Below are 66534 nucleotides of genomic sequence, written 5' to 3' on the forward strand. Positions count from 1 at the left end.
CTTTCGCTTAATTTTTTTGTATTTCGTTTCATGTTTAGAATCCCTTCTGATTCTGATTTTTTAATAAAGCTTAACTACACAAAAAAATTATGTTTTTATTTTACTGGGGACCTATTTTAAATAGAGAGTCGAGCCTCCTATTTCATAGGGACGGCCCTGTCTGCGGTACATCTTGTGCCGGAAAGATAGTATGTTGTTCGTTTAATATATTTCATTTTGATTTCTTAAAAAAAATATACTTCCTTAATATATATATATATATATATATATAAACATACTATTTTTTTAAAAGATTAATATTATGCTTTTTATTTTAAATAATATGATCATCGGTATCCCATTTTGTATGAAAATAATTATTAGTAATTACAAATTATTATTTTTACTTTATTTCGTTTAATGAGTTATGAAAATAGCTATAGTAATTATATTTTCCCTAAAAAAAACTATAGTAATTATAGTATGATTATTTTTTAATTATAGTATGATTTTTTTTTTTCGTTTAATGAGTTTGTCAATAAAATTCACAAACATGTTTTTATAAAATAAATTAAGTGTGATGAAGTATTATATGATAGTTTATCATGTTATTATTTTAATTTTTTTTAAAACATTCCATAGTGTTCATAATTTAAACCCTCCACTCCCTTCCATTCTAAACTCTCCATCCAAATACACCCTTAATGTCTCCTCTCGAGGTGGTTTTGGTATCCCATTACTGCTTTTTGAAAAACTTATTGCACGTCCTTCCTTTTCATCACATCATACTTTGTAACTCATTTGTTCATCTGTGTCTATAGAGAATTTAGACGCTTCCTCATCTTTACCTGGGTTGCTCTGAATTTTTTATTTTTTACCACGAATTAATTTTGTTGCATTTTGAATCCCAACTTATCAATTCTTATCCCTCGACCTTGCATTAAGTATGCAAGAAAGTGAGAGAGTATAAGTTTGTCTCACTATTAAGAAAATGTGAGATACACTGCATACACACCGTGAAGAAACAAACCAGTCAAAGAAGCAAGAATTGACATGAAAGTAAGAAAGTTTGAGATATTTTTAATGGAAGAAGGTGAAGCCATTGATGATATGTATGCACGAAAGAGCTTAGAATTTAGGCTAAAATATGGTTTTAGTCCCAGCAAATATGTCTCGTTTTGATTTTAGTCCATGTAATTTTTTTTTGTTGTTTTTGGTCCCTGCAAAATATTTTGTTTTTGAAAATAGTCCCTGACCCTACTTTTGTGATGATTTGCATACGTGACACATGATGGCTGAACCTATTTTGTAGTTTTTGGTCCCTGCAAAATATTTTGTTTTTTAAAAATGTCCCTGCAAAATATTTTGAATTTTGAAAATAGTCCCCCCAGGGACTATTTTAAAAAACAAAAAATTTTGCAAGGACCAAAAACTACAATTTTTTTTTACAGGGACTAAAACCAAAACAAGACATATTTGCAGGGACTAAAACCATATTTTAGTCTAGAATTTACCTTGATATGTACAGAAAAAATCGCGAGGGGAGGGGTCTTAATATGTATTATTAATAATTAATTATTAGTAGTTAATAGACAGATAGATTAAGGTCCCGTTTGGCTTAGCTTATTTTGGAGCTTATATAAAACAGCTTATACAAATAAATAAGTTTTTATGTATTATTTATAAGTTTTTAAGGTAGTTTATGAAAAAACAGTTTATGAAGATACTATTTTCGTTAGTGAGAGCTTATAAATTAAAATAAAATATTATTTATTTACATAAACTAATTTTCATAAGCTTAAAATAAACTCAAACCAAACGGGGCCTAATAGATAAACTATTCAATAGATGTAACAAGTCGTGTATTTTTAATCTAATTAAACAATATGACTACATGTATTTGAATGTGTAAAACATTATTACACATAAACGCTATATTTTAAATGGTTTGTGGAAACACAATCATTTATTTTTAAAATTAAATTAAACTTTAGTACTTAAATACAAAGCAGTTTTTTAAATTAAAAAAAAAACTTTAAGTTGTTCGATGAAAATTTTGTTTTTGAGGGAAAGGTTCAACAAGGGATTTGACGTCCGGTTCATTAATTTCAAAAAGGCCTAGGTTTATCTCACCTTCTTTTTGCTGATGATGTTCTTCTATTTTGTGAGGCCACTCCATGTCAAACTAAAGCGGTGATGGACACCTTAGATGAGTTTTGTAATGCTCTTGATATGAAAGTGAATGTCCTTAGGTCTAAGACTATGTGTTCTAAGAAAGTACATGAGAGTGTTAAACGAAGTACTATTAAATAAATCTCCTTTATCCGCTTTGTGGCCAGTTTGTGGCATTGCCTGGGCTTTCCTTCGATTCAACGTCGAGCTACTAAAGATACATAAAATTATATTTCAGAAAATATACATAGAAGGCTCTCAACTTGGAAAGGTAAGCTCCTTAATATAACGGGACATGCTTGCCTAGCCAAATTGGTTACTACGATCATGCATACTTATATTATGCAGTTGCATTATTTACCTACATGTATTGATAAGACTGATAGACTCACCAAGATCTTCACTTGGGGTAGTACTGGCCGTAATAGGAAGTGGAATAGAGTTAAGTGGTATATTGTTACTTCCCCTAAGAAATCTAGAGGCCTCACTATCATCGAAGTTAGACTATCTAACACTTCTCTTCCAGGGAAGTTAGTTTGGAACCTTCTTTGTGATCCTCATAAACTTTGGGTGAAAATTTTATCTCATAAGTACATTAAAGGTGGTGACATTTCGAACATCAAAGTTGAAGGAAACATTTCTCTAATCTATGGACGTATTTTAAAGGCATTGGAAGCTTTGAGACAAGACTTTTAATTTTGCATCAGCGACTGATCCTTCTCATTCTGGCATGATAATTGGACGGGCATAGGAGCACTTTGTGACTTGGTTGATTTTATCAACATTTCAGATACTCAATTACAACTTAAAGATGTTAGTTTTATTGGATCATGAGATTGGAATAAACAAATGACAATGGCTCCAAACGAACTCAACACGGTCGTTGATCGGTCCCCTCCTCCTTTGACCTTCGATTATCATATTCAGAATAAACGGGTTTGGTGAGCTGCTCAAACATGAAGGTATTTTTGCTATACAACATATAATTAGCTTTTTTCTCGTAGAAAGTGGAATGATGCTGTAAGTTGGGATTGAATTTGGAAATTGTCGGTTTCAGCTAAGGTTCAACATTTTCTTTGACTTTGCATGCATGATGTTATCCCAACTATCAGGCTTCGATATCACTGCAACTTGACAATTTCTCCCATATGCCATAGATGTGAAATCCATGATGAAGATGTGCTTTATTGCCTTAGGGATTATGCTCCATCGGAGGAAGTTTAACATCAAATATATAGTGTTAATCAATAATATTTATGCAGTTTCACATCCTTGAAAACATGGTTACAAACCATGTTTAAAAGACCTTTTGATAACATGTTTGCAATAACTATTTGGTGGATTTAGCGCTTTAGAAATAACCATACTCTCGACGACAAACAATGGAAAATCCTAAATGTCCTTCATTTTATAGACATCATGCGTACCGACCTAACTTATGCTAGCATTCACTCTTTTAAGCACCACGTTAATCGTCACATTGTTAAGTGGATCCCGCCTCAGGAAGGATGCATTAAGTTGAATATTGATGGAAATTGTGGTACTTCCGATGATATTGTTTCAACGGTTTACTTCGTGACTACAAGGGAGATTGGATAAGAGACTTTTATTATAATAAGGGGGCAAGGAGATGCGCTTTTTGCTGAGCTTTTTACGGTTTATCATGGTTTGAAGTTGGTGATCAACAATTCTATTCAACGGGTTATTTGCGAGAGAGATTCTTTAGAAGACCTCCTTCTTTTTCAACGTATGGAGCAGTCACACATGCATGTATACACTTATTTGTTTGTGAAGATTTTTTATTTAAATGAGCATATTTTGAACATTTCTCTGCATCACGTGCTTAGAGAAGACAACTGCTGCGCATTTTTTTTGCCAATCTTGATTTTTTTTCAAGGTTAGGTGATCCTTTGACAATCTGCTCATCAAAATTAAAGACAATGTTAAGACTTGATTCCCTAAACCGAGCCAAATTTATAGATATTTTTTTTATCATTCTACCAAAAAACTCTGCTCAGTATTCTTTTTACTGCTATTAGTCTAATCCTTAAAACTAGTAGTTATTTTTTTTAAGGCTAAATTATACAACCGATCTTTTAAGTTTGCGGTTTGTAACAGTTTGATTCTTTAAGTTATTTTGGTCACACCTAAGTCCTTTAAGTTTGAGGTTTGTAACATATGGTCCTTTAAGTTATTTTGGTCACACATAAACGTTTTTGATTTAGTCCTTATGTCACATCATCGTTTGATTAACAGAATGACATGTCACATCATCGTTTGATTAACAGAATGACTAAATTGAAAACCTTTACAAACTTAAAGAACTTGGTGCAATTTAGCATTTTTTAAAGGGAAATGTTAACCGGTGCCCCCAGGGCACGGGTTAAGGAATCAAATATGGCAGTATTTGCATCGAAAGTTGCGTAATCAATGCATTAAAAGCTTAAAAAGTGACATTTTTAAGTTAAAATTTCCTCTTTTGGCTACCTTAACCAATGCCCCGAGGGCACTGGTTAACAAGACCCTTTTTTAAATATATAAAAAAATATTGCACTTACACCACGAGTTACGCAAGCACGTGTTTCTTGTAAACGACACCGTTTGCAGGTAGTAATTGCAGCTTAATCAAGTTGTCGATAATCCTAAATTAACACCCACGTTTCTTCTCTTCCATCATCATCGTTTTCCCTTCCTTTTCGATTCCAAATCCGCTTCATCTCAATCAACCTTCGCAGCTAGAAAACCCTTCTAATCAAAGGTTAGTATTATTGCCCTTTTCGTTTTCCTATAAAACCCTAATTTCACCTCCCCCACCACCTCTAATCATAATTTATCGTATTATCATTGCACCATTAATTCTACTGCATGCAATTCGATGCTCAATTTATTATTTTCCATTCATTTTTTTTTTGTTGCCAAAAGTTCAATTATTTTTTTCTATTTGATTATTGTTTTTTCTATTTGTCCAAATTATGTGATTTGATATATCCTCCTCATACCCTTTTGAATAAAGATTGTAACTTTACGACTTTTGTTGCAGTTTTGGATTGCTAAGTTTAGCTAAATAGGCGTAGTTTTGTTATTGAATGGCATCCTCTGAAGGTAGAGTTGCGTACTCTTCACTTTCTAAGCTAGAAAAAGAGAAAACCCACTTTGGTTTTGATGCTATGAATCACCACGTTAAGTCTACATGGTCTGAGCCTGAGCCTGAGCCCGAGTCTGCCATTGGCACCATAAACCAAGAGATTTCATATGATTCATATCAGTTTCCTTATGAGGAGGATGAATTGTTCGATGGAGGTTATGACTCAAATGAAGAGGCTCGTGGTGGTATTGCCCGTTCGAATATGCCTCCTGAGGTGAATTTGAAGAATGTGCTTTCTGGGATTTTTTCTATACTTACTGGACAAAACAAGGCTCCTAAAATTGATGTAAACGAGCAGTTACCCAGTTCGAATGTATCGTTTCTTGGTGCTGGAAAGAATGGAGATGACTTGCTTAATGCTTCCGTTTACACGCCGAGTGCACCTCCACTTTGTCTGCCAAATGGAGCTGAATACAGCTCCTATAAGGAGGTCCTTGAAGCTGAGCCACCAGAGTGGCTTCCTGATAGTTCTACTACTGCTTGTATGCAGTGTGCTTCTCCGTTTACTGCACTTACTCGGGGAAGACATCATTGTCGGTTTTGTGGAGGGATTTTCTGTCGAATATGTACGAAGGGGCGGTGTTTATTGCCTGTTAGGTTTAGGGAAAGGAATCCTCAGAGGGTTTGTGATTCCTGCTATGATAGGCTTGATCCTTTACAGGGCGTTCTTATCAACACCATAAGCAATGCTGTGCAGGCAGCTAAGCATGATGTCATGGATTGGACTTGTGCTAGAGGGTGGCTTAACCTTCCTATTGGTATATCTATGGAGCATGAGATATACAAAGCATCCAATACATTGAGAAACTACTGTCAGGTTTGCCAGCTTGATTTTATAATTTCCATTACAGTTTTCATTGAGCAAGTGACTTTCCTATTTTTAATCTTGTGTATGTTAAACTGCTTTCATTGATTCTATTTTGTTGTGTTTGTGCGTGTTTTCTAATACTGTGAAGTACCAAGAAGTATTTGTGCATTATATCTCAGTAATGCTATTTTAGTAGTATTGGTTTGGAAACTTTTCAACATTGGGCATCTTGAAGAGCCTTCTATTTTAAAGTTTTTATTTTTTATCTTCTATTTTTAATTTCTATACTGTTTCAATTAGTTTTATTTGTATATTTTTTGGTGCCTTGATCATAGGATTTTTTATATATGTATCTTATATTTTATAAATAACGGCGGATATGTATCCTATATTTTCTAAACGACGACGTATCAGATGCATATCATATATGTGCATCATAGGGTTGGATTATAATTTCTGCATTGACCGCTTTACTAGTTTATTCATAAAGTTTCTAGTTGTGATAATTTATGGCAATGTGAGTCTTTACTGCTTTTATTTGAAACAATTTCTATATTGGCAGGTGGCCAAATCAAATCCTGAGAGGTCTATTCCTTTATCTGTCCTCAAAAGTGCCCAAGGTCTAGCAATTTTAACAGTTGTCAAAGCTGGTGCACTGGTCTCTTACAAAGTGGGTACTGGTTTGGTTGTAGCTCGAAGATATGATGGATCATGGTCTGCACCATCAGCTATATGCTCCTTCGGTTTAGGATGGGGTGCTCAGGTAAGGAGATTATACATGGGTTTAGTTCATGTGTAAAATAATATCACTATGGTTGTTATGCTCACTTTGTTGTTTTAATTGAAAAAATGGTGAAAGAATATAACCAATAGAGGTGGTTCCGGTTTAAAACTTGCATGTGTTTATAATTTGTTCTCTTATTGAATTCTGAATTTTGATTGGCATGAATGTTACTTACGTGTCCTTATTTGTATTGAACTCTTTTGCATTGGTAACAATCATTTCTGAGCCATCGATCTGTCAAATTTGAATATTCTAGTTGGAAGTCAATAGAGAATATAAATGTTGTCTGAGGGCGTACATGATTGTGTTAGCTTGGTTAGACAAAAGACATTCATTATTGAGTGATAAATATGAATTTATCGTATATTTCCAGATTGGTGGCGAGCTTATGGATTTTATAGTTGTTCTTCATGATACAAAAGCTGTGAAGACATTCTGCAGTCGCATGCATTTTTCTCTTGGGGCTGGTTGTAGTGCTGCAGCAGGGCCTGTTGGGAGAGTGCTTGAGGCAGATCTTCGTGCCGGTGACAAGGGCTCTGGCATGTGTTACACTTACAGTTGCAGTAAAGGTAATTATGATGAAATTTTCTGCATATCGTAAGTTCATTTAAATGCACGAGCTTATCTTGGCTATTATTTACCATCTTAGTATTAACCAAACTATGGTTTTGAAATTGAGGAGTTTCAAGTTTCAACATCTGTTCTGATACATTGTGAATGCCAGGAAATATAATAAATGTATTAATATCACTAATATGCCACCCTAGATATCATGTTTTAACGAAACCAGAATGTTTTTTGAATTTTGATGGACTGAAGACATTTTTAGGGCTTTATCATTATTGCAGCAGATATATAACAGTCATTATTAGTCTGTCTTCACTCTTCATTATATACAGTGTTTGAATCTGCAAATCCTTCATATAGTTCCTGGTCACAACTCACACTTGTCTTCGCATTCCCTAAAACATAGCCTGGTCTTCCCATTTCTTTATTTGTAATGAATGAAAAAACTGGTTCTCAGGTAAAATCATCGGTACTATAGTAACTCCTACTATGAAAACTAATAAGTGCATTCCCTTATTGTAAACATGTTACTCCATTTATATTGCTGTATGCTTTCACCTGCTACCTTCCTTTTGTCACTATTATGAGTATATATTTCTCTTGACATAGATATTACAGTACAAAAGCAATAATGTTTTGAAAGTATAGCCAAGTAACTACACAAGGCGTTGTCATGCTGTAGGTGCATTTGTAGGAGTATCATTGGAAGGGAATATAGTTGCAACTCGGATGGATGCTAATCTGCGTTTTTATGGGGATCCTTATATCACCACATCTGACATTCTACTAGGCATGGTAGACAGACCAAGGGCTGCTCAGCCATTATACACCAGTCTTCAAGATTTATATTCAAGTTTACGCTACTAGTCCCTCTCTGATCTCAGTTGCAGAATTGAACCTTTCATTCTGTCAGCTGCATGTGGAGTGTCAAACACTGCCCAATGTATATATATATATATATATATATATATATATATATATATATATATATACATTTCTAGCTCATGCATTGAGTTTGAAATGCTATCTCCTGCCAATTTGAAATCCTTTTTATGTTTCATTGCATTGCATTATACAATTATTTTCAATAGTGCAAAATGTCCAATTATAAATTTATATTGTGAATATGTTATTAGACTTAATTGTACATACTCCATGGACAGTCGATGGAATAAGTTACATTTGTTTGCTGAATTCTATTAATTCACAACCACGTATGTCGATTGTACATAATCTTAATTAATTTGCAACCACATATTAATATTATGGGAAATGCTAACTTGTGCTCTAAGGGCACAAGATAAGAAACCAGAAGTAGAAATAAAATCCGGGAAATTGTGTATTTTTTATTTTGAAAGCTTTAGGTTTTATCTTTTTAACTTGTGCATTTATTGATCAATTCCATTTTTAGCTTCTTAACTTGTTCCTAGGGGCACAAGTTAGTATCACCTTAATATTATTTCTTTTGGCCGGCAACGTGTAGCTAACTACTTTATTATTTAAATATTAAATAATAACATATAGATTGCATATAATATTAATTCACAACAACTTATGCTGAATTAATCGATAGCAATTTTGTTAAAAAGTATAACAAGTTTCAATTGACTTTTTGTAGGATGTCTTTAAATTATGAGTTTAGGAGGGAAAGAGAGGAACTTACGTTTCTTTAAAATAAATTAAATACCGTTGAAACATTACATGATCATTTATAATATTTTTATTTCAATTTTTTAAACTCATTTTATACTGTTCATAATTAAAACAAAAAATTGTCGTAGTGAGCTTAACCTCAGTTGGTATGGACAATGCATAATAATATGTAAGGATTGGGGTTTGAACCCCGGTCACCACAAAAAAAAAAATTAAAACAGAAAATTTAACCATTCCCTCCTTTTTTCTTCTAAACCCTTCATCCAAATACATCATCATTAATAATGTTTATCCAAACATGACCTTAGCCGCACTTCAGAAATTCTTGACTGCACTCCACGTAATTTGTGAGAACTCAGATAATTGAAGATTGGTGCAAGCAAGGGCAAAAAGCGATTAGGAAAAATGTGACATATCTTTCCCTTTTTATTTTGATGTCTAGGAGAGAAATACTCCAATTAGAGGTGTTCAAAACCAAATCAACCCAATAGAAAAAGCGTAAACCAAACCAATCCAAACCGAAAACGCAAAAAACCACACTTGATTCGGATGAATTCGGATGACTGCTGCACTGAACCGCGCGGTTCGGTTCGGTTTGCAGTTTGCATCTCAGAAACTGAACTGAACCAAACCAAACCGCAAGAATAACTTCTATTGGTTCTTAAATGTTAATTTGGTACTGATGTTATTTTGGATAGATAACTTTTATTGGTATTGTAATGTTATTTAAGTTCTTTTTTTGGATATTTAAAATTGCTTGGTACTAAAATGTTATGCTATACATATATCTAAAATTGTTTGGTACTGAAATGTTATTTTTGGATGATGGAGTTACTCATATAACTTTGGTGGTATGTTCCGTCAGTTTATGATACAGATAATACATGAGCTTCACACTTTTATTTTCTGTCATAGCCATTGATAAGAAAACCAGCGATATTGGTCGATAATAATTAAGTTTCCTCAATAATTCAATTCCATAATAATCATAATGTGACGAATCATATAATTTATCGTATTTATAATTAAGGTCTTCAATTATTTTACAAGAATAATTTATGTTGTGTGTTTAATTTGGGTATTGATGTATGATGATTGTCCCAAATTGGGCAATATGATTCGTATTATTAAGGTCACAGTCATATAGTGTCCGTGTGACTCTGGCCATGTAAAAAGCTGGCATTTAAAGCTCAAAATAAGTGGTGTTGTGGTAGATAAGGACCTGTCATCGTCGACGATCGTGAAAATGAAAGCATGTACTCCCTCCGTCTCGGAATATCTGACCCATTTACTAAAAAAAGTGTCCCAAAATAACTGAGTCATTTCAATTTTCAATACAACTTTCATCATTTCCAATACACTATAACTCTAATTAATACTACTTTCATCATTCCCAGTTCAATATATTCCACTTTCCCCTTTATTTATACATTTTTCTTAATCTGTGTGAAAAACTAAACTGGCTCAGATATTCCGGGACGGAGGGAGTAATGTATAAGTTTATTTGATTCCATTCCATTCAAAATATGTAAAAAAGAAAAAGAATAACAACATTGATTGACAAGAAAAAAGAGAGTTGATATAAGTTAAATGTAACCGATCAAATTACCCAAATCCCACATGTTGCATAGAGAGATCAAGTAATTCAAAGATTTTTTTTTTTTTTTTTTTTTTAAATTGGATATCCTTCCTCCTTCACAATTTTAAAGTGCTGAAGGTTGGATTTGAAACCATAATCTTAAACTAAAAGAGATCTTTATCATATCATATAAACATTATTGGGTATTCAAAGATTGATTTACAACAATCAAGTTTATGATACATAAATTTTTGAATCAAACACACGTATTAGTATGTGGTCAAAACCATACAAAATCAACTCAATCATACACACGCAAAATCAACTCAATCATACATACACACATTATTATAAGGGGAATTAGTCACTTTAGTCCCTGAATGGGGAACGATTCGTCAATTTAGTCCCTGAATGCAGATAAATTGCAAAATAGTCCCTGAATGTAGACTTTGTTAGTCAATTTAGTCCCTGAATGCAGACTCCGTTAGTCAATTTAGTCCCTGAATGTAGACTTCGTTAGTCACTTTAGTCCCTGAAATTGACCATGCAGGGACTGTTTTGCATATTATCTGCATTCAGGGACTAAATTGACGAATCGTTCCCCATTCAGGGACTAAAGTGACTAATTCCCCTTATTATAAACAAAATATACATTTTAAATTCATTCAATTAATAATGTATATGATCTTTGTTGTAGACCACATACATTATTTAATCAATGAATCTAAAATATTAATTTTTGCTTAATGGAGGATGTACAAACATGAATGATGACATGTTTCAATTAATCCTACGCATTCTTTGAGAGGATTCATGACATTACCGACTTCCAATCTGACAATTTGTTTTTTTATAAGCTTCCAATTCGACAAATTGTTTGATACTAGAGAAAAATAATTAGAATACATCAAACTTTTTAACAATAATGACGTATAGGAGTTAATGCAGTATTTTTTAATTTTAATAATTAGATTATAGTTATTTTAAATGAAATCTAGTTAAATTATTTTTTATTCTGTATTTATGTGGCAATGATTGAACCACAAGTTTAGCAATCATGGTTCGATTGTTTTTTTTTTCTTCTTCTTTTTCTTTCCCTTCCTTGTTTTTTGGTGGTTTTATAAAATTCTACTAAAATTTTCTTTGAAGTTTCAATTGAATATCCAATCTCACTCTTTGATGCGTCTAAAATCTAAATTGATTGAAATTTAGCATATTCATTCAACTACCAAGATTGATCTCACGTTGGCGTATCTAACTCTCATCACAACACTTAACTTTATGAAACTAAAATGAGTTGTCATGTGATTTTGACTTTTCTTTAAGGTAAAGAATAACCTTTTCTATGAAAAATAAAATGATTCAGTCAAAATGCATGATTCAGCCAAATTTTTTTTTTTTTTTATTTCTTTCTAAAATCATTTTAATAATCTATTTTCTGCTTCATTTTATTTTCTCTCTTTCAATATTTGAGTTTCATTTCGGTTTGTTCTCGAAACCATTATAAAAAACAAAAATTAGATGTCAATATTTATTGCAATTTCTACTAATGGAATCTATTGAAATTGATAAACTAGTAGTAGTTGGATATTTAGCATGTCGTTTCAGATAAATATGTCAAGTTTCTCGTGACCGTGGAAAAGAAATAAAGAAAAGCAAACAAATTTGTATACCAAATAATCGTGATCTCACAAGAGAAGAGGGAAATGATAATATTCACTAAAAAGAAAGAAAAGAAAACGATGTATCTATTTTTCTATTCAAAATTGGAAATAATTAACAACTGGAGAAAACACGTGTAATTACATAAGTTGGTGGATTTTACAGATCTATAAGGTACGTGGCGGTTGTTTAACACTTGTACCAACAAAAAATAGAAGATCTTTGCGTATAAATAAAAAATCGATAAAACACTCTTTAAAATAAATAAATAAAATATTTAGCTTTTTTGACTATAAATAGAAAACTTAGTTGTCATGCACGCAATTTTATTTACACAAGCAACAAATTTCATTGTCAAAAAAAAAAAAAGCAACAAATTTCATCTTAGTGCTTAAAAAAAACAACAATTTCCATCTTAATCTTATTTTTACGTGACTTTATTATATTAGTTATTAAAATGATTTTACAATCATCATAAACAAGATATTTGTACAACTCCTAAAAAAGAAGAGGATATTTGTACAATTTTTTTTTTTGACGTTCAATTATTTTAGTATTTAATGTGAATGAATTTATTATATAATTTTTTTTGCACTAATATAATAACTTTAGCGTGGGAGTGAAATTAATTTTCGTTTTGATATAATAGAGGGCGTGAAAGGTCTTTTTATTTTTCATTTTCTATACTAATAGAGCGCGCGAAAGGTCCGAAGAAAGAAAACTACAAAGTAATTTATCCTTATTTTTTTTTTGAAAGAATTTATCCTTATTTTTTGATGGTTGATTGAATCACTACTATATGCCATAAGTTAAATGATTATTCATTGGCTTATATTTTTCGCAAAGTCAATCAAATGTTAGATACTTTTCGCTAAATACATTTTTACGTGTCAATTTTAGATAGAAATTTTTAAATTTTGTTTCTAATTTTGCCTCTTTCGCCATTGCGACTAACACGAACTATGTCGGCTTTCTCCAATAAAATAGAAAAAGACGTAGTTCGTAAAAACTATTTCGACTGATACATTACTAAACCAAACACCTTTGATCGTTTCAAATTCAAAACCTAAAAAACAACTTTAACTATAATCATTTCAAATTCAAAACCTCAAACTGAATAACTTCAATCGTTTGACATTTGAAACCTCACAGTTGTATGCGATGTTAAAAAAAAAAATAAGATGGGGTAGTAGGAAGTAGGAAGTGTTTGGATCCATCCACACGTGATAAGGTGTGGCGCCAAGCAAACCGTGTGATTTTTCTATTTCCTTTTTGTCATTCGGTGTGTGTGACTCTTCTCTCTCTCCTCTCTTCTCTCTTCTCTCTCACACACTCTCTCTTACTGCGCTTCTTTCTCATCATTCATTCAAATTTTCTTATTTTATTATTATTAATTAATTAATTAATTTTTCACACTGTTTTTTCCTAGTTATTATTAATATTATAATATTATTACTACTACTATTCATTCTACTCTGGCGTTTTCTGAAGAAGAAGTTGTGTCGTGTGAGATCTGACAACAACAACAATAGCGGTTGGTTTCTCAAAGGTTTCAGTTTCTGGTAAAGTTACTGTTTTTACTTGCATGTTCATCCTTTTACCCTTTTTTGCTATCTGGGCTGTCAAAATTTTGATATGATCATGATTGTGTGCTTCTTTGCTTGATTGGTTCGTGTTTTTATTGTTTTGTATTGAATTTGGTTTCTGAGTATGCTGGAAAATGATGCATTGAGCTTATTGAAATCTATCTGAACTCAGAAAAAATGTTTTTTTTTCCATTTATTTCTTCCATATGAATATGGCCATTGGACCTAAATAGTGCCTTCTGTTTCGGTTTTAATTGTGAACTTAGAATGCTGAATTGTTTAATTGATTTTGATTTTTTGAATTTTGAGGTTTGATGAGTTAAGGGATTGGTTAGTTTTTGGAACTTGGGGGTTTGATGAATAACAAAAAAACATAACATACCAAGGTTTCTAGCTGTTCTTTTATTAGTTTTTTAGGTTAAAGTATTATTCTCAGTCTTTGATGTTGTCATTGGGCAAGGTTGTTATAGTAATTTGACTTAATTGATTGCAATAAACCTATTTTGTATATCACATTTTTTTAATTAACATTGAAATTTAGCATGAAAAGTGTATTTATGAAGGTTCATGTTGCTATTCATTTAGTTTTGACTTGATTCCTAATTCTTTACTCAAATAGTGTTTTTTATTTTTTCATTATGCGGTAGTGTATAATGAATATTGTTGTCTATAATATGATTATTCTTACTTTAAAAAAATTCATGATTGCTCATGTGATAATGTTAAGAGGTGTTGGTTTCAGTTGGTTTTTCGATTTCTGAAGTTTTTTTTTTTTTTTGGAAGGTCGATTTTTGAAGCATATTTATTTATTCGTTTCACCAGCATCATGAGCCAAGATACATGGATTGTTAACAAGGCTGTTCAATGAAGAAATCATAATGAGTAGGTTAGGGTGGAATCACTGTCCATGGGCACCCCTGACAAGAAGATATCTGATCTTGTTGATGTAGTTAGGTCCTGGATCCCTCGAAGAGTTGAGCCACCAAATGTGTCGAGGGATTTTTGGATGCCAGATCAAAGTTGTAGGGTATGCTACGAGTGTGATTCACAGTTTACAGTATTCAACCGCAGGCATCACTGTCGTATCTGTGGCCGAGTTTTTTGTGCAAAATGCACTGCTAATTCTGTTCCTTCGTCTCCGCGTGAGCCAAATACTGGTCGTGAAGATTGGGAAAGGATTAGGGTCTGCAACTATTGCTTTAAGCAATGGGAGAAGGGAGTAGCAGCTGTTGATAATGTCACTCCCTCAGCCACCCCTTGTCTCAGCCCTTCGCCATCTTCGACAAGCTTGGTCAGCTCTAAGTCGAGTTGCACCTGTCACAGTAGCAGCAGCACTGCCGGTTCAGTTCCTTATTCAACAGGGTCTTATCAGTGTGTGCCTAGTAGTCCACATCAATCTTCCCAAATGAATCTAATAACAGACGAACAAGAAAATTTAAATCCAGGGATGAGTACTAATCCCTCTGAAGCTGTAGAGAATTTGAATTCTAACCAATATGGCTATTGCTTCAACAGGTACGTCTTTCTTTGATGGTTCATTTTTGGTACTTGAGACATAATTCTTGCCTAATGATAATCTATTTTACATAGACGAATGACAGTCTTGTTGTTGTGATAGGGGAATGGGACCTCCTATCAGGAATGTGTACATAGGAGGAGTAGGAGAGAAAACTGGGAATAATGACCTTGTGTAACTAATGGACCCTGTGTAACTAACTGATTGTAGTTTAACTAACTACACTAACTGATGGTAGTTATTGAGTTATAGCAGTTAAGTGTTTGTTGTGTTATGTTGTCTATATAAAGGAGTCATAACGATAGTAGAAGGTATCAATTAAGGTCATTCTTTGGAGTCCAGGTCTCTCGAATACCTGACATTCTGTTACATGCAATTACAATAAAGATTCATATTTTCTTTTCATACTTGAGTTGGAACCTGTCATCTGGTATCAGAAGCTCTTTTCAGGGCTCTGTGGGTATCAATAATGGGGCAGTCACCGTTCAAAAATATAATAATGGGGGAGTCCTACGTGAATTCAAGGGTGGAGGCACGACTAGCTCAAGCGGCAGAGCAACAACGAGAACACTTCAATAGGTCTGTAACACGAATACACAGTTTATTAACTGGCGGCAATGGTATCCCATCACTGGCCACATGGAAACATTCACAGAATCACTTGGAAATAACCACGATGAGAACGCGAAAACCAACTGGCACAAACTGGATATTCCAATCTTTATGGGGAAAGATGCGCACGGTTGGATATCCAAGTTGGAACGATACTTTCGCATGAGGGAGGTTTTGGAGGAAGAAAAGACGATGCTCGTCATTCCTGCGCTAGAATGATACGCATTGGGCTGGGATCAATGGTGGGAATCTTGTAACCCAAAGACGTGGTTTTGTATGTCTGCAGATATAGGGTGTGAATGTTTTGGAGAGAAAAAGGGGTGTATAGATAGGACCCTCTTTCGCTTTAGTTTTGAATCTCATCTGTAAACTCTGATTCAATGACTTTTAGAAATATATATGTGACTAGTGCGCCAAACTATGATGGTCAATTCTGCTGTTCTGATCAGTTTTTTTCTCTCTCCTGCTCTTAATTTTACTGTATGTTTATTCTTTTGAACCAGGAGTGATGATGAGGACGATGATTATGGTGCTTACCATTCTGACACAGAATCAAGGCATTATTCTCGCGTCAATGACTACGATGATCTAGTTAACATTCAAGGGATTGACCGTGTCTATGGACCACATATAATGCATTCCGATGGAGATAACATTCAAGAAAGAAGTTCGAGTCGCCTAGCGCCACCACAGAATCTTGAGTTAGATGGTACAGATGGAGTTCAAGCACCGGGAAAAGAAGCTGATGAGCATGATCATACCGAAGAATGTGAAACATCTCCCTATCAAGAGGAGGCCAATAATATGGAGCCTGTGGATTTTGAAAATAATGGGCTGCTGTGGCTACCTCCGGAGCCGGAGGATGAAGAGGATGATAGAGAAGCTGCTCTTTTTGATGACGATGAAGATGAAGGTAGTACTGGAGAATGGGGATATCTACGATCCTCCGCTAGCTTTGGTTCTGGAGAATTTCGCAGCAGAGATAAATCAGGTGAGAATAACAGGAAAGCCATGAAGAATGTTGTGGAAGGGCATTTTAGAGCTCTGGTCGCTCAGCTTTTGCAGGTGGAAAGCCTAACTGTTGATGATGATGGCAAAGAAAGTTGGTTGGATATAATTACCACTTTATCTTGGGAAGCTGCAACCCTTCTGAAGCCTGATACGAGCAGAGGTGGAGGTATGGATCCTGGTGGATATGTAAAGGTTAAATGCATAGCTTGTGGGCATCGAAATGAAAGGTACAGATAATGAACTAATGTATTAGCTTGCATGCATCTCAAGCTTGTATTTTGTTATGCTGTTTCAGTTTTCTGGTAGATAACATATATGTATGATTTTGATATGTGTTACTGATAACTCTGCATCACTTTGATTCCTTCCATAGTTTTCCCTGTATCAGAGAAAAATAAACTGGGAAAAAAAATCATAATAGTGTATGACCCCAGATAGGCTCATTACGAAGAATAGGCCCATAATTAGTGTTCGCAGCAGAAAGAATAGAAAGAAAAGGGAGGGGAATGAAAGGTGGGAGGGAAGAAACAGCATTATGGAGAAGGATCCATTTTTATGGAGTAGATGGGTGATTCCATTATATTGAAGAACATTTGATTATTCTACCCTTATTCTACCCTTATTTTCTTTATTTTTTCTTATTCTACCCTTCTTGTTTGTCATATGCATTCTGGTGGAAAGGATCCTTCCCTCATCCGTTAGGAAGAAGTTCATATAACTGCTTGTACAGTATACTTTTATGCATTTTTTGTCTGCTGAAGTGTGCAAGTCCATTATGCTTATTTATGGGATGGGTTGATGGGGATATGGCAATCTGAGGTTGGTAAAGAACTGGTGCAAGTCTGTTTTTGTTTAATAATAACACAAACTTGGTGTTTAAAAATATGGGCGAGTGGAAAAGTGTGTTATCCAATCCATATGATTCTTGTTTTGGGAGAAGACTTTTACTCATCGTTTCTTATTTCTGTCTCTATTCTTGATGTTCTAATTTCTATTTCCAGCATGGTGGTTAAAGGCATAGTTTGTAAGAAGAATGTAGCTCATCGGCGAATGACATCAAAAATTGATAAACCACGTTTTCTAATACTTGGAGGTGCTTTGGAGTATCAGCGTGTTTCTAACCAGTTATCAAGTGTGGATACATTGTTACAGCAGGTTCTCCACAAAATTCAGCTCTTAGAAATTGATAATTATATACTAAATATGCACTTTCTTACTTGGGGTCTTACATTGCAATAAATTTCCCTTGGATATGATATTTGATTATTTATCATCTGATCAGGCCAAGTCAGAGATACCTTGGTTGTCATTTTTTTTCCTTCCGTAATTTTATAACCAGTTCTGAATTTCTTGATATTTTTATTCTTCCCCAGGAGATGGACCATTTGAAGATGGCAGTCACGAAGATTGCTGCTCATCACCCCAATGTTCTTTTGGTAGAGAAGTCAGTATCTCGTTATGCTCAAGAATACCTTCTTGCTAAAGACATATCTCTTGTTCTGAATATTAAAAGGCCACTTTTAGAACGTATTGCTCGCTGTACTGGGGCACAGATTGTCCCTTCAATTGATCATTTGTCCTCCCCAAAACTGGGTTACTGTGAAACATTTCACGTCGACAAATTTTTTGAGGAGCATGGTAGTGCTGGACAAGGTGGGAAAAAATTAACGAAGACTTTGATGTTCTTTGAGGATTGCCCGAAACCGCTGGGTTGCACTGTAAGTTCTATAACCTGACATTTTTTGGGATACACATATTGCGGCACATCGTCTTCAAGTTCTATATCTTTGTTATGGCTTATTATGTATCCCAAACTTTTAAGTCGATACATTTGTTACCTATATTTTCTTATATTCTAACAGTATGTGATGCCCCGATACACCAAAATAGGAGGCGTATCCGTGTGGGATACTGACACTCCTAGGATACTTCCAGATATGTATCCTAGTATCCATTTTTTTTATAAATTTTTTTATTGGATATGTTTGAGGTACTTCTACTACTACGATACTTTCGAATATGTATTCTAGAAGTATCCATTTTTTTATACATATTTTTTAAAATATTACCGAATATGTTTGAGATGCTTTGCGGATACGTCTTTGTTGTGGTTTGATACAGAGGGACACTGGGAGCATTACGTTTTTAAAACTATTTTTTACATATATTTTTTGACATTTTTGTTTATAGATTATATATATTTTTTTTAAAAATTTAGTTTTTTTTAATTGAAAGAAAAATCTCTCTCTCTCTCATAAACAAAGAGAAGCCCTACACCTTTTCAGTTTTTGTTGTTGCAGTTTCTGCGTCCTAAAATATTTGAATTTTGACAAAAACTCTACAATTTTATTTTTAATCACAAGTATCTTTGGTAAATTGAGATTATACATTAATGATGAGTTATTAATGTCTATTTCTTTACAAGTATTATACATCTTTAGAAGTTTTTTTATTAAGTTTTGTTAACGTATCACCGTGTTGTATCTTGAAATTCAAAATTTGTGTATCCACGTATCCGTACTCCGTGTCTAGGCTACATACTGCCGCTGTAATTTGTATTTTCTATTTTTTTATTAACCTAGTTAGGGTCTGTACTTAACATAATTGACACATAATAATAAGTTATAAAGAAAAGTTAGGTTGTTTTGCTGGTCCACTTTTCTCTGTTTTTATTCATTGTGTGTATTTTTTATGTTTTACTCTGAAGATCTTGCTTAAAGGCTCTAATGGGGATGAGTTGAAGAAGGTGAAACATGTAGTCCAATATGGAGTCTTTGCAGCCTATCATTTGGCGCTGGAAACATCTTTTTTGGCAGATGAAGGTGCTTCACCTCTAGAGTTTCCCTTGAAATCTCCCATAACTGTCGCACTACCTGATAAACCATCTAGTATTGTAAAATCCATTTCAACTATCCCTGGATTTTCTTCTGTCACTGGTAGAGGGCATCAGGGAGCTGAAACTAATAAAGAAGTACCAAAATGTAATGATGGCTACAAGACGCGTAGAACTTCATCCAGCTGCATTGGATCCGTTGAAAGATCACTGGTGGGTGAGTCGATCCACATGCATGAGATCTCTGGGGACGTCTCACAATTAGCTCAGGATTTGTCATCTTCCCACTGCAATAGTTTCCTCACAAATACTGCTTTTGAGAAGGATGGCAAAGAACGTCCCAAGGAATCCTTACATTGCAGACAAGATGAGGGAACAAAGACAATGATACATGCTGATATTATTTCAGATTTCTTTGGTACCTTAGAGCCTTCCGGGAGAGATGGCAATAACCATATCAAAGCTGTAGCATTGGCTTCAAATCAAGGACCTGATCCTGAGTCACCAATTGCAAAACACGATGACAATAATAATAATTTTGATAATGACATGATACACTCAAAAGAAGATTTTCCTCCCTCTACTTCTGACCATCAGAGTATTTTAGTTTTCTTATCAACACGTTGTGTGTGGAAAGGAACTGTTTGTGAAAGATCTCATCTTGTTAGAATTAAATACTATGGAAGCTCTGATAAGCCTTTGGGTCGATTTTTGAAAGATCAACTATTTGATGAGGTATTAGTTTTTCCAAATCACTTATTTTTCAAATAAATTTTATCACCAATTGCTATCTTGGGACTTCAAAACTCTCACAAAATTAATATTTCCATTTTAGAAATACACTTGCCGCTCATGTGAAATGCCACCGGAAGCTCATGTTCATTGTTATACTCATCGGCAAGGGAGCCTGACAATTTCTGTGAAGAAACTATCAGAGTTTCCTTTACTAGGGGAAAAGGAAGGTAAAATCTGGATGTGGCACAGGTGCCTGAAATGTCCTCGTGTAAATGGTTTTCCTCCTGCCACACGGAGAGTAGTTATGTCTGATGCTGCTTGGGGCCTATCCTTTGGGAAATTCTTGGAGCTGAGTTTCTCAAATCATGCAGCAGCAAGCAGGGTTGCAAATTGTGGTCATTCTCTTCACAGAGACTGTTTAAGATTCTATGGGTATGCTTTTCTCCTCATAAATTAAATGTATGGTAAATGGGTGTGGTTGAATAGTATAATGATAAAAAAATATACTGAACTTGAAATTCTTACATAGTTGGTGCTTTTGTTTAATCAGTTACAAGAAAAAGTCTTTATTTACCAATAAAATGTGATGGTTGAACTGCATCACATAGGATTGTGTAGCACTTAAAATACCTAGTCCCCAATTCAGATGGAAGTTACATCAAACACGTGGTTGTCTTTTTGAATCATTTTTTCTTCTTCTTGTGTGCAGATTTGGGAAGATGGTGGCCTGCTTTCGTTATGCTTCGATTGACCTTAATTCTGTTTATCTTCCTCCATCTAAACTTGAATTCAACTACGATAGTCAGGACTGGCTACAGAAAGAAGCACATGAGGTTGATAAGCTAATCTTAGTTGGTATATTGGATATAGCACTCACTGCTGAGTCTTTTCTGTATTCATGAGATTGTTGATCTTGTCCAGCAGGTACATAACAAGGTGGAAGTACTGTTTAGTGAAGTGTGCAGCGCTCTAAATCAAATTTCAGAAAAGTTTTCAGGTCCTGTGCTGCAGGAGGGTGGAAAGGCAGTGGCAGATTTTAGGCATTTGATTGCTGAACTTAAAGGAATTCTGCAGAAAGAGAAAGAAGAATCTGAGGTAGGTGGTTTGAGATGTTGCGATTCATTGCCCCCTTCTTTCAACTACACCCTCCGGTCACTATTATAAGCAAAAATCTACATTTTAGATTCATTCAATTAATGATGTATATGGTCTTTATTATAGACCACATACATCATTTAATGAATGAATCTAAAATGTAGATTTTTGCTTATAATAGTGACCAGAGGGTGTACTCTCTTGATGCCTCACCCCCTCTTCCCCTTTTCTTCCCAGAAAGAGTTTCCAAATGAACATGATTAAAATTTTCGACTACATTCTTGTTCTTTCTAGTCCTCCACTTACCAGATTAATTGATAAATGAATTGGGTTCATTTAAAATTTTGTTGATTTTCCTTGCTCGATAAGAAGTGATTGCACATTAATACTTGGTTTCGCTTTTGTAATGTTGAATATCTAGGACTTGTTACAGAAGTTTCTGCATCAAGAGGGCATAGCTGGTGGGCTCATGGTTGATGTTCTAGAGCTCTGTAAATTGCGCCGGCATATCCTCATTCTTTCTTTTGTATGGGACCAGCGCCTGATATATGCATCCAATCAAGGTAAAATTACTCTTTCAGAAGATTCAAAGAACTCCTATCAGAAAGTGAAATCAATTGGTTCTAAGGAAAAGGTTGTGGAGACAGATGTGGTCACTAGGTCTGCAAGAAGCCATAGCAGTTCTGATTCCTTTCTTTTGGAAACAAAACCTGATGGAAACCTTGATTTAGAAAACTCTAGCCACCTTAGCCAGTCTGGTGAAATGATCAAAGGTGAGGACAAGAGTAAAGACACAGGCCAGAGTAAATTTGATCTTTCTCTCTCTCATGGCGCAAATGTCAATGATAAATTAAACTCTCCGGAGTTTGGAGGAGCTATCCGGAGGAGGAGGACTTCGTCCGAGGGGGGATCTCGTAATGTGGCCAATTTATCTGATACCCTTGATGCAGCATGGACTGGGGAGAACCAACCGGAAAATACACTATACGAAGAAAATGGTTGTCCAGCTCCTGATGTAGCAGCTGTGACAGTTCATTCACCTACGGTAATGGCTACTGCAAAATCAAATCTTGATAATTATACTGCTAGTATAGGTGGAACCGAAACAGGATACACTCATGACTCTAAATTGCATTCCAAAGGTCTTGACAGTAGATGGTCTGGGATGCCTTTTGCTAACTCATGTTCATTCAACAAAACTTCTGCCTTCAATACACAGAAACTTGTTGATTACAACTTTGTCCACATTTTATCATTTCGAGAGTTGGACCGCCAGACGGGTGCTAGACTGCTTCTTCCTGTTGGCATTAATGATACCATAGTGCCAGTCTATGATGATGAACCGACTAGTGTTATAGCACATGTGCTTGTGTCAAAAGATTATCATATCCAGATGTCAGAATCTGATAGACCTAAAGACAGTCTAGAAAGTTCAGTTTCATTGCCACTATTTGATTCGACAAGCCTACTTTCTCTCAACTCTTTGGATGAGACAATTACGAACAGCTACAGAAGTTTTGGATCATCTGAGGAGAGCATGACGTTATCCACTTCTGGGTCTCGGATGGTTGGGGATTCACTCCTGTATTCAAAGGATTTTCATGCAAGGGTTTCTTTTAATGATGACAGTTCCCTTGGAAAAGTGAAATATAATGTAACTTGCTACTATGCAAAGAGATTTGAGGCTCTAAGAAGAACTTGTTGCCCTTCTGAGCTTGATTTTGTGCGGTCCCTTAGTCGTTGTAAGAAGTGGGGGGCTCAGGGAGGAAAGAGCAATGTTTTCTTTGCAAAAACCTTGGATGATAGATTTATCGTCAAGCAGGTTACAAAGACAGAGCTTGAATCATTTATCAAGTTTGCACCGGCTTATTTTAAATATTTATCAGAGTCGATCAGTACAGGAAGCCCAACTTGTCTGGCAAAGATCTTGGGAATTTATCAGGTACTTTTTGTTAAATTATCCAATGTTCTGATGTCATACAGAATATTTACAGGAAGTCCAAATATTTTTATCAGATTTATGTTCCATCCTATATTTTAGAAACTGTCGCATGAAGAAACACTCTTATGCAACCAAATAAATGGCGTTTCATCATAGATTTATCTTTGAATCTTGTGATACAGTTTTCCTAGTCTAAATAATTGATATGTTTGTCAGTTCTCATTGTGTGCGCTTTTATGTCTTTTGTTTTCTTTGAAGGTAACATCAAAGCACCTCAAAGGAGGGAAGGAAACAAAAATGGATGTTTTGGTTATGGAAAATCTTCTTTATCGGCGCAACATAAGACGGCTTTATGATCTCAAAGGTTCTTCTCGATCAAGGTACAATCCAGATACAAGTGGGAGCAATAAAGTTCTGCTGGATCAGAATCTCATTGAAGCTATGCCAACCTCTCCAATATTTGTTGGGAACAAGGCAAAGCGGCTTCTTGAGAGAGCTGTGTGGAATGATACTGCATTCCTTGCTGTAAGTATGATTGCCCTTATTAATTTTCATGCTTTACCCTAATTTTAGCTTCATGGGTTTTATTGCATTCAATTTCATTTCCCTCTTTTCTTTCGTCTGTGATGTTAGAAAGGAAAACTCACATAGGTAACCCCATCTCTGTTTACATTTTTAACTTTCAAGTGAGAACAACGAATAGCTAAAACTGGTTTGGCCATCGTGTATGTAGGATTTATCTAGTGAAAGTATGAGATAACTTCATTTCGAGCATAAAATACAATCATACATACACAGTAAAGACTATCACAATGTTTTGAAAACCGGACCGAGAATGACTAATAAATAAACAAAAGGTATACAAGTATTTAAAAGTAAAAATAAAATAAAAATGGGTTGAACCAACCACAGTTCATCCCTGGTTCAATCCAGTTCTACCAGACTACAGTACAACTGAGATCCAACCAACCATGAACTGGCCAGCTCCTGGTTCAACTGGTCGGTTCAGTTTTTATACATTGGTTTATTATGTGTGCTATGTAATTATTAGAGAAAGCAATTCCCAGTATTTATATCTTTAGGTAATATAATATTGTGTGCATATGGTTGCAGTCAATATATGTGATGGACTACTCATTGCTTGTTGGTGTGGATGAGGAGAAGCATGAGCTAGTTTTAGGCATCATTGATTTTATGAGGCAGTATACATGGGACAAGCACCTTGAAACTTGGGTGAAGACCTCAGGCATTCTTGGTGGACCCAAGAATACTTCTCCAACTGTCATATCACCACAGCAGTACAAGAAACGGTTCAGGAAAGCGATGAGCTTATATTTTCTGATGGTGCCAGATCAATGGTCTCCTCCAAGCTTACAAACCAGTGAATCCCAAACCGACCTTTGTGATGAAAATTCATGAGGTGGGGCCCATTTGATTGATATGTTCAATGTTTATATCTTGTAAATGTTAAGATAAAGATTACAGCTTCCATTCATGTCTGTTCTCTTTTTTCTTATACCCTCAATATATTTCTGCTGCATTTGTATTATGTGATAAATGCAGGTGTAAATTTGTGTTCCTTAGAAAAAACATGGTAGGTGCACCTTCAATTACCAGGGAATGTTCAAAGGGTATGCTGGATCATGTCTGTCAAGGCTAACTGTACAGTGATTTGTTTATTTTCCCTCTCAATTTTTGATTTACAAATCATAACTTTCTGAAGGCATTTTGTATTATTCACCTTTTCTTTATTGTTGTGAACTACGGAAGTCCGTAATATGGACCCTAAAAATAAAGGTCCACCCATGAAACTGTATTACCATGCTCCAATGAGACTATATTTAAGGCTTTCAAGAGAGCAACATAATCACTTGAGATGGTTGTTTTAATACAACAATAAAGGAACTTCCTGACGCAATGGTTCTGCAATTCCATTAGCCGGCATCGAGAATTCAAGATCAGTTATTTTGGCCGGGTTGCCATTCTTTTCTTAAAATAGCAAAATATTGTTTGGATTTTTGTTTCTGTGATGCAGCCAAAAGACTACACAACAGGGAAAAAAAAAAGAGAGGCTAAATTACACCAGTTTTAAGTTATTTAATTATAACAAATTGGTTCTTTAAATTTTTTTGGGTACCACTTATGTTTTTAAGTTATTTAACTGTGTAACAAGTTAGTCCTTAAGTATTTTTTGTAACGATTAGGTCCTTTAAGCTATTTAATTGTAACTTTTAGGCTTTGAATAATTTACATTTTTAGGATCTAAAATACCCGTTAGAGTTATATAACTTAAAGTACCGAATTGTTACGGAAAAACTTAAAGGACCAAATTATTACAATTAATTAACATAAAAGATTTAAGTGGTTCAAATTTTTTTTTAATGATCAATTCGTAACACTCGGTCAGCTTAAGTTTGATTTCTTGTTTTGCTTATACTATATGGTTCGGAGATTGGAACAGAGGGAACATGATGAGCGGTAGGATGGAACAAAATATTCTCATTAGAGTAAAATTGAGGTTGGATGGGGTAAAAAAAATCTCATTAAATTAAAATTGAACAATACTGAAGATCAGCATATATTGTTTGACGTTTGGGTGACACATAAGAAACCCAGTAAGAAGCTACTAAAGTGGTATCTTCCTTCCGAAAAAGTAATTTAATATCGTGTGATCTATTGGACCACATATCAAATATCTCAAAAAAATAATTTAATATCGTGTGATCTATTGAACCACATATCAGATATCAACCGATAAGAACATATATTACACTTGATCCTAACCTAGAATGGTATGAGTTGGAACAAGTCTTCGAAGCTGGATTTATGTCTAACATATACTCAATGACTTTGCTGACTTCTCGATGTGGGACTTATGCAACAACTTGAGACTCTTGCAGGGCACTTTCGTGAATCATGAAATTTAATATGATTAGAGATTGATTAAAATTTACATGGGACCTACCAAATTTGTATGGGACCCACATGAGTTGGTGGGATCCATGTAAGTTTTAACCAATCAAAGAGAGTGTTGGAAAGTGTATGTTAGAATGTGTTGCTAGCATTTCATGTATCACAACTCTAAATAAATACCAGCTCTCAAATTTATAGTCTGGATTCATATTACTCTGAGGTCAGCTACAAATATTGCAAGAATTTTATTGTGTAATGATGTTTGAAAAATTGAAGGCTACGTTCACAATCAGGAATTGACTTAATAACTTGTGAGTTGTGATTTTATACACCACAAATTTTTCAATTCCTAAACATTACCATTAGAATCATATTGATTATTCCTTCAATTCTACAAACATCGCCCTTTATATCATATGGGAAGGGAGAAATTTTAAAATTAATTTACTGTTTTACCTTTAAACTTAATTAAACATACAAAAATAATTTAAAGAAAAAAATAATAGTAGTTTTTTTAAAAAATAGTAGTCTTTATCGTGTTCAAAAGAAATTAATAGTAAAAAGAGATGGTACAAATTAAATATAGGTAGGTATATCAGCACAAATCAATCAAAAATGATTATGCTATCATTTTCAATATCAAAGAGATCATAACACAAGATATAATTTAAAGAAAGAAAATAACATGTTAAGGTCTCATAAGTTGTTATAAGGATAATATAACCTAGTAATAATAAAAGTTTGTTACAAGGATAATATAACCTAATAATAATAAAAGTTGTTACAAGGATAATATAATCTAATAATTATAAAAGTTGTTACAAGGATAATATTGAGATTTTAAATTAATCTAACTATAATTTTGGCAATACAATAAAATTTTAAAGAGATCATCTTCCCACCATTCCGAAAAACTCCAATTTAGGGGAAGCAAAAAGTGGTATGCTTCCCTCCTCTTCCCTCCTCTCTTCCTCTAAAAATTGAACCAAACACGTCAAATTAAAAATATTCCCTCCCCTCTTCTTTCCTCTCCTCCAAGAATCTCGAACCAAATAGACCCTTAACGAGATATAATTCAGTCAAATATTAGTTGGCATGCTTTAGAGGCCCTTGGCACAATAGATAATCTTTTGAGAATGTCGTACTTCATACTTAGGTCCACCCAAATATCAGCAATACTCATTGTCTTCAAAACAGTCCCGTTTTGCAAAATACATTCAGCAAATAACAACTCATCTGGTAATCCTTCATATCCTTTAAATTGAACAAAGGTCAAATGTGATACAATGCAATTAGGAACATTTGATTGTGTAGTCCATCCCGGTAAGGGTGCTTGTTCCTGCTGGTAATTAAAGACAAAACAACATGCATAAGACAATGAATCATGTTATATATCCTTGTAGTCATTTGGAGCACACATAAAACAATGTGTTGTCTTTTTTTTTTTTTTTGAAACAGCAAATATTATTCACGTCGAGCATATGCAAGGTGCACAACAAACTCGCGGATAGAAAAACAATAGCCATACAAAGGGTGCCGCACATACACGGAACACACCCTGAACCCAAGGCATCAAACAGTGAGGCCGAGATTAAACAATGCCCTGTCTAATCATAAAAAACATTATGCAATTGCATTAAAGTGGTAGTTAGACGTCCCAATTGGGTTGACATCCCTTAATACCCCAAATCAAATACAAGCATACTCATAATAAGTGCCGAACCCATAAAACAAAAAAGACAAGAAGGACATAAAAAAGAGCTAAGGGAATCGGAAATTGGGCAATCCTAGGCGATCCCTAAAAAATAGTACATGAAGTTAAATAAAATCTTTTTTTAATTAAACAAACTTAAGAACTCAACAAACCTTCTTGTTATGAATTACGAGAACTTGAAGCTGATGACATGTCTGAAGCATGCTCAACAAATTTTTTGAGTTGAACCATGGAAGAGTAAGATCTAGACGAAGTAAATGATGAAATTCTGGAAAATGTAGATCACGGGGACAACCCAGAAGCCACTGGTTTAACACAATAACAAATAGTTAGGACCGTTTTGTTACGGATTAAAATAAAAGTGATTTTGCCATAAAATAATTTAGAGATTATTTCATAGAGATTTTATGAAAAAATCAGAATCTATTTTGCATTTGTTTACCCTAGTAAAAAAATAATTTAATTTGTTTGGATACAGCTATATAAAAACGATTTTTTGTTACAAAATTAGTTCAATATTTTGATCCGTATTTTTTCTCTGTTTTTTTTTTATTTTTAATTCTGAATATTTTAAAAAGCTGCAACAAAGAATGCAATACTTTTAAAAGTGATTGTTTTTTTTAAGAAAAGTGATTTTTTTCTCAAAAAACTATAACAATTAAGGAAAATATTAATCCACACTAATAAAACTATACCTTTGTTGTTGAAATACTCAACACCAGATGTTTTATTCCAGAAAGAGCACCAAAGAGCTTAAGTAAATGTGAGGTCAAATTAGGATCATCCAAAGAAGAGAAAACATCAAGAGATGCTTTCACCACGCTTTGCAAGCTGCTAACTTCACCAAATGTTATTTGGGTAGTGTTAAGATAGTCAAAAGTGAGTGCTTGAATTTCTAGGGAAGGCTCATTGCCATAGTCAACAGTAGTATTCAACCTCTTCAATGTAGGTGGAACACGAATTTTGTCGTAGTCCTCAGCACAAATGTATGCATCTAGGGTTTCTAAGATAGGGCAGCCAGAAAGTAGGGCATTTATCGAAGACATTTCCAAATAACCGTTGTCAAGTTTTAGCTTCATTAGTGATGGTAGATGAATCTTCTTAAACCACTGTGGGTCAACAAATATTGCACCAACGAGCCTGAGATACATGTAAATATATGTTATGATCATATTACAAAAGATGAGTGTCACAAATATAACCTTTAACATATATAATTCCTAACACATTCTATTAAAATTTAAACTAATCTCACTAAATTATGTGATAACATATAAATTTATTAAAATTTAAAATTTACCAAGAATAAAAAATGCTTGCCTGAGGGAGACGAGATTGGTGCAAGCGGAGAGGGCAATAGGAAGCTCAAAGTGGTATGAGTCTATGGAATAGAGAGTGACGTTCAATTCCTTGAGGTGGGACCCAACGACAGAGTGGACCCACGTGTTGATGAAATCTTGACAGACTTCGTTATCGATGAGAGATTTAGTACACGATAGATCCATCTTCTGTATCTTGTAGTGCGAACGGAGGGACAACAAATTGTTTACAAAAACGGCAAATTTTTCAAAGTGTTGAAATCGTTTTTCCAGGTTTTGGATAAAATTGACATCAAATTTAAAAGAGTGGTCAGATAAATGGAGAACCGTGAGATCTTTCCAAATGTCGCGCCACCTGGAGGACAGAATGCTCATTTGAACGCATGTATGGGTTGGGAGAAAAGACATGATATGGCTCAGCACACAGTCTGATAGGCTGCTTATCCTGTCGTCCTCTGTAGTTGATGTTGATGATTTTTGCCGTTTATAGTTGGACACAGCTATTGTTGATGATGATTTAGAGTTCGACACGGCTATTGTTGATGATTTTTGCCATTTAGGGATCGACACAGCCATTGTTGTTGATGATTTTTGCCTTTTAAAGTTCGACACGGCTATTGTTGATGATGATCTAGAGTTTGACACGGCTATTGGTGATGATTTTTGCCGTTTAGGGATCGACACAACCATTGTTGATGATGATTTTTGCCGTTTAAAGTTCGACACAGCTATTATTGATGATGATCCAGAGTTTGACACGGCTATTGTTGTTGATGATTTTTGCCGTTTAGGGATCGACACAGCCATTGTTGATGATGATTTTTGCCGTTTAAAGTTCGACACCGCTATTATTGATGATGATCCAGAGTTCGACACGGCTGTTGTTGTTGATGATTTTTGCCGTTTAGGGATCGACACAGCCATTGTTGTTGATGGCGGCAAGGCAATATGAAAGAAGAAGAAGGGTATGTATAGTTTTGAGCTGTGCAAGCTTTAATCACAAAGGGAATTAGGGCCGGAAAAAAGTGCTAAGGAGTTGTAGAATATAGCCACGCTTATATAGTGGCAGAATCTTAAAACAAAATCGAATATTTTTTAGGATCTTTTCTATTTTTAATCTTTATCACATATTTTTTCAACAAATAAAATATTTCTTCAAAAAATCTTTCTATTTCCCTTCCAATTAAGCAAAAGGCCAAACAGCTTAGGTGGATTTTGTAAATTTATAAACTTATTATATATTATACTAGCGAAAAGACAGGTGGATTTTGTAAATTTATAAACTTATTATATATTATATATTATACTAGCGAAAAGACGGGCGCTCACGTGCCCATCTTTCTGTTCTTTTTTTTTCCGAAGGAATCTTTCCGTTCTTTTTTTTATTGCGTTAATGCATGTAAATTATAAACGGTATCTATTTTCTAATTATGAAACTTAACGACTATAAAAAAATACAATATTTCCCCTTTTTATTATGTCATTTAATTGAAGTTTTTTTGTTTTTTTAATAAAGTTTATTTTTTGTTATCTATAACTAGCTAAAATTATGAACAGTGCTTTATGGAATTTTGATTTTGATTAAAAGTAAAATTTTTGCTTTCAAATTATAACAAATTCAACTAACCATAATTATCTTTTTCAATGACACCAACAATATAACAAAAAATATTATCTAAATTCTTAATTTTTTAATGACATCAATAACAATATTTATTATAGAAAAAGTTGTTTAAATGTATAATTTGAATAACGAAAAAGTAAGTATATATATATACTCATTTACTTTGTTACACTTTTTAAAGGATAAATGGAAAATCCCTAACAAAAGGATAAAGGAAAAAAATGGACAAATATATACTCAAATCGTGTTTGTTACATTTTATTATATGTGTTATTTGTATTGAAAGTTGAGGGTAATTTTCTAAAGAGAAAAAAACCAGCCCCCAGCCCAATAGAGGCAATGAGTATATTTTTTTAAATATTTTAATATTGTTGGTGTTATTAAAAAAGATAAGAATCTATTATATTTGTCCCGAAAAAAAAGTTATATTATATTTGTTATATTATTGGTGTGATTGAAAATGTTAAAGATGATTTGTTGCAATTTAAAAGTCATACATATATTTTTAATCAATTTTTTTTGACAAGATATTTTTAATCACAATTGTTGTTCAATTTTTTTATAGAAAAACTTAAAATTTTCCATCCTATTTAATAATTATTAAAAAGTGTGAAGATGGGTAAAAATGCCCGTCTGAACTTTCTGGCTGAAAAGAGCCCCTTAATTGTCCAATTGAGAAGAAAAAAATTGTGTGTAAAATATAGATAAAGTCTTAAATTACCAGATATATCTATGTCTTTTTTCTTTCTTTTCAAATAACCTCTCAATTACCATTTTATTTATTATTCATAAGATATCAACGTAGTGGTAAGAGCTTGTTGACTTACTCTTTTACGGCCTAACTTTGCCAAAATATGAACTAACATGCTCAAGCCATAATTGCTTCTTCTTTTTTTTTTTCAAAATTAAAAACAATACTGAAATTGATTTTTAAGGAAAATTCGGGAGATCCAACCCGATTATAATTATCGAAACGACAAACAATACTGAAATTGATTTTTAAGGAAAATTCGGGAGATCCAACCCGATTATAATTATCGAAACGACAAACCCTAAATTTATCAAACAAAAAATATCGAGACCATAAACCCTAAATTTACCAAACAAAAAAAACCTAAGGATTATAATTCGGGAGTTTCAACCCCACCCCTATAAATAATGTATTTAGTAAAGACCAACAAGATTATAATTATTGAAATGACAAACCCTAAATTTATCAACCGAGCTTGGTAACGCAAACTTGTGACCTAATAAGTAGGGGCATTAAGATGTTGAAAGGTCTTTGATGTGCGAAAAAAATAAAAAAACAAAAAAAAAAACCCTAAATTTATCAAAACAAAAAATATCGAGACCACAAACCCTAAATTTACCAAACAAAAAAAAAACTAAGCCACGGTACATCACTCTCTTCACGTTTCTAATTTCAGGTCAACCTCAAATCTCTCTCGCTCACACTCAGGTACCTACGTTTCCCTATATACATGAACTCATCAAATTTTATGTTTTAAAGCTTTTCACTATTCTGATCATAGGACTCCTCACTGCCATGTTTTCTTTTTGTTTGATCAAATCTCACTTATGCATTTAAATTCATATTTGAATTAAAAGTGTTGTCTTGAATATGGAGTTTAATTAAGTAGATTAAACGCATGCCCTTGTCTGTTTTACGAATGGAGTTGGTGTCTGGGAGATTGTTTCAGAGGGTTGAGTTTTTTCGGTTTGGTAATTTGGAGTGTTTTTTTTTTTGAAGAAGCTAAATAGCCCACCCAAATTGGCACCGGAGAGAATCAAACTTGAGACCTTGCGGAAGAGCACACTTCCAAGACCCAAGTCAATACCACCAGGTCAACCCAAGTGGGTTGGTAATTTGGAGTGTTTATTGGTGCGCAGGGTCTTCTTGCTGTTCGGTTTTAGCTGGTTTTCTTTTTCCCTTGTTTTTCTGGTTCTTGTTGTTGTGAGAGGGCTGTGTATGTTTTTGGTCTCTAGTGTGTTTGTTTGTAGGTTTTGCCTGGGTTGCTATTTGCCTTCTAGCACCTTTGATTGGGTGTTGCTGTTGAATAAATTTTTGCTGATTAGAAAAAAAAAAGATTTAGATTCTACTTATATTATGTGCTTTGTTTTGCATTGTTCTTCTCATCATGAATATTGTTTGTGTTTGATTTCAAGTTTTGCTTCTATTGTGTGTATTTTCTCTTTTAAATTTTGCGAGACTTTAATTTCTCTTCTATTTTATTTACATTGTCAGTTAGTTGGTAACTCAATCTTTGAAGTTTGCGACATGTCAAGGAGATATGTGGAACGTGATACTCGTCAATATGTTGACCATGTAATTAATTTATCTCTCTTTAAGGATTTGAATATATGAACATCTTTATCTTTCTTCATTGTTTCTTGAGAATAATATTTTTGTTAAGCATCTAAAGAAACAGTGTAATTATCTTTTTTTTTTTAATCCTCAAATATTAATTAAACGCCACCCTCGCAAGACGCAAGGTATGGACGAAACAAGATACAAATGGTGCCGTATGTAGTCGGTACACCATAACCACCTAAAAACACCCCTGAAGATAAACCCACCAAAACATATCACCACCTAAAACAAACTCCAAAAAAAACAAGCACTGTAAACACGGTATCCACCACCGCCCATCGTCACTACTCTCCCACATTTCGAAGTATAATTATCTTTATCTTTACCTACTTCTTTTTATATTTATTTTCATTGTGAAAACTAATGAGAATTGTACGCTGTATGGTTTATTAAGGATCTAGGAAAAAATGTAATATGTTTGTATGGATGGGATTAGGTAATTACTCTTATGGTTAGGCCATTAGTTTTCAACACAACCAAATATAGTATAATATCAGGTGTATTGGATTTATGTAGTTTGGGATTTTTATAGTTGACGATTTTTAGTTTTATTTTTAATGTGAGTGGTGTCAAATGCATATCATAGAATATATCAATTTGTTTAAATTCCGCTACGCAACACTGCTATAGTCTCTATTTCACAATTTTTTATACTAAATAGTAAATAGCAACAATAGCCTAGTTAAGTTATCTAAGGATTACTAATATATATAGTCTTGCTTGAGTAATTGTGTTCTCTTTTCCCTCCTACTCCTCTTCCAAAATATCTTTGATATTCCATCTTCTGTCCTGTTCACTTGACATGTATAAAAGATTGCTAACAATAACTTTTTTACCCAATGACAGGTGAAATATCTCATAGAACGATGCATACAACTATATATGAGCCTGAAAGAAGTAATGAACACACTACAAAAGAAAGCAAAAATAGAGCCTGTAATTACTAAAATAGGTAATAAAGTTTTCTCCTTTTATTTTTTGTCACTTCAGTTTTGATGTTTTCTACTATATGTAAATTTCTTGATATTTTAGTTGCAATGTTTTGTAATATTATTCATTTGATTCTTGGCACATTGTTAATATTTTGTTATGAATAAAGCATAGATGTCTGAAATATGAGTAAGGTCTAATTTTAATATAGCTATCATTTTCCACGGACGAAGTTTAACCCTAGCGTGACATTGATAATTAGAATAAAGATACATAGACACATTTTTCTCATACACACATTGTACTGCCCTTTTCACTACCAACCAAAACATGACACCTAATACATATAAGAAAGAGAAAGAGAAAATGCCACATGTTGCATTTATATGTGGAGGTACAAGGGTGTATGCCACATAAGTATGTCTATGTATCATTGCTCGATAATTAAGTTTGTGTCATCTCCAACCCTTAATAGAAAATATTAGTTTTTCAGAAGAAATTGATAGTTTTATTATGTGCTTTACCTTGATATCCCAGTCTTAGGTTCTCAATAAAAACATCGATATACTTCCTTTTGGTTCATTTGGCTAAGTTGACACTACTTAAGGTCGAGGAGGGGAGGGGAGAAATTTTAATTTAATATATATGTTTGATTCACATAGGGAGGGGAAATATTTTAAAACCAACTTACTTTTTTTTGTCTCTCTAATCTTAAAACAATCTCATGGTTTTAAATTTATTCATTTCATAAAAAATTCAACATGAAATTTCAATAAATGAAAACACCATAAATAATCAAACATAAAATTCTAACACAATATTAGATCATGATAAATTTTTCTTGTAAAAAAATGAGGTATTCTTAAATATTAGAGTAGAATGTAAAATTATTTGAAATTTTTTTGTTGACGGTAATTTTTTTATCTCGACAATCCATCTAATATTTGCTAAATTAAGTTCTATGTAAATATGTACAAGAAATTATTAATAAATGTTTTAATTTGCATACAACGAAAAAGGATAAACCAATATATTGAAATAAAAAAAAACGTAAGAATAGAATACATACGATTAATGACATAATGCATTGATCTATTCGCCACCGGAGAAAAAAGGATTATCGAAATTTATTCTTTTCTGTCGATAAGCTCCAATTGTATCATAGGAATTGAATACCGATAAACCTTAATTTGTGAGGTGTACCGTAGAAGTTTCCTTTAATAAAATATAGGACAAATACCTCCGTGGGTCCTTTAAGTTTCACGTTTGTTTCAGATAGGTCCTTTAAGTTTCTAAGGTTTCAGATAGGTCCTTTAAGTTTCGAGTTTGTTTCGGATAAGTCCTTTAAGTTTCTAAGGTTTCAGATAAGTCCTTTAAGTTTCGAGTTTGTCTCAGATAGGTCCTTTCTATCAAATCAACTTTGGCTTAACAGAGGTTGATATAAATGACCTATCTGAAACAAACTCGAAACTTAAAGGACCTATCTGAAACCTTAGAAACTTAAAGGACCTATTCGAAACAAACTTCAAACTTAAAGGACCTATCTGAAACCTTAGAAACTTAAAGGATCTATCTGAAACAAACATGAAACTTAAAGGACCCGGGGAGGTATTTGGCCTAAAATATAAGAACGAAAAAATTCTCAAAAAAGAAAAGAATACTTAATAGGTAAATTGGAAAGAAAACTTTAGCAAGTTTGCAGCAAAAAGTGCAGGCAATAAGAATAAGTTGAAACAAGAATAAATAAGCCTTAAATTTTTAAAAAGACAATTTTGACATTTTAAAATAAATATGAAGATAATTATGTCAATATAATTAAAATTGTATTAATTCATATATCTTTTCCTCCCCTCCCCTTTAAAAAAATTCTAATTTGAGGGGAGCAATAAATGAGTTTATGAAGGATTTTGCTCCCTCTTTTCCTCTTCCATTCTAAAAATTGAACCAAACACAAAAAAATTAAAATATTTCTTCCCCTCTCATCCCCTCTCCTCCAAAAATTAAATTATGAACCAAACGGACCCTAAAAGAATCGATTTTTAGAAGAGACCTTGTTTAACTTTTGGGGCGTTAGCTCTCTTGTTTGGTTGATACTTCATAAATAAGCAACATTTTCCTTCATAAAAACCTCAAATTAAAGAAACTGAAGTATTTTTGCATGCCTAGATTAGATTAAAGAATCTAGATTAATTGCTTTATTTATTGGTTTAGTGACTTCAATCAAGTGGGTTAAAAAAAGCATTCATGGATTAGGCACCTCTAGAGTCTGATTCCTTCATTAACTGCACATGTTTTAATTACTTTTCATTCTTTGTTTACTTAATTAATCTCACATTCCCATCATTGTCTTTGACGTACATTTTTCTAATCTTGCTATATTTACCTTATAATTACTTTGATTTAATATTTGGGCTATTCTTCTAAAGAAGGTACCAAACTTTTTGAAGAAATATAAGATGGAACTTGAAAGCTTTGTATATCCAATTATACCAACATATTCTTACTTATTTTGCATCATTTTCTTCGATCAACAATAAATATTATGTTGAAATAAACTAACTCTCTCTTAAAAATAAAATTGTAAAAAAAATAATAATTATAAGGAAATGTTAACTTGTGCCCTTGGGGCACATGTTAAGAATTCCACTAATAGAAATTATTTATTGGAAATTGTGTTAATTTATTGTTTAAAATGTTTAATATTAATCTTTTTCATTAAATTCTTACCATTAATGGAATGAAATTAATACTTAACATGTGTCCTTAGGGCACAAATTATACTATACAAATTTAATACTATTACCAAACTTTCATAATTCCCGTGATTTTGGTAAAAAAGTTCAATATTTAAGAACGGAGGTAATAATATTTAACTTCATGTATGTAACAAAAAAAATATATTTAATTTCATGTCATTACTTATTAAGCCGCTGCTGCAAATAATTTAATTTCAAGGCTTCCATTATATATCTAGCCTTGTGATTTTTCCATTTTGGTTATAATAATAAAAAGGCCAAATACCTTTCTGGGTCCTTTAAGTTTCACGTTTGTTTCAGATAGGTCATTTAAGGTTTTAAGGTTTCAGATAGCTCCTTTAAGTTTCGAGTTTGTTTCGGATATGTCCTTTAAGTTTCCAAGGTTTCAGATAGGTCCTTTAAGTTTCGAGTTTGTTTCAGATAGGTCCTTTCTATCAAATCAACTTTGGCATAACAGAGGTTGATACAAAGGACCTATCTGAAACAAACTCGAAACTTAAAGGACCTATTTTAAACCTTAGAAACTTAAAGGACATATCCGAAACAAACTTCAAACTTAAAGGACCCATCTGAAACCTTAAAAACTTAAAGGATCTATCTGAAACAAACATGAAACTTAAAGGACCTGGGGAGGTATTTGGCCATAATAAAAACCACAATAAGTTTCTCATTTCCCTTCATTTTTTTAGTCTGGCATAGGCTTAATGCAGAAAATAAGGCGTTCTTCAAAGATTATTATACAAGATTGGCCCTATATCAACAAATTGAACAATACAATGCATTGCTGGAGAAACAAAGGCAATTAATGGTCTCGGAACAAACCATGGTTGCATCATTGCCTATCTCTATTGGATTTCATCATCATTTAGTTCCATCACTACCAAATTCTAATGGATCACATCTCCATGCTAGTAAGTTTCTTCTTATTTTCTCACACTTAAATGCAACTATGATATAATAATGTGACATGTTCAAGTCAAGACATTTTGTAACTTTTATCATTTTGAAAATTCAAAATACATATTTATTGTTCTAGAAGCATGATATTCAAAGTTCAATTTCTATAATGTTTGTTTTCCGGCTCTGAATGTCATTTTAATTTACAGTAATTGAGAATCCGACGTGCTATTATACCGATGTGCAAACTCCAAGAAGTTTGAACCATGGAAATATTCTACACGGTGCGAATTCCAGTTTAACTAATGTGTCTAATAATGGTGGTTCATCATTTGGTATGGTTGATATGTCTGCTCGTGGTGATATTTCAAGCATGCCTTATAATACTCAGAACTCAAACATGGGTTTACAACAAGAAATCAATGGGTGGATGGTATCTGAACCTGAATATTCAAATTCTTCTCCTCACATGTTTGGTATTGATGGAAATATCATGGAGGCAAGTCCAAATGCCAGTGTGGCTTCACCTACACCAATCACTATTGTCGAACCCAACTCAAATTTTGTGAATGAACCATTGCCTAGAAATTTTAGTTTTCCTGATCCGTCTCTTCTTGCTTCTCAATTTTTTGGTACGTACTCTCGTGTTTTTGTGTGTCAATGTATACATTTGAAAAACATGTTTTTTTTACCCATCTTTAAGTTGTTACATATACAAAATTTCTCAAAACAAAGCTTAGTTTGGATTAATCATTGCAGGTCAAGATTCATCTCCTTGTTTGAGTGGTGTATCGAACGACTATCATGGTTCACCTTCCTAGGTAAGAAACTATCTCACTCCCCCATCCATAAGTATTTTGCTTTGTGTCGTAATAATTATGACACTACTATTATAGTGGTCCTACAAAAGATACAATAGACAATATTCCATCCGGTCTTATTTATAAGAAACATTTAACTTTTTTTGATTCATTGCATAAATGATATATTTGGTCTATATTCTAGACAAGATACATCAATTACTCAATAAATCTAAAAAAGTCAAACTTTTCTTATAAATAGGATCGGATGGAGTACTATGCTAGAGTTTTGGAGTTAGTAGTTGACTTTCTTTGATCATCATTAACTTAAGTACTCCATCCGTTTCAAAATGAGTGTCACTTTAGCCAATTGCACACAGATTAAGGAATGGAATAAAGTAGTCAAATGTCATAACAATTTTACCAAATTATCTTAATCAACTATTGGTTTGTTTTTCATTAAAGAAAAAATAATAATTTGGAAGTAGTGTAACATAGTATTAATTGAAAGGTACAATTGAAAAGAAAAAGTTATTATTGCATTGAAAACCGTAAGTGACATTCATTTTGAAACAAATTTTTTTGGCTAAAGCAACACTAATTTTGAAACGGAGGGAGTATGTCTTTTACTACTATGGTTAGGATGGAAGAGGCTTGCATGACATGGTATTGGTATTGGCATGGTTCTTCTATAGGCTTAATTGCATAAATAGTCCTCTAAATAATTTCAAGTTTACATTTTGGTCCCAGAAATCGTAAAACCAACATTTTGGTCCCCTTGGTTTTGCTCCGTCAGTTAAAAAGGTCCTGACCGTTAACTTTAACCTCCAAATGTCTATGGTAGACCAACTTTAAGAGTGGTCCACCATAGATCCTATTAATTATTCTAATTTAAACCGTTTGATTTTTTTTAAAAGGAGGGCCATTGGATTACGCAGGTGTATTTTATCTTACGGTGAATCAACAACAACTAATTAATTCTCATATTCTTCATCTTCTTCCTCACTCATCTTCGTATCATCATCACACCATATTTATAACTAAAAAATCCAGAAAAATAAAAGAACGAAACCTAAAAATAATAATCCATTACCGCCACCACAATCCACACAAGAAATCCAACACAACTACCGTCACCACCTATCTTAACACACCTTTGCACATCACTGTTGAAGCCCAACCACCAATCTAAATTAATTCATTCTATAAATCAACTCACCATTGCAGATCTACTGTTCTACATCCCAAACCCACAATACTCTCGATTTTTCAAATCCATAGCTTTGAAACAAAGCAAAAAGCTTCAATTTTTACAAAATAAACTTTGATTCTGCGAATTGGGTATAATTCAAAGTTCAACCCAAAACCAGTATGGTGGAAGTTAAAGAACTGGGTTTTGTATGCTTCACCAGAATCATCATCTTCATATCAGGTTTCATTGTTTTCTAGAATTTATAAAAGGGTGTTTTTATTTTCTGTGTTTGTTTTGCGAGTAGTGATCTACAAGATGTGGGAATGAGTAATGGTCTTCATGGGGGAAGAAGAAGAACATTTATGGGGTAAAAGAATTGAGAAGTGGGAATGAGAAGTTGATAGGTTTTGATTTGGGTAGTGGTCTACAACAGTTTATGTCCAGCGCCAAACACTTAATCTGGATGAAGATGTTGTTTTCTTTTAACCTTGATCATGTATTGATCTTGAAATTTTCTAAAGAAAGCTTCTTGTTGTTTATGTGTAGTGATGAGATGATGGTGGTGAATTTTTCTTGAAGGTTGTTGTAATTTGTATGTTATGTTGTGTTTCTTTGAATTTGTATTTTGGAAGAAAAAGAATTTTGGAAAAATGTTTATAGATTGAGGAAGAAGAGAGAAGATGATGAAAAATGAAAAAAAATTAGGTGTTGATGGTTTACTATAGGTATAATGGACATGCAATTAAACGGTTAAAATCATATCAAAAATTTTAGACATTAAAAAACTAACGGATGAGATCATTTTGACTGACAGAGCAAAACCAAGGGGACCAAAATGTGAGTTTTACAATTTATGGGACCAAAATGTAAATGCATAATTATTTAGGGGACCAAATGTCCAATTAAGCCTTCTTCTATATTTGCTATGGCCTAATATGTCTTTGATCATCAATGTAATTAACATGTTATATATATATATATATTAACTCTTTGGTTTTTAAGGGGAGACTCCCTAGTAATCTGAAGTCGGTCGAGATATAAGTAAAGTACGGTCAAGAGTTGTTAAAACTAGAAATTGAACTCGGATTTCTCTTTCATCCTTAGTTTTTTTCTTTTAATTATCCCATTTTGCTTCTTGATTGGCTACATATACTCGTGTCATCATGTAGAGTGCAATTTATCCCACGTAGGTTTTCAGGTTTTTAGTTTTGACCCACTGTTTTAATTGTTTATCTTGCATGCAGGTTTAACAAAATGCTTAGAACAATGTTGAATACCATGCTTTGATATTTTGGAAGTTTCCGCACCTCTTTACGGGACGGGAAATGCAATTTAGAACTCTTATGTAAGATATAGCGTAGATAATTACATGATATATTTTTTATCTTGTTACTTTTAATATGGAGTTTTTTTTCTTTCCACATGTACTTGGCATTTCAGTACTTTACTTTTTAGGGTGATTTTATTTTATTTATGTATCATAATCCATAGTTTTATTAGACATAATACTCAAGATATAAACATTTGATCTCACACAATTTTTTCTTATATTAAATTATTTAAAAAAAAATAGGACTAATTTTGTTTAATGAGCGTTTAAAGCCATATATATATATATATATATATATATATATATATATATATATATATATATATATATATATAGCATATCAAATGAGAAGAGTAACTAAAATGAGAGATGAGAGGATATAATAGCAACCATTGGATCAAAATACACGGTCCAGATCAAAATCCACTAAAATAGGATCGGCACACACAAGCATACGCGTGCTCTTCTCTTTCTTTTTTCTTCTGAAAGAACGTTTCCTCTATCCCTTCAATCTTCATCGACTGTTCATCTTTACCCCCTGTTTCTTCAATTCGTTATCATGAGCTGCCATGTATTTTTTCTCTTCAATTCCAGATCGGGAATCCATGATTTTTTTTATCATGTTGAAACCCATTTATATATAGTTTTGGTCATCTCAATTAAACACCCTTTTTTCTTCCGCGTTGGATTTTCTATAATAATTTTTTAGCTTAATTTTATAGGTAGGTATCAAAAATTATGATTTGTAAAGCAAAGAAAAAAAAAATAAAGAAAAGAGGTAAATGGGTTTGTTTTCTCGTGTGCAAATCTTCAACAAGAAAAGATGTGTTCATGAAATAAAAGAAATATGACTATATTTTTCCTCTTCGGCAATGATTAATGGAAGCACATGTATAACAATATTTCCTGAATATGCAATTTGCTTAATTCTGGTGACCAGAATCTGACTGTGTTTGTAAAAGTGTGTGAGAGAAGAAAGAAGAAGGGTATCAGGATTGAAGGTTATGAAATTCCGCTGCATTTGTAAAAATGAGATATCATGGTAAAGATCAATCTAAGGGCTGTGATTTAACCCTCTCACCTCTTATATTAAAACTCCTCTCACTTGATACATCTCATTTACCAAGTGAGAGGAGTTTTAATATGAGGGTGTATCAAATGAGAGGAGTGCTTATAATGAGAGATGAGAGGAATAAACAGTAGTCATTGGATTAAAATTGACGGTTCAGATTTTTTTCCACTTAATTCTGCTCGCTCCATGTGATCCTTCACAAGCTCTCCAATTTCCTTCCACCCCCTCTCTCCCACTCTGTTCATCTTCCTTTTTTTTTTTGAAGCAATCTTCCTTTTTCTGACACTATGTTATACAAATCGCTACTGTGATAACCAATACTGTAAAAAATTCAAGCTGAAGAAAAGGGGTCTTTACTTGAGATAACAAAACTATAAATGGATTTCATCGATTGATAGTAAAATTCATGCAGCCCGATCTGGAATTTAAGGGAAAAAAAGAGTCAATTGAGAAAACCAAAGGTTAAATGAAGAATTGGACGAGCAGAAGTGAACCAGAAACGACGGTGATCGGGCGACGCCGTAAGGACAAACAACGACAACAAAGCAAATCGATCTATATATATATATATATATATATATATATATATATGTAATTTATTCTTCTATTGTGGTAAAGAAATTACACTCACCTCCCTTGAGGTTTTCTTAAAAAACATTGACACCCCCTCTAGTTTTAAACTAAACACTAACCTCCCTTAAATTTTATTAAAGTGACAAACACACCCCTTTAGATTAACACCGTTAATTACCCTTCCATTTTCATTGACCTTTACACTCATTCACTATCTCTCACTCTCTCTCTTCCATCATGTGTTTCCTTCTTCATTCTCTTCCTCTGTTAGCAGGTTGTGAAATACTTCAATTTTGTTCTCACTCCATTGTCCCTTATCAAATTATGGGGCAGATTTTATTATCAACAACTTCAAAGTTTGAACCTTTATCATCAATCATCTCCATTTTTCAAATCCAACAGGTTCTGAAGCCCTTCAAAGTTGGGTAAAGTGATTGAGGATCATGGTGATCATCCAGAAAAGGTGAAAGAGGTTCAATGACTCAATTGTGGATCCTAATATAATGTAGTACAAAATTGTGAACTGAAACAGAGTGTAAGCGAAAACGAAAGTTAAGGAATGATCATGAGGAACAAAGTTCGTCTCTTGCATCACCTCCACAGTAACATAAAGCGCACAATTCATTGTTTCTTATTATTGTTATTAATTTGTTAAACTAATTAAATTAATTAAGATTCTCTGTTAGCAATTTTGTATTATTTTTTTAATTAATACTTCAAATTAATAGATTCATGATGAAACTGGAAGAATCATAGTGGCAACGGTGGAAGTGAATGAAAGAGATGGTACGAGAGACACACAGTGATTGAGGGTGAAGGTGGAAGAAATTGGAAGGATAGCTGACGGTTATTTAACTCTGTTAATCCAAATGGGTGTGTTTGTCACTTTCAATAAAATTTAAGGGAGGTTAATGTTTAGTTTAAAACTAGAGGGGGTGTTAGTATTATTTAAGAAAACCTTAGGGGAGGTGAGTGTAATTTCCCCTAATAATTAATATGTTTTATATAATAACAGTGTTTTGTAAATAGGGTTAAAAGTGGAATAAAAATAATATAATTTGTTCCGTTTCGTTCATTTTTCAAACAATGGATAAAATCTCCATTCCATTTCGCTTTATTCTATCAATCCAAACATAACCTTAAGGATTTGAGTGGACAAGTTCCAATATACTATTACTACATTTGTCTAAGGGTAGTCCTCATTTTCCCAACTTATAGCGCACACATTTTAAATCAGGAGAAGTGGGGTGTCTGGGGTTCGAACCCCAGCCCCTGCATATAATTAGAGTTGTCAAATGGGCATGCCTCGCCCGGTGGGCCAGCTCATATAAATGGGTCTGAGTGGGTCAGCCCACTTGATTCATGGGCTACTAAAATTGAGCCCAGCCCAATTAGTAGTGGGCTACATGGCCCGATGGGCCAGCCCGACCCATATTTTAAATTGTATTATTTTGTTGTTTTTGGAAGAAAAAAAATCGATGGAATGAAGAATAAAGTTACATATCACTTTTTTTTTAATAGAAACATATTACATAAATTATTATACATCAAATAAATCACATGTCTTCGTAAACTTAGTTAAATTATATATAAAACATCTATTAAATCAACATCCATAAGGATAAATAGCACAAAAGAATCAATGCAAAAGTAGAGTATTTATCATAACTCTCAAAGTGAACCTTGAAGACAACAAAATTCAATATTACATAATAAAATAATTTAGTCTTACCTAATAAAACTATTTATAAACAATTTATTGTTTTAAAAGGGCCGGCCCGCAAGCCCGACGGCCCAGTCCAGGCCGACCCATCTAAAATGCAGGCCCGATGGGCTGGCCCAAAAAGATAGGGTCTTTTTTTTTCATACCTTTTTTACGGCCCGGCCCACACTAAAATAAAGGGCCGAAGGGCCAGCCCGGTGGGCCTGACTCATTTTGACAGCTCTACATATAATATGCAATATCCTACCAACTGAGCTAAGTTCACGGGGATTCCCAACTTCTATATCACCAATTAGCAAAATACATGTGCATCTGCATATGTCGTGCGTTGTCGGTTTATCAACATTTCTATTTGTATTCTATTGATTTTAATTGAATTTTTTATTTTTATTTTATAATATCTACACCGTTCAAGCAAATTTGGTTTAGAAAAAGATTAATTAAAATTTGTAGTTAGCTCCTTAAATTATTGTGTAGATTTAAATTTAGTTATAATGGTGGGTGGCAAAGACTAGGATTCCTTCATTTGGAAAGGAAATGTTAAGTCTAGCATTGAAATGTGGTTATAATTTTGTGGTGACTTCGGAGGGTGATGGTCGCAATTGAAATGCTCGGAATGATGTGTGGGTTGATGGGAAGAGTAAATTCATATACGATGTTGTGAATTTGCCAGCTAAATTTGTTCAAATGGTCAGTGGCAAACCTTGTTGATCAAGATGGTAATCAGAAACGGCAGTTGCTTAGAGAGTTGTGGCATGTGAGCTTTGTTGAAAAATTTCATGTGGTGTATGTGCCTTGTAGTGCAATGGGTTCAAATACTAAAGTTTGGCCTGTTTATAGGTACCTTTGATTCATGTAAATTCTTAGAGGAAGAATCCCAACTAACCTTATGTGTAGTGTAGCAGACGGGGTAACACTAGTCTAGTCCCTTTTTCCTTAGTGTAAAAATGAAAAGGAGAGCATTATTTATGTGTTGAGAGAGTCGGGTGTATTCTCTCATTCACGTGGCAACAACACCTGGTTCCAACGCATCACAGGTTGATTTTTTTGACGATTCTTTGGAGTTGGCTCAATTTAACATGAACTTAGGAGATGAGATGGGCAATGTTTCTTGAAAATTACTCTTCTCACTTATTATTAGTTGAATCATTTTTTAAGTTGGTTTAACCAATTTTTGAAGTGTCAGCAGCTGTTCAATGATTTTATAGGTACCTTTAATAGTTACCTCGTGCCTCCAAGGTTCGTTCTGTTTGGAGTGTCCAAGGAAGAATTATTTCAAAAATTCAAAGTTTACTTTGGACATTTGGAGTTCAAGCAAATTCACATTTATCACGAAGCATTTAACCTCTCTAGTTGAACTCTGGAAGGTGGTGCGAGTCACTTTGATCAAACCTCCTCACGTTTTTCATTGGAGTGTCTACTAGGGGTGTAACAATTCTGTTTGGTTATGTTTTTCAGTCACAAAAGTCCAAACCAACCAAATGTACATAAATTCAGTTTTTCACGTTTTTCAATAGTGAAACCAACCAAACTAAAACGATGATATTCAGTTTGGTTCAGTTGGCGTGAAAATGCCAAAAATTATATATATTTTTCCAATATTTCCTACTCTGTATGTTGCAATTTTCAATCAAATTCTCTTATATATTACAATGCATACTGAACCATTATTTTAAATCACATTCACAATCGTATCATATAGATGCTGCATATTGCATAGCAACACAACAATCTAATGATTCATACTGCACATTACATCTCATACTAAAATGGAGTCATTCTTTTCAGGCCAGGCTAGCAGATATTAAAAAAAAAACAAGTTAGTAAAACCATCAGTTCAAGAATCAAACTAATCGAGTTCAGTTTCCTTTGGTTTCATTTGATTTTTTCGGTTTAATCCAAAGCGCTTGCATCCCTAGTCTCTACTCCTAACTTAATATCCGCGTAATCTCTTTTTGGGCTTTCGCCCCTTTTTATATATATAAAAAATAAAACACAGCTGTCATCTCACTAATAATTCTACAAATTTATCTAGATGTAATGTAATGATGTAACTTAAGCATGTTATCCTCAAGTGGGGCAAAAAAATGGGTATCGAGTTATTCAATGGCATTTACATACGGATTAGAGAAAGTTATCAAGCTCAGTTTGCAGATCCTGTACGGATTTCAGATTAATAATCTGGATATCTTCACTTGTGTATTCCGATTGTAGAAGGGATTGTACTTGGATATGAGCTTCAATAATATTAGTCCTACAGGAGCACGAGAAAAGCATTTGAAGTAAGATTCTACATAATTCAAAATAACATTCTGAAACAAAAACTAGATGTGATGTAAACCAAAATTAAGCAGTTGTTTCTAACCTAACAACTAGAATCAATGAATGCACAACAGATCATCTACTTACCGGCCATATTTTGAATTAAGGTCTCTTAAGTCTTAAGTTGTACTACCACTACGTATTTTTTAATCCGCGAAATATTATATGTGGTGCTTCTAGCATTAAGAGGTTATGCTTGTTTATAATCTTAATCTTAAAGTTGTACAGCAATACATAACAGAAAAGGAAAGACAGGCAATAATTAACTAATTTATGAATATGTACATATCAATAATAAAGAATAACTGTCTTGCTTATGTTAAATATATGCTAATAATCTACATAAAATAGTTACACCAACACCTTTGGAGAGAATCAACTTGGGTTTGAAAATTTAATGTGTGCTCGGTCATATCCCTGCTCCTGGGATCAAGACACAGGGATCAAACTACACAAATGGGAAGGTCAACTAAATGGGAACTACAATCTGGGAAACGACAAGTTGAAGCATACAAAAGAGCATCAATATATGGAAAAATGAGTGAAAACTGGATTATGGGAGCCAGTTTGCAGAATGACAGGCCCAAATGGGGGCCAATGTTTACTTGAAACGGCAAGGATCTGGCAACATTTAAGAGGTTCAAACTGCATAGTGGATAGGATTGCAGATCAGCTTATTAAAGAAGCTGGAACGACAAGGATGTGAAACAGAATGGGATATTGAGACTATGTTCTTAATGTGGCAAGAGTAGCTAAGGAGAGATCACAGGCTATGGTTTGGCAATGATCAAGTTCTATGAACTCAACAGAACTGACCAAAGAAGCCTTTAGATACCATGTTGGAATTGATTATGGGGAATTATATATAGAAATATTACTAGTGGGGCTTCTAATATTTTTTGTAAATATAGAAAATAAATAAAGACAATAAACTAATCTAGGAAAGAAGACAAGATAATTAAAAGTATCTACACTAATAATTTTTTTTATCAGATTGAAAGATTACTGAATAGTTTAAGCCACCCGTGAACCCTTGACCAACAAAAAGGAAATAAAATCAAGCAATCGAACTGTCACAGTACAGGTAGGTAGAAAAATGTTTTAAATATAATTAAACATTGCGTAAAAACTCACTTTATTGGTTTGAAAAGTATTGTTCTTGTTGATGAATTCTGCAAATAGAGCTTCATCTTTGCTATCACCACTGGCAGTTGCTCCTGAATAGCCGTCTGGACCTATTAGACATCAGAATATCAGTTAAGCTTGATAAAAGAATGGGATTAGGAAACTTAATCATCTATAGATGAATGTCTTGATTAAAGAAGAGAATTCACAAATCAAGATGACACAGTGAAGTTGTTTCTTTCTTTTTCAACTTATGGCCAGTGACAAACAATACAATTCTTGGGTTTTGGTGTAACGTCCCAAGAAGCTTTCATAATTGATAAGTGTACCCACAAACACACACGACACAAGTCCTTTCAGCTTGTTTTGTTCCCACTCACATGTTTCCTAGAAAACTTCTTCGAAATCTTCTTATATGGTCCAATGAATGAATAATGTATACATACTTCCAATGAGTAATGGCCTACCTTCTGAACAAGTTCAGCCACCTTATCTGGAGTAGCAAAAGCCTGATTCTTCAGAGGTTTGGCCATAGCTGACTCTAGTTTTTGATTCGGGGCACCAGTAGATAATGCAACTTTCACTGCAGTAACCTAAAAAAGAAGGAAAATTTGATAAAAATATTTCTTTTAAATAAAAAATAGTTATACATAGCAAGTGTTTCCTAGAAGTTTTGTTACCAAAAAAATAGCAAAAGTTACCAGGATAGATTGTTCACTAGTTTTGGATTAAACTCATTTATTTGGACCTTCTCAACTAAGATAAGCATTTGATTCCTCATTTACATAAAGATTATAGGAGCTTGTAGACAACTAAAATGACAGAGCTAGCGAAAAAGCTAAGGTGCACAAACTGATTTCAACTGGCAGGGAAAGTTTTTATTTAGAAGAATGGTAGTTAATGCAAGTTTATTTCAACTTTTCTTTTCCTGCAGGTACTTTTTCAAAAGCTTGTCAAAACAGAGTCTACAAGTACTTCAGAGTAAAAAATGAAATATTTTAGATAGATAGAAGATTAAGACATGAGATCTGCATTGTGCAGATATCAAATATCACTAGACCAAGTAGTAAATTTACAATTACAAGTCCCTTCGCTTTAAATACATGGGTCTGTTTTCAGATAAATGGTCACCAAATAAATACACGACTTGATTATAGACACACCTTTGTAACAAATGAGAGCAACGGATCCACAACTAGCTTAGTAACTGACATGATGAACTCTTCGCAAGTGGCTTTAAGGCTTTTTTCCAGTTCCTGAAAGAAAATACATGTCAAAAGGCATTAGATAATGGTTGAAATTTAAATAGCAGCAGGTGAATAAAATTATTAAAAATTACAGAACAACTTTTTTTAAATGATTTGTAACCTAAATGGGTGGTGAAGAGTGGTCAATATGGTGCTAATACTAAAACTATTTTATTCCGTGGTTCACATTTTCCTTAAATTTCTCATCTTCACTGAAAATTCCGTTTTAATAACTCTCCCATCACTTACGAATCTACGATGATACATAGACTAAAAGCATATTAGATGATCAATTATTTACGTACAAAAATTGTATTAATTTGAATTTGAAACTTATTTTCAAGGATTAAATCCAAAAAAGATATTCTGAACTCTTCCATTTTTAGAGGGTGTCTAGTCAAGCTTCTCATAAGATAGTATCAAAATAGCAATTCACAACAAAATATAAACAAGAGTTGCTTGTCAAAGTCCAAACCATGTAAATTCCACAAATCACAAACCTTTTTGGTGTCAATTTGATTTTCCAGAACTCTTGGAGACAATGTCCTTGCCAATGACGTTGACCTTGACCAGTCAAATAGTGAGGCTTGACCTCTTAGAAGTCTCCGCAGATGATCCTGAACCATATTTCGTGTATTCATGAGTTCAATCAGACTTTCCTTTGGCATGATATGTTAGCGATATTAAAGCTAAATCATCGAAGTCACAAGGATATACAATTATCTCGAATCACCAAAGTTGCTTATGATTTTAAAACAGTATCCACATAGAATTTTACATAATATACACAGGCATATGGAAAGCAAATGGACTAAATATCGTTTTTTTTTTTTGTAGTTTACTAGATCATTGGTACTTTGACAAGCATATTTCATACTTGTTTTACGATATTTATTGGGTGGTGCCTATTTTTGTAGTTTACTAGATCATTGGTACTTTGACAAGCATATTTCATACTTGTTTTACGATATTTATTGGGTGGTGCCTATTTTTTTCTTACTAGAGTAAAACCTAATCATCTTTAACAATAAAAATCTCTTTCCCAAAAAAAAAAATCCTTGGGTAGAGGTCATACATTTCACAAAAGGAATAGGCCATCCTAGTACTGCATCCCCAGTCTCTTTTAATTTTCTTTTGTTTTGTTGTTCTTGCCCTTTCTCAGCCTTTTATGGTACCTTACCCTTGCCCTAGTATCTTGTTATTCATTTTAAAAACGTTTTATTTCAAATAAATTAGAATACTTAGCTCTTAGTAACTAGTGCATTTGGTCAATGGTTCCAGTTACAGGTAAGATTGCAAGAATCTGTCATCTATGTGATGTTATGGGATTCTGACCATAAAAGAAGCGTTCAGAAGTTATTGTCTGCTTATAATGAAGTTGTCTTATGTAAAATGAACTGACGAGAAATCACATGGTTCTTATTTCAGACTATTGGCCAAGTTCTTTCCCTTTCTAACAAATGACAACAGTCTAACGGACAATCATATGAGGTCACAAAGCATATTATTAGGCTAAGAGACACTAACCAGTAAATGGGAGAAATCAAGCTCCTTTTGCGTGACTGAAAATTCAATATTGAAGGGAGCAATCTGAAAGACCAAAAAATATTATTTACAAATTATATAAACTCTACTAGGTAGTTCATAAAGGTAAGTCAAACACACAAGCATTACCTGCTCCCTTAAATTCAGAAGATGCTTTATAAGGAAGAGTTGCCCATCCATTTGAGATGATCTCTTTGCAATTAATTTGCTTGCTTTCTGTGGCAGACAAGAGAAAGCAGCAATCAGAAATCGAGCCAATATTAAGCCCTTGAAGCACATCAAAATGTGCAAGATAGTTTGTCTTGTAATATATGTGTGAAGTGTGCTGCTCTAGCTCTATTTTTGCATTATTCTAAAGAATTTTTTTCTCTCTAATAGACAATTTGGAATTTCCGTGAGAATTGGGTCTATCCTAAGGATCTCCGTCAGTATCTTCGTATCAAATTTCCTTCCCCAACAATATTTATATTGCACTGATATAACCATCACAAGTATATAGACAAGATAGCGGATTTTTGCTTAACCTGAATAGATGTCGAGCAAACTTCCACTGCTTCCTGATTGAAATAACGAAAGCTGATTGTTAATAAATATTCAAAGAAAGGGAAAGAAACTAAAAATAGTTTAAATAAAGCCTTTAATACCTGTGCTAAACCTGTGAAAACTTCTGACTCTAAACAACGATACAACTTTGAAAGACACGATAGGGTTTTCTCCAGGGGAGGATACCATGTCTTAAATGTATCTGGGTTGTCATCAGCCTACAAATTAAAGAGCAGAAAGCAAATTACAAAAGATAGAAAACAAATATATAGAATGCCATGTACAAGTGACTAAATGAAAACATCAAACAATTATCATCAAAAAGATATATATCAGATTGTAATTTCCAGAGGTGCAAAAAGAGACCAGAAACAAGCTACATCACACATACAGCTTTGTGCATGCATGTATGCAACAAGCACATGAGATATTCATTAATGAGGCCACATCTGAATCAATACCTAACAAACCCTCCCAAAGGTAAATTTGGGGCAAAACCGGAGGGCATTGACAAAATTTAAATATTGTTTGGGAGTTGTATTTCTACATCCCATAAGCTACGCGGTAATATTTGAAACAAAAAAAAAAAAAAAAAAAAAAAAATCAAAGACGAAATAGAAGAATCAACCCACAGTTGTGATGGACAAAGTTCAAATAAAAAGCAACTAAATTTAATATGCAGTAATGTCCAAAAATCCTAGCTCAACTGGCAAAATGCCAAAATTGTTAGGTCGGACGCCATGAACTGGATTCGAACCCCCGCACCTCCACTTATGTGTGAGTTTATTTATAATGGCTTTACCATTTCGTCTATCTACCAAAAAGAAAAATTCTAATGCAGTAATAAATACTAGACTCAAATTACTATGACTAATGACCATAACGGAAGAAAACTAGCATGCTGTAATACAAGAAAAGACAAGAAATTGCAGGGAAAGACAAATTAGTGATTTACAGGATTGATCTCAGATGTACTTTCAGCTAATCTTTTCAGCTTTTCAGGGTAGTCCAAGTCTTCATTAGTCGGCATGTAGTTCGCTATCTGAAAAAAGATCCGGTAATAAGGTATCAAGAAACCAGTGTATAAGAAAAGAAATTTAAAGTTTTATTGTAAAAAAACCATTTCAAGAGCAAGATATGGTGAGTCAAAAAGTTTCAACTTTCAACCAGCAATAGAAAAGATAAGGAACCCACCTCATCCCGTATATGAGTCCGAGCACGAAAAGTCAACCGCTCATGTACATCTGCTAAAATTCTCTCAAACGTAGGACGAAGACCAGCCAATGACTCACTTCGTCTACTATGTTGTTCCCCCAGGACCTCCATTTTTAGTATATCAACGAGTTCACAAAGAAAATCAATATTTGTTTCATGAACTAGTTTGGGGCGCAGTGTATCATATAAATATGTTGACCTGCAAGTAAAACGGATCAAATCAGTAGGGCGGCAGGCACTGAACATTTAAAGAATGGCATTCCGACTAGATGATAAGAACAAATAATGAAAAAGAGACTTATAGGAAGTATAAAACACTATTCTAATGCTCATTTACTTCCCTTGTCAAACACACAGTAATTGGACACATTTTCATACCCGTAGTATTTCCAACCACACTCACAAAGACCAAAAGATTCTGTGTACTTAGAACATGCAAAAAGACCATTACAAGCTTAACTCTCTCCATACATAAACAAAGCTACCTGTCCACTATGTGAAAGTTCCTTTCCATATCCATAGCTATAAAAAATAGTGAGCTCTAACTTCGAAGGTACTAAGTGGGAGGAAATGAATTACTGGAATCCTTGAATATAAACCTTTCTCTGTTGTCTATTTTTTTAGTCCTGTTTTCCTTTGAGTTTACTCTAGTAGGATTGACTACTCCCCTGTGTACTTCTTTTCAATTTCCTAAACAATATTTTTCTGTTCAAATAAAATAAACCAAGTGTGCATATATAACAGGAAGACAAACTTACAGAGGATCCATTAATGGAGATAAACTTGAAACATCCTTTGAAGAAGCTGGGAAAAAATGATCAAACAGCTGGTGTTCAAGTTGACAGACCTGCACTTCAAATTACAGTGAATAAGTCAAAAAGGCCGTGTTTGAATTATATAGTAACAAACTTTAAAATATTTTTTGATTCAGGGTCCTAGTTTATATTATTATATACACAAAAAGGAAAAAGTTATCTATCCAAAATAAAAGTTATATAATTGAAAGCTGTCAACCAAAATTTTAAGCCAACCATAACTATCATAGTGCAAACGGCCTTAATTCTATCTATAAAACATGCACCAGCGACCAAAAGCCATTATTTAGTCTCACAATGTTAAAAATAACTGTACCTGTATAAGATATGCACATCCTGATCTGGTCAATGATGGCAAGGACTCTTTCTTGGAAAATTCAGATATTCGTCGCTGAACTATGCTTCTTATCTTCAAGGAATACAATGAAGAATCATGCAGTCAGTTGACTCAGTAATATTGAATAAGTAATACAAACAATATAATGATAAAGCTTGTATCATCTCACCAAAGAGAGGCGTTGCTCACAGTATAATCGGTGGCATTCTACAAGGATTTGACCATATTCTTTCCTTGAAGACCTGCTTTCAATTTCTTCAAGCAGCGGTTTAAGCTGAAAAAGTTACAGTTAATAGGTGTACAGAGGTCAGATAGAGATTTTGTACTTAAAAGCCTATTCATTAAAGATGACCTTAATGTTTTGTTGTTGTCAGTGATAAACCTTCTCATCTGAAGATTTATTTCAAATAACAAGGAGACACTTACCTCACTTGCTGCTGCCTTAAACCGAACATATATTACAGAAGCCTCTACTCCCTCAGAGATGGATGCTCTGTCACCCCCACTTCCTCGAATTGCTTCCTGGACCTGATAAAGAGGTATCTTCCAAATTACTTTATCATAGAATTTCAAAACTATGTATCCTTGAAGAATACATATAACCACACACTTTAACCACTTAACCTGTTAAATTAATTTCACCTGAGAAGAGGCGCCTTTAAGAACAGCAAGCACATGAGAACGCATCATGCCCAGTGCCCGAGACTATAAAAGTACAACTATTCCGGGTTAGTATGTGTAAAATATTTGTCAAACATGAGCTATCATAGGACTTACGGCCATAGATAGCTGTTTGCTATAATTACTCAACAATTCTCAGTAATTAAATTTACTTACCTGGAGTTGACGAAATTTAAGCAAGTAAACGCTGGATTCTGCATATTGTGGATTGCTTTCAACATATCTAAAATAACAATCAAAATGCCAATGATCATAAATATTGTTCAGTTATTACAAAGTGCATAAATAACGTGGTTTAGTACTCACGAGATGCATTCATCAAGCCTTTTGAGAAGTGGGAGGAAGTTTTCGTTTCCAACGTTCATATTTGGAGAATAAAAATTGGTAGCAACCTGCATAAAAGAATTTAAAGAAACCACATACATCATCTGTAAATTCATAACTATGCGGAGTTTTCACTTTTGCATTCACAAATTCTGAATAAAACAAAAACCTCGAGACCCTTTGTATGAAGAATACATAACTTTATTTAAGATAAGGCAAAAAGAAAATATAAAAAATCCATCTCCACTAGGAGAAGCATGCAGAATAAAAAAAACTAATAGAAACTTATTTCACAATGTTGGGTAACTTTGGAAGATGATGACTCTTTGATTACAGGTTGCACAGGAAATGACTAATTTTAGCACTAATTATCGCATTATCCTGATGTCTACCAGAATGACACCTTTCGATGTCAGATATTATAAGGTATTGGAGAATACAGATTTAGTAGGTCCTATTAACATGTTGACATTGACTTCTTATGTTAAATTAGCAAGTTCACATTCTTTAAAAGTTATATGCAATTAGGTAACTAAAAAAACAAGGAATTTAAATCCAAGAAAAAGATCTAGTCAAGCTAGCAGTCAAACCTTACATTCTCCAGTTCATCAAAGTAATTGAGTTTACTACGAAGTGCTTCCGCAAAATCAATCAGTCTTTGCTTCTCCTGTACCTGTAATAGGAACAAACAGATGAGCAAATCCATAGTTTCAGCTGAAGAAGAAATCCAAGTCATGATAAAACAATAAAATCATACATTTTAAACTTCAAATCCAAATAACAGATCCAACAAAACGTGTAGCCTGTAACACAATAATACTTGTCTTTGCAACTATGCATAAAGGGAAATGCAGTATAGCAACCCAAAATCTCTAGTACCATTAACCTGTTTTTTATTTAATTTACTAGTAATTATTATATACATATACATAAACCTATTTAGTGTGACCAATTATTAAAGGTATAAGTGATTGGATTGAAAGGGCAACCATTATCCACAGGTCACAGTGACTTCAAGAAAAAACAAAAAATAAACAAGAAAAAGAAAAATGCGATTAAGTAACAAATCCATACCAGTCTATCACATGCATCATGAAGTGTCTTAGTCTTTGTTGCAACTGCCTGATGCTGCAACTGTAGTTCATTGAACAAGTCGAGGGTATCATCGACCTGCATGAGACCAACAAGTCCAAACGCAAACCAGAGTGAGAATTAAATCAAATAGTCATCAAACCAGATAGCCACGACTAAACCGTTAAAACCAGATAGAAATATTTTATACCTGTTGAAGAATATCATCACATGTCTGTATCCGCCCCGTTAGAGTACTCACATAATGTTGATATTTCTCTTCAGTCTACAATCACAGAACAGGTTCAAGAATCCCACAATCAAAACAAACAATTGTCACTATTTGGATATACAACTAACTTAATTTACAGCTTATAGCATAAGCGCTTATATTATATATAACCTATTTCTATAACAAAGATAAAACTAAATTAATTTTCTTTTTCTTCTTATAGGCTAAAAGCTGATTTCATAAATTATCTAGAAGAGATTATGAGAATAAGCTAAAAACAACTTATGAACATGTAATAAGGTGTTTTCATAAGCTCTTCCAAACAGTCTATGCCAGTAGAGAAACTCATATAAAGCAATTGAAACAGATTGAAATGCAGGAGGCAATTGTGTAAATAAGACATGACTAACCTCCGATTTCATAGCAGATTCAAGATCTAAAAACCACTTGTAGAACTGCATTCAAATTGAAAACTAAAAGTAATTAATAATTACATGAAAAGAAGCAATAAGCATTGAAAATCTAGAAATCAGATTACCTGATTAGTATTAACCATAACAGTTTTAATAGCGCCGGAATCGTCAAAAGAAGTATCCTCGATGGTAACAGACAATGCATTATCTTGAACCGATGCATTCTCTTGTGTCTGCAAATGCATAATGATAATGGTAAACATGAATAACGAAAATTTGGATTAAAAGGAGAAGAATAGTAGTAGAAAAAGTGAATGAATACCAGGAAATTGAGAGGGAATGGACGTTCAGAAACAGCATGAGAAAGCGAAATAATGGCGTTTTGTTGTTGATCGGATAAAGGAGCATTCTGCCAAACATGAATTAGTTAGATCTGATCTGATCTGATCTGAGAAAATTGAACAGAGAAAAAAAAGATAGATCTATGAAAGAAGAGAAGTACGTACTTGTTCCCAAGTGGTAGTGAAGTTGTAACTCTTTGTAGAAACTTCAGAATTAGGATGTTTTTGCGGTGGACCTCTGCTTCCCATTTTTTTTCACTCTTCTCCTCTCTTCTTCTCTGCTCTTCTTCCCCACTTTCTCTATGTACACACCTCAACGCACCGTTTTCTTTCTTCGTTTTATTTTGCTTAATTAATTAACATATCAATATTTTGCTAATATTTTGCTTAATTAATTAACATATCAATATTAATGAATTAAAATATGTTTTTTTGGTCAAGAATTAAAATATCTTTGGCATGCAATTTTGATCCCCCATTTTCTAAAATCACTTTTTTGATCGCTTAGTTTCAATGTCAACAAAAAAAATTTGGTCCTCCCTCCTCGCGATGATGTGACATGCTCATTAATGATATGAATTCTACATTACATTGTTTACGTGATACATCATCTAACACATCATTTCCATGTCATTTTAATTAAAAATTATGTATGAAAATATCATAAAATTAAATTGCAAATTAATATTGAAATAAAAAATATTTGGGGAATAAAATTAGAAACCCTAATCTATTCTATTATTCCTAAATTCTCAAATTGAAGAACACAAGAACATATCCAGAGATGTTCATCTTCCTTTTAGATTTGGGTGAGGAAATCTAGAAGGAAGATGAACTGAAATGTTGGAACTGAAAGGTAGTTTCCTCACCCAAATCTGAGAACAATGCATCAAGATTTTAATTTTTATTTCAATATTATTAATAATAAATAGCTTAGCATCGCAAATATACACTCTACATGAAAGATTGAAGAGGATTCACAATCATGTGCTCAGACTAGTTACAAAAGAAAATAGACCAAGTTCATGCACAATGACTAACATCACAAATTACAATATATTTCCCTTTGTAGGACACTTTCATACCAGTACCTCAGATAGATTAGGGTTTCTAATTTTATTCCCCCAGTTTTTTTATTTATTTCAATATTAATTTGTAATTTAATTTTATGATATTTTAATATATAATTTTTAATTAAAATGACATGGAAATGACGTGCCAAAATGATGTACCATGTAGACAATGTCGTGTAGAATCCACATCATCAATGAGCATGCCACATCATCCTGAGAAGGGGAACCAAAATTTTTTATTGACTTTGAAACTAGGGGGATCAAAATAATCTTGTTAACGAGTGCCCCTGATGCACTCTTTAAGCATGCTAAGTAAAGTAATTATTCTTTCAAAATTTAAAAGCTTTGAAAGGTAATAGTTTTGAAAGGTAATAGTTTTCGGAAGGACATCACTAGATGCATGGCAACAATGACAAGAGGTTCATAAACATCCCTCGCCACCGGTTGCGCAACACAGACAGAATATAATGCAAGGTAATAGTTTAGTTTGGAAGAAACCGCGCGAGACGTGGCTGAAGTGTAATGTGGATGCCGCGTTCCATGATCATAACCAATTTACATCTTTTGCGTGTTGTGTTAGAGACTCCCGTGGACAATTTATTCGGGCTCAAATGAAATGGCAGCGGGCAAATATGACAGTTTTGGAGGGGGAGGCAGTAGCTTTACTCGATGCCATTCACTTTGCTGATGTGAACAGATGGGACCGGGTTGTTTTCGAGTCCGACTCCGCTTCTTTAGTGCAGTCTTTATCGTCTCTGCTCCATGGTGATTCAGAATTTTGTGCTATTGTTTCAAGTATTATTTATCAGTTATCTTTACATTCCAACTTCGAGGTGAAGTTTGTTAGGAGACAAGCGAACATGGTTGCTCATACTTTAGCTAGGGCGGCTTGTTCACGTGCTAGTCACCGTATTTTTGATTCTTATCCTTCTCGTATTGAACAATGGTTGATAAATGATAGTTAATTTTGCTTTGGTCAAAAAAAAAAAAGTTTTCAATTTCCAATGCACTGATTACACAAACTTTTATAAAAAGTTACTATTTTAGGTCCTTAACCAGTGCCTCGAGGGCACTAGTTAACATTTCTCTTTTAAAAAATAAGGTATTAAAAGTTAACAATTTTAAAAATAGGGGGATCAAAATTGCATTTAAGCGAATATATTTTAATAGTTGGTGTTTAGTTTTGTTTCTCTTGGCTTAGACTCTCTTTTTTCAAAACAAAATGATTATCTCTTAGATATGAATAAATAAATTCAAGATAAAAGCTTTTATTAAAAAACAAAAAAACAAGATAAGAGAAAAAAAGGAAAATGATATCATAATTAGTTCTTTTGTATAAGAAGATGTAGAAAATAAATTATTTTTGCTTTGAAAATGAGAAGAAGTATTTATAAAATAACACTAAGACATAATTATTTATTTGAAATATAGTTGCGAGATTCTCATTTTGAGTATTATTTAGTCTTAAGTTGAAACATTTTCATGTGAAGCTTTTATTTGAATTGGTTGATGAATATCTACTACTATCCACATCCCTAAAATAATAATCTATTACTATCCATTAGCATAAACTTATGCCATTGATATGTTCATAATTTGAAGTTGATTCCAACTCATTTTAACCATTTTTTTTTATGATAGTCTATGAACACAAGTTACAAGAAAACAATTTAATCACATTTTCCTGTTGATTACAAAAATATATTTTACACATAACATTTACTAGTATTTTCTTCTACCAAACAAATAACATTGATCATTAATTTTTGGCTAAAATGCACTTTTTGCCCCTAAGTTTGGCCCCGTAGCAATTTTGGTCCCCTATTAAAAAAAACTACTTTTCAGCCCCCCAACTTCAACCCCTTTTGCAACTCAGTGGCCCCCTTCAATTTTGTATCCATTTTTTTTAATAGGGGGCCAAAATCGTAACTTTTTGAAACATAGGGGGTGAAAAGTGCATTTTGTAACGCCCTCCTTTTTATTTAATTATTTTAATTAGTTTTAGAATATATTTATATGATTGGTATGATTTACATGATTTATGTGATATTTTCTTATGTTATATGTTGGTATTTACTAGCATAATATAATTGTTATTTGGTGTAGAAATATATTTGTTATTTGTTATAGATATATTTGTTATTTGGTGTAGAAATATATTTGTTATTTGTTATAGATATATTTGTTATTTGGTGTAGAAATATATTTGTTATTTGTTAGAGATATATTTGTTATTGGTGTATTATTATTATTAAGTGGGGGAGAGATATATTTAATTTAGAAATAAATAAGATTATGAGGAATAGAGTAGTTTTGAGGTGTAAGAGAAATAAGAAGGGGGTTAGAATAGAAAGAAGAATAAGTTGTTGGGCCAAAATAGATTTAGGAAGAGCGTTTAGTATTATAAATAGAGAAACTTAGGTTAGAAAGAGTTTACCGGAAACCGCTTTTTGGAAAAGAGGAGAACAAGAAAGAAGAGAAGAGGAGAGAAAAGTCAAGAGAAGATGAGAAGACCTTAGGAAAGAAGAACGCTGCCGCTGATTCAGGAATTAATCTAAGGTGAGGGTGAGACTATCTTGCATTAATATTAAGTTGTTAAATCATTAGATTGCATCTAACAAGTTGGGGAGAGTTTGTGAGAATTTGATAATTAGGGTTTTGAGAGAGTTTTGATGATTAGATGATGAAAACTTGTTGAATTGATGTAGAAATTGTATACAGTCCTTAGATAACCCATATGATGATTATTGGATGTAGTTTTGAGGTTAAAACCATGGAATTGGATGAGATGTTGGTGAGTTTAAGAATTAGGGTTTAATAATTGTAATAGGTTGTTAATAGATTTGAGAACCCTTTGAATTTGCATACAGTAAGTTGATGAATGATTAGTGTTCTAATGATAGGGTAATCATAGGGTAAAGATTAGGGTCAAGTTTGGAGAGTATTGGATCGAATAAGAAGTGGAAAAGATTTCCCCAAAGCGAAATCGCAGTTGAACTGCGAATTTGCTGTCAATGTGCAAAACGCGTTTTTATTGTCTCAGTTTGACAAGTTTATGTTCCGAACTGGGTTTAGGTGTAAACACGAAAGTTGTAGGTATGGATGTTAGCTTTCTAATGCCGTTGGTCTCACGTCAATAGGATTTATAGAACTTGAGTTATGGTCAAATTACTGCACGTAGGTCACTGAATTTTTATGGACTTTCAGCACAACTTTTCCGAATTTAAAATAAAAACTGGTATTGATCGGTACAGAATTGGTCTTAGGAGTAAACATGAAAGTTTTAGATAATTTTGTTAGCTTTCTAGTGGCTTTGGTTTGACGTGAAAATGATGTTTGGTCTTTGAGTTATGATTAAAATACTACAGGGAGGTCTTAGCGAAATTGTACGGTGACAACATTCTCTGTTTCATGTTTTTGCGTTTTGTTCATATGTTTCTGTTTTGAATTGATCTTTGTTCTAAACATGAAAGTTGTTGATATTTGTGATATCTTTCCAGTAGATTTGGTTTGACATGAAAATATGTTGTGGATAATTTATTATGTTTTTACAAAGATACATAGTGAATTATTGTCGATGTTTAAATACGATGTTATATGAAGTTGTTTATGATTGATGAATATGATGTTTTAAGATGTTGTTTATTATCATTTGATATTGTTATATTATGATATGACATGAATTATTTATGTGATCCATATGTTGTCAAGATGTTAAGATGTTAAGACGTTAAGATGATAAGAGTTGTTAAGTCGTCGAGTCGTTATGAAGTCATCAAGTTGTTAAGATGTTATGTTGTCAAGATATCAAGATGTTAGGATGTCATAGATGTTCATAAAGCTTCTAAGACGTAAGATGTTGAGTCCATGCATACTCATTTAAAGATGAGGGCTCATGCCCTGGAGCTTTTGCTCAACCACGACGATGGAGCTTTTGCTCAACCACGACGATGGAGCTTTTTGCTCAACCACGACGATGGAGCTTTTGCTCAACCACGACGATGAGGGCTTATGCCCTAGGAGTATATTTATGCTCAACCACGATGATGAGGGCTTATGCCCTAAAATGGTACCACATGCATTTGCATTTTCATGATGATCAAAGATGGTTTAAGACGTTAAGAGTTGCATAGTCGAGTCTAGATGCATTGTCAGGTCAAGTTGTTAAGATGTCAGGTTATCGAGATGTTAAGATGTTAAGATGTCAAGTTGATGAGCTATTAATGAAGTGCTTTATGAATGATTATGATGCTTAAGATGATGAATGATTATGATGTGTATGATGATTGATTACGAAGTTGCTTATGATGATTGATTATGAAGTTGTTTATGATAAGATGCTATGTGATTTATGATAAGATGCTATGTGATTTATGGTATGATGCTATGTGATTTATGATATGATGCTACATGTTTACTAATGATGATATGTGATGATGTATGTGATATTATTGATAATATAAGATGAAGTATATGACTAATATAGGAAGAATAGTGACACTAGTTAAGAAAGTTTAAGTTGTTAGATATGATTAATGAATTATAAGATGTTTAAGTTGTTGAATGTACTTTATATGATTTATATGCTTTATATTATTGTTTGAGAAATCTCACCCCTCTGCTTGGAAATGTTGCTCTTCGTATGGGTAACTTGCAGGTAACCAGGATTAGTTGCGGTCGTGAGTGGACTCCTCACAAGTGTGTCTTAGGTGCTCTGATACGTAACGGGATGGGATTATGTCTTTACTTTCTGTTCCTTACGTATTACTTTATGAATCTTTCAAGAATTGATGTTGAACTAAGTTTTATGAAACTTTATATTGAGGCCCTTGTGCCAAAGATTATTTAAGTTGTCAAACTATTCCGCTGCGAAGTTTTAAAGATTATGTTGTTATATTTTTGAAGGATAAATTATTATTCCATTTACGTTTTTTTAAGAAATGTGACATTCCGTTTTATGATGAAAAACTCTGATTTTATTTAAGAAATTTTTACGTTGGAAAAACGGGGTGTTACAATTGGTATCAGAGCAGGTCGGTCCGTTCGGCCAAGTAGAAGAGTCGTTGTGTCGTGTCGTCATGTTTTCTAGTTAGTAGTTATGTTTTATTATGCGATCATGTTTAACTGACTAACATTGATGTTGTTTTGTGTTTTGTTTGAAGAAACAATAATTAAATTTATTTTCTCTTGTGCTTGAATTTCGAGGACGAAATTCTTTTAAGTTGGGGAGAGTTGTAACGCCCTCCTTTTTATTTAATTATTTTAATTAGTTTTAGAATATATTTATATGATTGGTATGATTTACATGATTTATGTGATATTTTCTTATGTTATATGTTGGTATTTACTAGCATAATATAATTGTTATTTGGTGTAGAAATATATTTGTTATTTGTTATAGATATATTTGTTATTTGGTGTAGAAATATATTTGTTATTTGTTATAGATATATTTGTTATTTGGTGTAGAAATATATTTGTTATTTGTTAGAGATATATTTGTTATTGGTGTATTATTATTATTAAGTGGGGGAGAGATATATTTAATTTAGAAATAAATAAGATTATGAGGAATAGAGTAGTTTTGAGGTGTAAGAGAAATAAGAAGGGGGTTAGAATAGAAAGAAGAATAAGTTGTTGGGCCAAAATAGATTTAGGAAGAGCGTTTAGTATTATAAATAGAGAAACTTAGGTTAGAAAGAGTTTACCGGAAACCGCTTTTTGGAAAAGAGGAGAACAAGAAAGAAGAGAAGAGGAGAGAAAAGTCAAGAGAAGATGAGAAGACCTTAGGAAAGAAGAACGCTGCCGCTGATTCAGGAATTAATCTAAGGTGAGGGTGAGACTATCTTGCATTAATATTAAGTTGTTAAATCATTAGATTGCATCTAACAAGTTGGGGAGAGTTTGTGAGAATTTGAGAATTAGGGTTTTGAGAGAGTTTTGATGATTAGATGATGAAAACTTGTTGAATTGATGTAGAAATTGTATACAGTCCTTAGATAACCCATATGATGATTATTGGATGTAGTTTTGAGGTTAAAACCATGGAATTGGATGAGATGTTGGTGAGTTTAAGAATTAGGGTTTAATAATTGTAATAGGTTGTTAATAGATTTGAGAACCCTTTGAATTTGCATACAGTAAGTTGATGAATGATTAGTGTTCTAATGATAGGGTAATCATAGGGTAAAGATTAGGGTCAAGTTTGGAGAGTATTGGATCGAATAAGAAGTGGAAAAGATTTCCCCAAAGCGAAATCGCAGTTGAACTGCGAATTTGCTGTCAATGTGCAAAACGCGTTTTTATTGTCTCAGTTTGACAAGTTTATGTTCCGAACTGGGTTTAGGTGTAAACACGAAAGTTGTAGGTATGGATGTTAGCTTTCTAATGCCGTTGGTCTCACGTCAATAGGATTTATAGAACTTGAGTTATGGTCAAATTACTGCACGTAGGTCACTGAATTTTTATGGACTTTCAGCACAACTTTTCCGAATTTAAAATAAAAACTGGTATTGATCGGTACAGAATTGGTCTTAGGAGTAAACATGAAAGTTTTAGATAATTTTGTTAGCTTTCTAGTGGCTTTGGTTTGACGTGAAAATGATGTTTGGTCTTTGAGTTATGATTAAAATACTACAGGGAGGTCTTAGCGAAATTGTACGGTGACAACATTCTCTGTTTCATGTTTTTGCGTTTTGTTCATATGTTTCTGTTTTGAATTGATCTTTGTTCTAAACATGAAAGTTGTTGATATTTGTGATATCTTTCCAGTAGATTTGGTTTGACATGAAAATATGTTGTGGATAATTTATTATGTTTTTACAAAGATACATAGTGAATTATTGTCGATGTTTAAATACGATGTTATATGAAGTTGTTTATGATTGATGAATATGATGTTTTAAGATGTTGTTTATTATCATTTGATATTGTTATATTATGATATGACATGAATTATTTATGTGATCCATATGTTGTCAAGATGTTAAGATGTTAAGACGTTAAGATGATAAGAGTTGTTAAGTCGTCGAGTCGTTATGAAGTCATCAAGTTGTTAAGATGTTATGTTGTCAAGATATCAAGATGTTAGGATGTCATAGATGTTCATAAAGCTTCTAAGACGTAAGATGTTGAGTCCATGCATACTCATTTAAAGATGAGGGCTCATGCCCTGGAGCTTTTGCTCAACCACGACGATGGAGCTTTTGCTCAACCACGACGATGGAGCTTTTTGCTCAACCACGACGATGGAGCTTTTTGCTCAACCACGACGATGGAGCTTTTGCTCAACCACGACGATGAGGGCTTATGCCCTAGGAGTATATTTATGCTCAACCACGATGATGAGGGCTTATGCCCTAAAATGGTACCACATGCATTTGCATTTTCATGATGATCAAAGATGGTTTAAGACGTTAAGAGTTGCATAGTCGAGTCTAGATGCATTGTCAGGTCAAGTTGTTAAGATGTCAGGTTATCGAGATGTTAAGATGTTAAGATGTCAAGTTGATGAGCTATTAATGAAGTGCTTTATGAATGATTATGATGCTTAAGATGATGAATGATTATGATGTGTATGATGATTGATTACGAAGTTGCTTATGATGATTGATTATGAAGTTGTTTATGATAAGATGCTATGTGATTTATGATAAGATGCTATGTGATTTATGGTATGATGCTATGTGATTTATGATATGATGCTACATGTTTACTAATGATGATATGTGATGATGTATGTGATATTATTGATAATATAAGATGAAGTATATGACTAATATAGGAAGAATAGTGACACTAGTTAAGAAAGTTTAAGTTGTTAGATATGATTAATGAATTATAAGATGTTTAAGTTGTTGAATGTACTTTATATGATTTATATGCTTTATATTATTGTTTGAGAAATCTCACCCCTCTGCTTGGAAATGTTGCTCTTCGTATGGGTAACTTGCAGGTAACCAGGATTAGTTGCGGTCGTGAGTGGACTCCTCACAAGTGTGTCTTAGGTGCTCTGATACGTAACGGGATGGGATTATGTCTTTACTTTCTGTTCCTTACGTATTACTTTATGAATCTTTCAAGAATTGATGTTGAACTAAGTTTTATGAAACTTTATATTGAGGCCCTTGTGCCAAAGATTATTTAAGTTGTCAAACTATTCCGCTGCGAAGTTTTAAAGATTATGTTGTTATATTTTTGAAGGATAAATTATTATTCCATTTACGTTTTTTTAAGAAATGTGACATTCCGTTTTATGATGAAAAACTCTGATTTTATTTAAGAAATTTTTACGTTGGGAAAACGGGGTGTTACAATTGGTATCAGAGCAGGTCGGTCCGTTCGGCCAAGTAGAAGAG

At 33.4% G+C, this 66534-nt stretch overlaps 5 protein-coding genes, 1 long non-coding RNA gene and 1 pseudogene across 11 annotated transcripts; 4 read left to right on the top strand and 3 right to left on the bottom strand.

The window, feature by feature from the left end:
• Positions 1-4800: 4800 nt before the first annotated feature.
• On the top strand, positions 4801-8688 carry LOC146902869 (uncharacterized). Of its 2 annotated transcripts, XR_015022357.1 has the most exons (6): positions 4801-4909; positions 5192-6113; positions 6667-6867; positions 7262-7457; positions 8138-8399; positions 8438-8649. XR_015022357.1 is itself a non-coding variant. In XM_085734679.1 (5 exons), the coding sequence occupies exons 2-5, from the start codon at positions 5238-5240 to the stop codon at positions 8320-8322; spliced, it is 1458 nt and encodes a 485-aa protein (XP_085590805.1). In that variant the 5' UTR covers positions 4801-4909; positions 5192-5237; the 3' UTR covers positions 8323-8688. The 2 variants fall into 2 exon arrangements, 1 of the variants encoding a protein (XP_085590805.1); XM_085734679.1 differs by having other exon boundaries at positions 8138-8688.
• Positions 8689-13601: 4913 nt separating this feature from the next.
• LOC146902870 (1-phosphatidylinositol-3-phosphate 5-kinase FAB1B-like) lies at positions 13602-25401 on the top strand. 4 transcript variants are annotated; one of them, XM_085734680.1, is made up of 12 exons: positions 13602-13911; positions 14719-15450; positions 16567-17301; positions 18076-18229; positions 18448-18792; positions 19782-20642; positions 20743-21074; positions 21352-21475; positions 21564-21737; positions 22159-23679; positions 23938-24204; positions 24793-25401. In XM_085734680.1, exons 2-12 carry the CDS (start codon positions 14843-14845, stop codon positions 25096-25098), a joined length of 5427 nt encoding a protein of 1808 aa, XP_085590806.1. In that variant the 5' UTR covers positions 13602-13911; positions 14719-14842; the 3' UTR covers positions 25099-25401. The 4 variants fall into 4 exon arrangements, with proteins under 4 accessions (XP_085590806.1, XP_085590808.1, XP_085590807.1 ...); XM_085734682.1 differs by having other exon boundaries at positions 21567-21737; XM_085734681.1 differs by having other exon boundaries at positions 14758-15450.
• A 907-nt stretch (positions 25402-26308) lies between these two features.
• On the bottom strand, positions 26309-26483 carry LOC146902871 (U2 spliceosomal RNA; annotated as a pseudogene).
• A 790-nt stretch (positions 26484-27273) lies between these two features.
• On the bottom strand, positions 27274-31269 carry LOC146902872 (F-box/FBD/LRR-repeat protein At4g26340-like). 2 transcript variants are annotated; one of them, XM_085734685.1, is made up of 4 exons: positions 29627-31269; positions 29002-29446; positions 28459-28611; positions 27274-27931 (listed from the first exon to the last, which is right to left on the bottom strand). In XM_085734685.1, the coding sequence occupies exons 1-4, from the start codon at positions 30547-30549 to the stop codon at positions 27668-27670; spliced, it is 1785 nt and encodes a 594-aa protein (XP_085590811.1). In that variant the 5' UTR covers positions 30550-31269; the 3' UTR covers positions 27274-27667. The 2 variants fall into 2 exon arrangements, with proteins under 2 accessions (XP_085590811.1, XP_085590810.1); XM_085734684.1 differs by having other exon boundaries at positions 27274-27934.
• Positions 31270-38129: 6860 nt separating this feature from the next.
• Positions 38130-39024, top strand: LOC146902873 (uncharacterized). The gene is made up of 3 exons (XM_085737177.1): positions 38130-38217; positions 38413-38835; positions 38963-39024. The coding sequence occupies exons 1-3, from the start codon at positions 38130-38132 to the stop codon at positions 39022-39024; spliced, it is 573 nt and encodes a 190-aa protein (XP_085593303.1).
• A 12-nt stretch (positions 39025-39036) lies between these two features.
• Positions 39037-41665, top strand: LOC146902874 (uncharacterized). The gene is made up of 2 exons (XR_015022358.1): positions 39037-40435; positions 41440-41665. It is a non-coding gene; the product is annotated as an uncharacterized LOC146902874 (long non-coding RNA).
• A 5167-nt stretch (positions 41666-46832) lies between these two features.
• On the bottom strand, positions 46833-57414 carry LOC146902875 (sec34-like family protein). The gene is made up of 25 exons (XM_085735468.1): positions 57270-57414; positions 57086-57172; positions 56889-56996; positions 56761-56805; positions 56330-56404; positions 56122-56217; positions 55643-55720; positions 55030-55115; positions 54880-54946; positions 54685-54747; positions 54469-54570; positions 54212-54316; positions 54022-54114; positions 53649-53737; positions 52870-53089; positions 52631-52717; positions 51777-51893; positions 51657-51689; positions 51262-51348; positions 51115-51177; positions 50088-50204; positions 49504-49596; positions 48808-48933; positions 48350-48450; positions 46833-47147 (listed from the first exon to the last, which is right to left on the bottom strand). Exons 1-25 carry the CDS (start codon positions 57351-57353, stop codon positions 47018-47020), a joined length of 2352 nt encoding a protein of 783 aa, XP_085591594.1. The 5' UTR covers positions 57354-57414; the 3' UTR covers positions 46833-47017.
• Positions 57415-66534: the final 9120 nt, after the last annotated feature.

The sequence above is a fragment of the Medicago sativa genome, chromosome 8 (assembly GCF_051527215.1).
Source record: "Medicago sativa cultivar Bolivia chromosome 8, Bolivia_mono, whole genome shotgun sequence".
Taxonomy (NCBI): Eukaryota; Viridiplantae; Streptophyta; class Magnoliopsida; order Fabales; family Fabaceae; genus Medicago; species Medicago sativa.

Excerpts from the sequence above, each read along its gene's own strand:
- LOC146902869 (XM_085734679.1), top strand. The coding sequence starts at position 5,238 with ATGGCATCCTCTGAAGGTAGAGTTGCGTACTCTTCACTTTCTAAGCTA. Across the intron at positions 6,114-6,666 it reads CATTGAGAAACTACTGTCAG|GTGGCCAAATCAAATCCTGA; the intron begins GTTTGCCAGCTT and ends CTATATTGGCAG. Across the intron at positions 7,458-8,137 it reads CACTTACAGTTGCAGTAAAG|GTGCATTTGTAGGAGTATCA; the intron begins GTAATTATGATG and ends GTCATGCTGTAG.
- LOC146902870 (XM_085734680.1), top strand. The coding sequence starts at position 14,843 with ATGGGCACCCCTGACAAGAAGATATCTGATCTTGTTGATGTAGTTAGG. Across the intron at positions 18,793-19,781 it reads CGAAACCGCTGGGTTGCACT|ATCTTGCTTAAAGGCTCTAA; the intron begins GTAAGTTCTATA and ends TTTACTCTGAAG. Across the intron at positions 21,075-21,351 it reads GACTGTTTAAGATTCTATGG|ATTTGGGAAGATGGTGGCCT; the intron begins GTATGCTTTTCT and ends TCTTGTGTGCAG.
- LOC146902872 (XM_085734684.1), bottom strand. The coding sequence starts at position 30,549 with ATGGCTGTGTCGATCCCTAAACGGCAAAAATCATCAACAACAACAGCC. Across the intron at positions 28,612-29,001 it reads TGAGTATTTCAACAACAAAG|TGGCTTCTGGGTTGTCCCCG; the intron begins GTATAGTTTTAT and ends GTGTTAAACCAG. Across the intron at positions 27,935-28,458 it reads TCGTAATTCATAACAAGAAG|CAGGAACAAGCACCCTTACC; the intron begins GTTTGTTGAGTT and ends TTTAATTACCAG.
- LOC146902873 (XM_085737177.1), top strand. The coding sequence starts at position 38,130 with ATGGTTGCATCATTGCCTATCTCTATTGGATTTCATCATCATTTAGTT. Across the intron at positions 38,218-38,412 it reads TGGATCACATCTCCATGCTA|TAATTGAGAATCCGACGTGC; the intron begins GTAAGTTTCTTC and ends TTTAATTTACAG. Across the intron at positions 38,836-38,962 it reads TCTTGCTTCTCAATTTTTTG|GTCAAGATTCATCTCCTTGT; the intron begins GTACGTACTCTC and ends TAATCATTGCAG.
- LOC146902875 (XM_085735468.1), bottom strand. The coding sequence starts at position 57,353 with ATGGGAAGCAGAGGTCCACCGCAAAAACATCCTAATTCTGAAGTTTCT. Across the intron at positions 57,173-57,269 it reads TCACTACCACTTGGGAACAA|AATGCTCCTTTATCCGATCA; the intron begins GTACGTACTTCT and ends CATGTTTGGCAG. Across the intron at positions 51,178-51,261 it reads TTCTGAATTTAAGGGAGCAG|ATTGCTCCCTTCAATATTGA; the intron begins GTAATGCTTGTG and ends TTGGTCTTTCAG.